The 70,996-nt window shown below is 40.5% G+C and overlaps 4 protein-coding genes across 9 annotated transcripts; 2 read left to right on the top strand and 2 right to left on the bottom strand.

The window, feature by feature from the left end:
* Positions 1 to 2,899: 2,899 nt before the first annotated feature.
* eif4ba (eukaryotic translation initiation factor 4Ba) lies at positions 2,900 to 15,733 on the bottom strand. 3 transcript variants are annotated; one of them, XM_069157867.1, is made up of 15 exons: positions 15,688 to 15,733; positions 13,674 to 13,814; positions 11,279 to 11,484; positions 10,214 to 10,330; positions 9,978 to 10,032; positions 9,682 to 9,828; positions 9,115 to 9,246; positions 8,627 to 8,806; positions 8,126 to 8,420; positions 7,269 to 7,357; positions 6,757 to 7,015; positions 6,537 to 6,574; positions 4,159 to 4,267; positions 3,617 to 3,701; positions 2,900 to 3,411 (listed from the first exon to the last, which is right to left on the bottom strand). In XM_069157867.1, the coding sequence occupies exons 1-15, from the start codon at positions 15,698 to 15,700 to the stop codon at positions 3,334 to 3,336; spliced, it is 1,944 nt and encodes a 647-aa protein (XP_069013968.1). In that variant the 5' UTR covers positions 15,701 to 15,733; the 3' UTR covers positions 2,900 to 3,333. The 3 variants fall into 3 exon arrangements, with proteins under 3 accessions (XP_069013968.1, XP_069013949.1, XP_069013959.1); XM_069157848.1 differs by lacking the exon at positions 15,688 to 15,733 and adding an exon at positions 14,446 to 14,659; XM_069157858.1 differs by lacking the exons at positions 4,159 to 4,267; positions 15,688 to 15,733 and adding an exon at positions 14,446 to 14,659.
* Positions 15,734 to 17,287: 1,554 nt separating this feature from the next.
* Positions 17,288 to 20,995, bottom strand: LOC138203176 (keratin, type I cytoskeletal 18-like). Of its 2 annotated transcripts, none has more exons than XM_069157888.1 (7): positions 20,460 to 20,995; positions 18,881 to 18,963; positions 18,603 to 18,759; positions 18,326 to 18,490; positions 18,111 to 18,236; positions 17,685 to 17,929; positions 17,288 to 17,566 (listed from the first exon to the last, which is right to left on the bottom strand). In XM_069157888.1, exons 1-6 carry the CDS (start codon positions 20,910 to 20,912, stop codon positions 17,705 to 17,707), a joined length of 1,209 nt encoding a protein of 402 aa, XP_069013989.1. In that variant the 5' UTR covers positions 20,913 to 20,995; the 3' UTR covers positions 17,288 to 17,566; positions 17,685 to 17,704. The 2 variants fall into 2 exon arrangements, with proteins under 2 accessions (XP_069013989.1, XP_069013980.1); XM_069157879.1 differs by having other exon boundaries at positions 17,709 to 17,929; positions 20,460 to 20,994.
* A 5,761-nt stretch (positions 20,996 to 26,756) lies between these two features.
* Positions 26,757 to 32,688, top strand: LOC138203187 (keratin, type II cytoskeletal 8-like). Its single transcript, XM_069157903.1, has 9 exons — positions 26,757 to 27,444; positions 29,089 to 29,297; positions 29,723 to 29,783; positions 29,933 to 30,028; positions 30,137 to 30,301; positions 30,415 to 30,540; positions 30,688 to 30,908; positions 31,043 to 31,083; positions 31,904 to 32,688. Exons 1-9 carry the CDS (start codon positions 26,992 to 26,994, stop codon positions 32,197 to 32,199), a joined length of 1,668 nt encoding a protein of 555 aa, XP_069014004.1. The 5' UTR covers positions 26,757 to 26,991; the 3' UTR covers positions 32,200 to 32,688.
* A 15,427-nt stretch (positions 32,689 to 48,115) lies between these two features.
* On the top strand, positions 48,116 to 52,219 carry LOC138203192 (keratin, type II cytoskeletal 8-like). 3 transcript variants are annotated; one of them, XM_069157916.1, is made up of 9 exons: positions 48,116 to 48,602; positions 49,761 to 49,969; positions 50,063 to 50,123; positions 50,221 to 50,316; positions 50,413 to 50,577; positions 50,686 to 50,811; positions 50,900 to 51,120; positions 51,212 to 51,270; positions 51,368 to 52,219. In XM_069157916.1, exons 1-9 carry the CDS (start codon positions 48,210 to 48,212, stop codon positions 51,490 to 51,492), a joined length of 1,455 nt encoding a protein of 484 aa, XP_069014017.1. In that variant the 5' UTR covers positions 48,116 to 48,209; the 3' UTR covers positions 51,493 to 52,219. The 3 variants fall into 3 exon arrangements, with proteins under 3 accessions (XP_069014017.1, XP_069014023.1, XP_069014032.1); XM_069157922.1 differs by having other exon boundaries at positions 51,212 to 51,267; XM_069157931.1 differs by having other exon boundaries at positions 51,212 to 51,264.
* Positions 52,220 to 70,996: the final 18,777 nt, after the last annotated feature.

Below are 70,996 nucleotides of genomic sequence, written 5' to 3' on the forward strand. Positions count from 1 at the left end.
GTGGTGTGAAAAAGTGTTTGCCCCTTCCTGATTTCTAATTTTTTTTTGCATGTTTGTCACACTTAAATGTTTCAGATCATCAAACAAATTTAAATATTAGTCAAAGATAACACAAGTAAACACAAAATGCAGTTTTTAAATGAAGGTTTTTATTATTAAGGGAGAAAAAAAAAAATCCAAACCCACATGGCCCTGTGTGAAAAAGTGTTTGCCCCCTAAACCTAATAACTGGTTGGGCCACCCTTAGCAGCAACAACTGCAATCAAGCGTTTGCGATAACTTGCAATGAGTCTTTTACAGCGCTGTGGAGGAATTTTGGCCCACTCATCTTTGCAGAGTTGTTGTAATTCAGCCACATTGGAGGGTTTTCCAGCACGAACCGCCTTTTTAAGGTCATGCCACAGCATCTCAATAGGATTCAGGTCAGGACTTTGACTGGGCCACTCCAAAGTCTTCATTTTGTTCTTCTTCAGCCATTCAGAGGTGGACTTGCTGGTGTGTTTTGGATCATTGTGCTGCTGCAGAACCCAAGTTGGCTTCAGCTTGAGGTCACGAACAGATGGCCGGACATTCTCCTTCAGGATTTTTTTGGTGGACAGTAGAATTCATAGTTCCATTTATCACAGCAAGTCTTCCAGGTCCTGAAGCAGCAAAACAGCCCCAGACCATCACACTACCACCACCATATTTTACTGTTGGTATGATGTTCTTTTTCTGAAATGCGGTGTTACTTTTACGCCAGATGTAATGGGACACACACCTTCCAAAAAGTTCAACTTTTGTCTCGTCAGTCCACAGAGTATTTTCCCAAAAGTCTTGGGGATCATCAAGATGTTTTCTGGCAAAAATGAGACGAGCCTTAATGTTCTTTTTGCTCAGCGGTGGTTTTCATCTTGGAACTCTGCCATGCAGGCCATGTTTGCCTCTTTCTTATGGTGGAGTCATGAACACTGACCTTAACTGAGGCAAGTGAGGCCTGCAGTTCTTTGGATGTTGTTGTGGGGTCCCCCTTTTGTGACCTCTCGGCTGTGCTCTTGGGGTAATTTTGGTCGGCCGGCCGGCCACTCCTGGGAAGGTTCACCACTGTTCCATGTTTTCTCCATTTGTGGATAATAGCTCTCACTGTGGTTCTCTGGAGTCCCAAAGCTTTAGAAATGTCTTTATAACCTTTTCCAGACTGATAGATATCAATTACTTTCTTTCTCATTTGTTCCTGAATTTCTTTGGATCTCGGCATGATGTCTAGCTTTTGAGAATCTTTTGGTCTACTTCACTTTGTCAGGCAGGTCCTATTTAAGTGATTTCTTGATTGAGAACAGGTGTGGCAGTAATCAGGCCTGGGTGTGGCTGGAGAAATTGAACTCAGGTGTGATAAACCACAGTTAAGTTATGTTTTAACAGGAGAGGGCAGACACTTTTTCACAATTTAAATTTGTTTGATGATCTGAAACATTTAAGTGTGACAGACATGCAAAAAAAAATTGGAAATCAGGAAGGGGCCAAACACTTTTTCACACCACTGTATACATACACATATATATATATATATATATATATATATATACATGTATATACACATATATATACACACGTAATATTGAGACTAAATAACATACTCAGAAGAAATGAGATTTATTTTTCCTGCTCTTCCTCATCTCTGAATCTCATTTTTAGCAAAACTCCTACATTGTGTGTAGTTGTTACATAATACATTAGACACTTGTAAATGTATTCGTCCATCAACACAGACAAATGCTGTCAATCAGTGTTCTGCTGCGAAGAAAAGCTTGCTTTAGAGAAGAGTAGAGAAACCCGTCTGACGTTAAAATGCATACCTTTGAGTGTGTGTGTGGGATGTAAAGCTCAGCAGGACTCGGACCAGCTGCCACCTGGAGTCCGGCTCTCAGCAGGGAGCTGAGACTGAAGAAACACTGAGGAAATCTGCTGTCTCAGACCACACCGACAGTTAGAGGAGGACAAATACTTTGTTGATGTACATCAAAAATAAAGTCTGATGATGCAACTTGCCATCCTACAAAAGGCAAACATTTCATGGTTAAATTAAAATGCCATGCTGTCACAGTAATGTGTCGGGTTTACTGAAAGACGAGCATCTTCAGTTTGGCCTGTAAGTAAAACTGTCAAAAGATAAACAGAAGATCTGCTTTAAGAGTATTTTACACACTTGAACTCGGGTTTTGTTGAACCTTTGGCCTGAAATACTAACACCTATATAAACAATGACCACATACTATGTGACTGTACATAATGACCCCAATTTATTGGAAATCAGAAGACAAGTTCACGTAATCTCACATAAAATCCTCACAACCCCACTGGAGGCAAGACTAGACTTCCTCTATGTATTTGTGTTCCTCACTTTAAGAAGAATGAATGATTTAGACAGCTGTGAAAGAGCTTGAACACAGCTGGAAACAAGAGCATTATGAGCCTATAATTGACGTGATTACTTCATCAGAAGGTGGAGCAGTGGATGGACATATGTACAGTGACAGGGGAAAATTGTAATGGCACTTGGATTCTCGGGGAGAAACATGTGGTGGCTGCTTTTCTTTCAGTCACGACATACAAATCAATCCTGCTGTCTGTATTAGAAAGTTCTTTCTCTTAATACTGTGATTCAGATCAGATCAGATCAGAACAAATTCAACAAGGATTTTGTCAAATACATGATTGGAAAATGGTTTTTAGCAGAGTCTCAACATTCAAGATTATTGGAAGACAGGATTTTCATGATTAAATTTCATCAATAAATTTGCTAAGAGATGGGCTTTATAATACCAAATTATTTTCTAACTACAAAAAGGTTCCACTCGGTAAGCTACATATTATTAGACCCCATATAACCACCCCTTTCATCCACAAATATACAAATTCATTTTTTTCCCCACTTTTTCCATTTATTTATTACAATTGATTCATGTATTCCATCACGTTTCCATGTGTCAGCTTTTTCCTCTTTTCCATTTAAAACAAGTCCAGTATGTGACTATTCCTTAGAACCTGAAAAGTCCTGCAGGTGGGGCGGGGGGAAGAAGAAGAAGAAGAAGGAGAAGAAGGAGAAGAAGGAGGAGGAGAAGGAGAAGTAGGAGGATGAGAGGGTGCGGGGAGTGGGGTGCGGGGGAGGGGGGTTTGAGAGTAAAAAGGACAGGTTTGTGGGGAAGAAAAAGGAGGGCAGGATTGAGGTCCTCCCAGGAGCCACTTCCATGTGAGGATATTTTTCATAAGCTATGTGAGATTATTTTTCATTTTTTCCTGCGTTCGTCATTTTCTCCCCTTCTTGTGCTCTCAGGCCTCATCTTGTTATTTCCTCTATTCGACGTCTTCTGCGTCGTCTCCTTGGTCTCCGTCCATTAGCAAAGCGGCGTACTTACTGGCTGAGCTGAACTTCTGAAAAAAAAAAAAGCAAAAGAAAGCTAAAGAATCAGTACAGCAGCTTTGGAAAATTCAAAAGCGGATGGGCTGTCTATCGATGGTAAAATAGAGATGTTGTTAAAAACCAACATACAGGGTGAGTCACTTTAAACTTTTTACTGAATTATAAAACTTTAGAAAAGTTTTGGCAGATTTTGAAATCACCCGGTGAAAGACTTACGGGGGTTGGGGACTCTTCGTATTTCTTTGGCTCTGGAGGTGGTCTGGAGTCTCGGTCTCGCTCTCGGTCTCTTCTGCTGTCCTTTCTACAATCAGAAAGAATAGTCAGGTTAAAATATATCGACACTGGAAAGCCAACACTCAAACATACACACAAATAGACAACACATTTAAGGACCACAAGTTCTGTTTATTTTCATCATCCGAGTTCACACTGTGCTCAGTCCTCGGTGTCAGAAGACAAACCTCACGTGAAATTCACAAATTTCAAGTCTAATTTCAGCTGGATGACGTCTTAGCTCAGACTTTGAACATTTTGTGTGCTAGATCATGGCGATTGTAACGATCTGGGGTGGAAAGGGTAAGCCATTAATGTGCACATCAAAACCCGCGGGTCCAAAGCTTCCCAGTGTCCACTACACCAGAAACAGTAAGTACAACATCAGTTGTGTAAGTGAGCAAAGGCCACTCTTTACAGATGCCCAGGACATGTCCTCCCCGTCTGATTAAGAGCTTTGCAGTTGCTAGCTTTGGATGGCTGACCTGTCGGCCTCCTTTCTTCGGTCTTTGTTGGGCCCCTCTCCTCGGCCCCGCCCAGCTCCAGGCCGTGGGGGCCCCCGGTCCCGACGCACACCTTCAGCCTTGTTCTCATCTTAAAGGAGAAGCCAGACAGTTGAGTGAAGGGAAGTTCGGTGGACTTTGTACAGTAGACTACACTCACAACACACTGCAGCACGAAAAGCCACTGGGTTGGATTCAAAGTGTGTTAGTCACTGAAGAAGGGCCAAATGAGAGGTGCACAACTGCTTCACTGCGAGCTGAGATTCTACAGCAGAACAGTTTTCTTTTGAATTTGACAGTGGCTTACTAATGCACCAAACTTTTCCAAAACAATCAGATAAAAAGGGCTCTTCCGATCCAGCACTGCAGGTCATGTAGATACACCGATCAGCCACAGCATTAAAACCATCTGGCCGATATTAGGTAGTTAAGTCCTGGAAGTTGGACTTCTTTTTCCCGCCCATCCCACAAATGTTTGATCGGAATAAGATCTGGGAAACTTGGAGGCCACTGCCATTAGGGAATACCGTTACCATGAAGTCTGTAACAATGTTTAGCTGAGTCGTAAGCGTCAAAGTTGACAGCCACATGGATGAGGACCCGAAAAGTTTCCCAGCAGAACTTTTCCTCGAACATCAAACTAACTCCGCCAGCTAGTATTTTCCCCCAGTGCATCCTGCTGACATCTCTCTCTCTCTCTCACACACACACACACACACACAGAAAACGTAATTCATCAGACTTGGCCACCTTCTGTTCTGACGTTTACATGTAGGTGCGGTTGGTGGTAAACGGGTCAGCACGGACAGTCTGAAGCTATGCAGCACCACACACAGCAAACTGCGATGTACGGTGTGTTCTGACAGCTGTAATCTATGTTTCAGCAGCTCTTCTGTAGCATTGAAGCAGACCAGCCATCACTCCCAACACGCATCAACTGGTTATCTCTTCCTCGGACCCCTTTTGGTAGGTAGGGACCACTTCACACAGGGAACACCCCACAAGACCTGCGCATTGGAGATGCACTGACCCGGTCGTCTAGACGTCACAATTTGGCCCCTTGTTAGTCACTCAGATCTTTATGCTGGCCTATTTTTTCCTGCTTCAAATGCATCAACTTCAAGAGCTGACTGTCCACTTGCTTCATAGGTGCTATTGTAACCAGATAATCAATATGATTCACTTCACCTGTCAGTGGTTTAACATTGTGACTGATCGGTATAAAGTTTTCACATTGACAGATTCCTTGAGTCCGAGTTCTCCATTTGCCAAATGTTTGTGATACAGTTAAGAAATAGAGTAAAAAGTGGAGACACCCAATTATGTAACTAAATGAGCATCCATTTAAAAAATAAATAAAAAAAAAAAAATTCACTAATATAATCTGTAAATGCAATAACACTGCACATGTATCATAATGAATGAGGTCCTCAACTATTCAACTTATGGTTTGTTTCTGCACATTTTATGGATTTTTCTGAACGATTTGAACAACCCAGATCTTTGCTCTCATGCGAACCTCATCATTCCCAGACCAATCAAGAGCTTGAAAATCACTGATTTCAGCTGTCTCGTGTGAATAGTTACAAGACGAAATCGTTCAGTGATGTTCTTGTATAGTGCAGCCACACATGACTAGAGCTATCAAAACAAGTCCACAACCAAACAAAAAAAAAAAACAAAGACACCGTGTAGACTGTGTTTTGGACTATGGTGCCCAATTTTATATGGCTGTCAGATGTTTTAAAAAATACACTTTCAGAAACAATTGACAGTTTGAGTATAGAGGATTTCCCCCCCCCAATTATTGCTGATGTTTAATATGCTCAAATTACAACGTCACCATTCAACATGCTGTTAGCATGTTAGCTACAATAGTCGTGGACAGGCATGTTAACATTCCTATGTTAGCGCTTAACACAGATAAGGAAGTACAACCGAGGCTGATTAAGTAATCAATCAATCAATTACAGCATAACAAAGGCGGATGAAAGCTGAACATCATTGGACAATGTAAAGCAGAGCCTGTTAAGAAAACAGCGACAGGATGCAGGTTAGACTGCTTTGATTAAAGGAAAACAACATGGATCTAAGAAAAGATCATGTGATATTTTTCATTTATCCACCATTTTTTGCACAGTTTCTGATGTAGATACAGATTTTCAGTTTTATTGAGATTCAAAGTCTCCATTATCACTGGAGAATGCTGTGAATGCGTGTTTTCTTTCACACTTTTATTCATTTTTGTTGAGTCCTTTTACATTTGTGTCATGTCACACAGACATGTTCAGTTTTGTTAACAGTAAGGTTTGGTTTAGGTAAAATCCCCATTATGTTTGGCACTCACTCGCTGTCCTTACCCTTTTCAGATCCTCTCTCATCAGCAGAATTTGAGGAGCTAAAGAGAGAAGCAACAGTCAGAGAAGGGTATAAAAACACGTGGACATTTTCTATAAGCCTTTAATAACCAATTCTGGGTATAAAAGTTTTGTTTATTCATTTAAAAAATGCTGTTTTTAAATGAACATCACATTTCTGAAAGGCTTCCAGACACTCCGTATATCTCTGTTGTCTTCTCACCTGAACTTGGGAGGAGCTGAATCACTTGGGGAGACCGGGGAGACTGGAGGCCGTCCATCGCCCTCGCTAGAGCCCGTGCTGACAGCACTTCTCTTGGCCCATGCGTTCTCCTTGGGAGGAGGAGCGGGCATCACCTTCAGTGGCTCTTTGGAGGAGCTGGTAGAGGGGGCCCGGGGTGAGGGCACAGGGGAAGTGTTACCTTCTCTCCCAGTGAAAACCTCATTCTCTCCAGAGCGCTCATTATCTCGACACCGTGACACTGATGGAAAAAAAAGAAAAAAAAGAAATCACAATACTTCAATGTTTTTAACATGAACACTGAAAATAAAAGTTGCTCTGCGTGCAGAAGAGGCCAGTATTTCAGTCCCCTGTGTCCCTAACTTAAAGAACACAGGTAAAAAATTTGTATGTAGAAAGATTTAAAAAAAAAAATCTGATATAAAACCGAGTGAAAAAAGAAGCTTTGGCTTTCTGGTATAAAACAACCAGATTCCTGACCATAAATTTCTTACCCCTTCCAGAAGAGCTTCCCTGCTGTGAAGACTCGCTTCCTGTGCGGGATCGCTCAGTAGGAGGTTCCTCATTGCGCCAGCTTGGATCCCTAAAAGCAAAAAATTAACAAACTCCACTCAGAACAGTGAATATTAATATAAAAACTAAAATGTGTAAACCTTATGCTAATAAAACCACTAAATATGTGCAGGTATCTTTGCAAATTACATTTTAGCAGATTTTTTTTTAATCATTCTATAGTACACACAATCCTTGTAGAAAAATAACATTAAAATGAGCCTCTCTTTCAATGTTATTGCGGAGTTACATTCTACATTATAACTTTAAACAGACGGGGGGGAAAACAGCAATAGTAACGTGCAAGTTTTAGCACCCTAGTAAAAGTAAAACTGTATTAACCAGTCACTGACAAGACCGACATCCAGAAAAGGACACTGATCCAAAGCATACCTCAGAATGACCTACTTCAAAAATTGCAAGCTGAAGGTTTCCCCACGGCTCTCGCCTTCCCCTGACTTAAACATCGTTAAGAATCTATCGGTGCATCTTCAAAATGCTACAAACATGTCAGAACTTGAAGTGAGCAGGAAGGAAGAAAAAGGAAAAATTCTTTAATTAAAATAAACTCTTAGCTGGCTTCAAGTAGCATTTGGAAACCATGGTATTGAACCAGTATTGCCTTGTAGACGCCTGAACCATTTCACATGACACAACTGGCATCAACATTTGAAAAAAGGCTCAACTTTAATGTCTTTTCTGCACGGATTGTATTCCCTTCTTTTATTTAAAAAAATCAACAAAATATGTAACATTGCATATGACCGTAAAATATAAATGTTAGAAGTCACCCCCTGACCTGTCTCTCATCTTCCTGTCGGGTCCCCGGCCTTTGTCCTCCTCCAGCTGCCTATGCAGCCTCTCTTCCTCCTTCTTCAGCCTCTCCTCTACCTCCCTCTCCTTGGCTGCTGTGTCAACTGGCTTTGCTGCACCGAAGATGGACGAGGTCCTGCTGCCGGAGCTCGGAGCAGCGGCAGGGGAAGTACCACCACCACCACCGCCACCACCGCCGCCGCCACCGCCGCCGCCGGTACCTTCCTCCTCCTTGGGTACGCTACGGGGCTTCAGGTTCAACTTGGGTCTCTGCTGAGGAGCTTCGGAGGGATCAGCACACGGAAACATTGAAAGAAAATAGTTAATATCAGAAGATAAAATTCTGATCTACATATCCCAAGAGGAGAGTAAACATGTGTCCAAAAACATTGCTAATGTAAACATGACTGTCCATATACATCATATTAACTTCATTTAAGTAAATGTAGAATTATTTCCTAACATCAATTCATAGAAAATAACTCACCTCTCTCATCACGCTTCTCATCCCGCCTATCGTACCGGTCATCACGTTCACCATAACGATCCCGGTCCCGGTCCCCATAGCGATCACTGCTACCGCGATTGTCATCATAATCACGGCGGAAGCCACTGCCAAAGGCACGACGACCTCCTCCTCCTCCTCCACCACCACGGGAGTCAAAACCTAGCAGGACAGAAGAGTTAAGAGACAAGAGAAACCTGGACACATGATGCTATAAACAGGAAATGACACCACAAGCCCAATCCAAGTTGCAGCTATGCAATCGGGTGTGTGTGTGTGTGTGTGTGTGTGTGTGTGTGTGTGTGTGTGTGTGTGTGTGTGTGTGTGTGTGTGTGGGGAGGGGGGGGGGGTGTCATGTAAACCCGAAATTTGATTAGAATGGGAATTTTATGAAAGAGATTTGGCTATTAAGATTGGGAAGCAGCCAACGTGATGTAAAACACAGGCCCTAAAGAATGACAACTGCTTACCTCCTCTATCGTAGTCTCTGCGGTCCCTATCGTCATAGCGTTCGCGGTAGCGGTCTCTTCCTCCGTCGTAACGATCATTGTCCCGCCGCGGCCCGTCTTTGTAGCGATCGGACTCGTAACGGTCCCTTGATCCTACAACAGGACAAAAGTGATGCCGTGTGACACGTCAGTCCTCTGCTAAATAACTGCTGGTCTGTCAACATTTTACAAAACAATATATATATAAATAGCACGTTAGCATGTTTTACAGCTGGAAATTGAAGCCTTCTCAACCCCAGAACCAAAAATCAATAAAATGTACATTTTGCAAAAGCAGCAAGTTTAGACACTTTAGAATAGTGAGTATACGTTAAAAATGTTTTATTCAACTCGTATTTCTGAAGGACATAAAAGATATACATTGGAACCCAGTTAAAGTGGCACTGAAAATGTTCTCCCCGAGGTTTTTACCCATAAGATCAAGCCGTTATAGAAAAGCAGCTTTTTATTCAAAGCATTTTTCAACATGTCTGGAAGACGACTTTTAGTAAGGACAATAAAGCGTCGACAAAGCTATTTCTGACTCACTCTCTCCAAAGGCATCATCTCTCTTGGGCGGTCCATCATCAGAGTCCGCACTCGGCCGAGCTCTCCAGTCACTGTCTGTCTTGTCAGGACCCATGTCTGCCATCCGTCCACCCCTGTCTCTGCCTCCCATAAGTCCACTGTCTCTTTCTGAGATGTGAAGAAGCAGAGAAGATGTTACATTTAATTATGAAACTCTTTGGATTAAACAAGGAAGACTGAATGGTAAGTAACTAGTGAGGCAGAGGAGCATTTCAAAATGTCCAGAAAAAAAAAAAGAAAAAAAAAAGGTGTCTTACCTTTATCATTAGACTGGTCTGCAATATCCACACGAATCCTTCGATTACCTAGGTTCTGTTTACATGAACAGAGGAGGAATATTAATTAATTCTCATTAAGATTTAAACTGTTTTTGCCATCTCCATCACAATAAAATAAGCTTTCACTTGATATTTTTTTATGAAATACAATTGTTACAAAATATTTCATAGACTCATGCTTTGGTTGAGTTTGATGTTGCAATTGTTCCTCTCACCTCCTCGTTGAGACTGAGGGCCCTCAGGAGGGAATCCACATCGTCAAATTCAGCATAGCCAAAGCCCTTCAGCCTCTCTGGGTTACTGGGCTCTCGAGGCAGACGCACTGCACTGATCTGAAGACAGAGCAACATATGAAAGTCAATACTCTAATTTGAGTGCAGACAACAGACAGACAGCCACGTTCAGCTAAGCGTAGCATGTAAATATAAAATTGGGAAGGAGTGCGTGGAATAGAGGAAACACCAGATGAGTGAGACTGACTCGACTTTGCCAAACATATAAACGAGAAGGATTTCTGCTCTTTATTGCGAGGTCGGGACTGTGACTGACACTGCTGCAGGTAACATTAGTCTGACAAATCATCAATGTCTGTAGAAATCTATCTTTCCCCTTTAGCTGTCTTGCATGGTTTTAACTATTCAACATAATATGGACCTTAACAGCTATGGCTGAAGAGGCCAATATTTCAATTTATGTGGTATGTGTTTAAGAAACACCAAGCATCCTTAATTGGTAGGTTAACCGTTTTTCTAAAACTTTTTAGTTCTTACAATACAGGATGGACCAGTGAGGCTTTTGGAAGCTACATTAGTAAACACACACAAAAAACAATGGAACTTTGAGTATTACTTTTGAAACCTTGCAATATCATAAACCAGCTCAGCAACATTAGGATGCTATTTAAACATCTGTCTATACAAACAAAGGGGGGATGGGGAGGGGGACAAAGCTGACCTGCGTGTCCTGTCCTTTATTACTAGACAAATTCCCTTCTGCCTCCTTTATTACTAAACAAATTCCCTCTGCCTACAGTGTGTAAACAACAGCAGTGAAAACAACAGCAGTGTAAACAACAGCAGTGAAAACAGCTGTCACTGTAGACTGAAAGACTTCAGAAATAACATCTTTATTGCATAAGTAACTTGATATTGATGAGACTCGGAGAAGCTAAACTCAAACCGCCACTTCAGTTTCACTGTTGTGTTGATTTGCAAAACAAAGAGCTGCACTAAATGTTATATCCTCTACTTTGTGTATGTGCATGTGTTTGCAACACCTACTGCCAAGCCACGGAAGAAGTCTTTGATGGAGTCCTCGGTGACATCGTAGGGCAGGTTGCCCAGGAAGGCCGTGTAAGGCGGGCTGCGGGGCAGCCTGGACCGGTCAACGTTGGGCTCGCGGGCCGAGCGGGGTGCTGTGGGCAGGATGGAGCGGTCGATGGGTGGTGCCCGGAACGAATCCTCCTCCGTGTGCCACGAAGTTGAGACTGAAGTGTAAGGAGAAGAAAAATGTTCAAACTAAATCTAAAAACAAAACTTTCCTTAAGACAACCAATTATTTTCTCTTCAATTCCTGAAGTCGTTGAATTGAGCTCTAAAAAATAATTAGTTTCCTTTAATTTAACTGTACCCCAGGAGCCACAGTGACACATCAATGCTCGCAATGATATTATCCTTTTACATATCATAAGCACTGTAAAGAACACACTAAAAACAGCTGGCCTCAACAACTGAATAAACAAACAGGTCAATGCTGTCTGTACTAAATTTTTAACGCTTGATGGTTCATACCTGGGAATGATTGTTTATTTGAAGTCCCAGTAAAACCAGACCTATTGACTGTCTAAATGGGTAAAATGTATTTTGTGATATAAAATGTCTGTAAAGTCCTTCTGTTGGTGCGCTGTCTCTTCAATGGAAAGTGAGGCAGTGAACATCAGCGGCCATCAACAGCTTTGTTGCTGTGGTTTTTGAACCGAAACTGGAGTTAGCATGCGAGAGTGCTTTTACACTTAGTACTCTGCTCCAGACTTGAGTACGTTTGAACCAAAAGTATATTATGTTTGATAAGTGTGAACCCTGTATACAGTACGCGGGCAAGGTTTGGCCTACTCAGGTCCAGATCAGGCGTACCCAGGTGTGGTACACATCAGGTGTGAAAGCAAGTTGAGCCAAAATCAGGTATTGTACCACTGATGGTGATATGACAACATTACTGAAAAAAAGTTTTCTCTGCACGGCCTCGCCCAGAAATTTGCATATAAAGACACACTCGCATTGCAGCTGAGGTTTGAAGACTGGCGAGTGTATTTCCCTTGTCTGTGCATCCAAAGCAGAAGCAGCCGTAAAGCTACCGTACTCGGCATGGTACAGATTATTCGTACCTAAATCTATGAAGACGCACACTTCGCTGCATGATTTCGCTTCAGGTGATAGAACAGGTTTGTTATTCTGTCGCAGTGATTTTTTTTTTTTTTTTTTTTTTTTTTTTTTACAAACTTTGACAAAAAACAAATTGACAACTGTTTGCCTTAACAAAATTATGGCTACAAAGATAAGGAACATAAACATTCTTCATTGTCATGTTAATTCAAAGAATATGTTATCTGATTAGTGCAAAGTAAAAGCTTTCTTTTGTTTAAATTGCCACAAAAAAGGAATTGGAGATATAAATGGCATTAACGTTAAGTGAACGATCAACGAGATGATCCTGTGGGAAGGGAATGGGGTCTGCAAAAGTGAGCTTTTTACCTCCACCTCCCTTTATGATATGCTGAATTTCGGACATCATCCACGACTGCATATAGAGGCATATAATTTTTTTTTATTAACACCCCCAATGCTCTTTCCTACCTGACACTCTCCTTCTTGCACTGTCACGGAAATCATTCTGTCTTACTGGTGCTAGCATAAGCAACATGTGCTACAGTGCTTGCACACAGTCCCTGTTTTATCCACTACTTTTTTCCATCATCTTCAAAAGGTTACACTAAACCCGTAATGCTGCCATACAGCAGACCCAAACGATGCTGGCGGATGTTTCTCTGCGTTATTAGCACTTTTTTTTCTTTCTTCTTTCTTGCACATGCCTCATCCTATTTCAAATGAACCAATGAAACAGACCGGCCCCCGAGCCGTCAGCACCGAACTGAATGGCCTGGATTTTTTTTTTACTTGGAACCTTTTTATCCCTGGCAGACACACACAATATTTTTACAGAAAAACTATTATATGGTTGGCTGACCTTTTCTTGCTTTTGTTTAATCAAAATAAAAGCCTATACCACTTTGCCCGAACACATTTATAATAATGTGTACAAATTCCCAGTGGTTCATTTTACCTTCAGTCATGTGTTAGACCACATATGGTGACAACATATATTTGTGTATATAGTCTCTGTGTGTATTTATTCTTTCATTTCTTTCTAAAATATATATATTTTTGTATCTCTTATTTTGTTTATTTCATACGTATTCGTAAATTTGTTCATACTGCGTACATGCTGCTATTACGACTAAATTTCCCTATTGTGGGAAAAATAAAATCTAATGTAACAAAACAAGTTTGACTGCATTCTTCATTGCATGTTTATTTCTCCCCCTAATCTAAAATGCAGTCTGAGCTATAGAGACATGATACCGATTTTACCATAGAGTTTTTTTTAATGTTTGCTCACCATCACCATCCAGGTCATCAGTCTCATCGGCCCAGCTTGTAGACTTGGTCGGGTAGCTGGGGGCCGGAGTGCTGCCTCCACTGTCCTCCGCCAGGAAGTCAGTCAGAGTGAGGGTCTTCCCCTTCTTATTCTTCTTCTTAGCTAAAAGGAAGAAGTTAGGACATAGTTAGCCATGGAGGGAACTTCGAGGCAATGAGCTAGTTGCCCATTTGGATGCCTGTCCTGGAAGTATTATAAGCACACACATACACTGTTGGCTTGGGGGAATAGCAGCAGATGTTGCAATAGGCCTGTAAAAATATAATAATTAGAGTCAGAAACTGCTGTGGCTTCACTGCAATTTGAAACATTACAAAACACAGGCACTTAACCAGTGGAGTGTTGCACCAGTGAAAGACGTATTTTATAAAACACCAATAAATTAAAAGGACTGAGGAGTGTGTCTCCTCCACTCATGCAGAGCTACTTCTCTGTGTAGACAAACACTATTTTTAAGGTTGAGCAGTGAGATGTTGTCCAGCCAGGCCAGATAAGGGGGCCAAAGTGTGTGCGCGATAACCAAAACACCCTTATTTTCCTATTGGAAAGCACACACACAGGGAGTGGTCTGTCCAACTGCTACTCTGCAGCAGGCCAGAAAAGACCTGCCGCCATTTGTTCAGCTCCACAAGACTGGTGAGAACTGTGACATATTGAAACCATCAGACTGCATGTTTGCTACGTGCTTTGATGAATATACCATGAAGTTTGCATTTATGAGTCATATACCCACATGCAGAATATTCCTCATGCTGTCTGTTACCACGAGCTGCCGACGGAGGGGCTTCACACCCTTCACAGAACAGGTCTGGTTTGTTTTGGTCTGAGGTAGAAAAAAAAGGGGTGCAACAAAGCAGACTCTGGCTTGTGACCTTTATTGAGAAAATCCCAGCTGTCAGGACATTCTTTACACATCGATATAAAACATACATGGAGCAGCACAATGTTTACACCTCGGTCACACAACATAAGGTTGTCATTGTTTACTATTATCAGGCCAAACTAACTGGCCTTAACTGCTTGTGCTCCTTACCAGCAGATCGCCATATACAGCCTGTGGTAGCTTCCCTCCACATTAATGTGACATTAGCAAGCTAAGAGCTGCGTAACAGCAAGTTTTGGCAGAAGGCACTCCGGCTAAAGCTATAAATGCATAACAGCTGCAAAATGTTGGGCTAACCATACAGGTTGTTGATTTGTTATCTACGCTGATCGCTTTTGTCTTTGTGCCTATGCGGGCTTAGTCAGCAAAGGACTGCTGACGGGGGAAGTATCCCTGCTTAGCTGGCTAGGTTTAGGGCCTAGTGCGCATCGCAGCGCCAGGATCCAAGTGCGCCATCGACGGAACGAGACTTAGCCGGATAGAAAAGACTGCTCAAAGTTGTGAAGCTACTAGAGAAGTGTTTGGGACGCGACCCAACCGGGCCCAGCTGCCCCGTTTTATCAAACACTGATACCGGGAAGCCACGCCGCACACGTGGGGGAGCCTCCTCGGGCAGCCCGTACTCTTCGGCCCAACCCCTCCTCCACAAATCGCGCTTGCGCCGGTAGCTGATCTGCTCTGAGCGCCACGGCGAGCCCCGCCGCGGACTGCAATGTGCCAGCTCTGCACGCAGTTAGCAACACCTCTTAACATGGTACCCGCTGCCCGGTACTTGAAATACTGTATAAACCCCAAAGCAAACACGCTAGATACAGTCGTAACAATTCGGACGGAAAAGCTAGCGTGTAATTTGTAGGTAAAATGTTAAGATTTTAGCAAGTCGTTGCTTCGTTCATTTGCCTTCCTCTTGCAGTTACGTCCTCACCGGGCCAAAACAACCGACAAATTCATTTCCACACACAAGACAACGACGCGGGTTGATAAACCGAAGAAATAGCAATCCTCAAACTTTATGTGCGACATTTAATCAAGGTAAAATCCTCTGAAATTTCCCCCCAACCGACCCAGATCTTTCACCCACATAAACCTCACCTGACGCCGCCATGTTGGAGAGCGAGTTCGTAGTAGTTCCCGGATGAAAGCGTCAGAGGTTTATTATCGGGAGCGCGCATCGCCGTTCACGGGCCTGTGTCTCCTCCCTTGTTTACTTACTGACCCACATCGACTCATTGAATGACTGAAGATTCCTCTGAGCTTTAATTTCTGTCATATGTGTCCCTGAACTCCTGTCGTTCATGTGTTTTTCCTTTGTAGAAATTATGCAATGGATAAAAAATATTTTTAAAAAAAACCTGCCCTCCTATCACATCTAGGCTATTTGTTTAAATTCTGAGTTAAACCCAGAAATGAGAGACAGAATTGTGAACTCCTAAAAATAACTTATTAAAGTAAGTTTCAGCAAAAGCACCAGCCCAAGTCCCTGAACTTTACTCCAAGAATATACATTGTTCTTAGTAAGCTTTATAGAGTCATGGAAATGGGTTTATTTTTACATGAAAACATAAAATTCAAGGCCAGAGAGCTATTAGTTGCCAATTAGGTATTTTGTTTATTCTACAACTTAATATTGTATAAGTCTATACCCAGAAAAAGGTATTTTGAGTACTGAGGCAAATTAATATGAAAATGATTTAGTGTTATCCTAACACCATGTCAGGACTCCATACGTCCTAGTTTTGTTATTCTTCTGCCTCCTAGTGGCCAAACATTGATCAATGCACCTTTAAAGGAAACCCTTTATGTTAATTTTCAGGTTTATATTTTTATTGTGTGACTCCACTTGAGTAGCTTTGTCTGATCCGCATGTTGGAGCTCAGATCCAATCCGGAGTATGAGAGTGGACAGCAACAAATGTGCAACATCGAAGATTACTGCAGGACATTGGGTACTATTTCTCTCGTGAATTCAGTCTTCTAAGCACAAGCCTTATATATATATATATATATATATATATATATATATATATATATATATATATATATAAATACCCCTCTTAAAGTTGTACATGTGGGAAGTGCATTAAACTGCAGTCTGACAGGCTTTTAGTTTGGAACATCATCGCTTGAGCGTAACCGCTTTTGGTATTATGGACAGACTGATTGATGGGCGTGTCCCTGCTGTTTATAGAGCAGATGACCAGTAAAGACTGTTGCAAACCAAATGTTCAGGGCAGTCTGAAACTAGAACTTTTTCCTCACAGGAATTACTTTTATATACTTAACTATTTGTAACTTTACCCATGTTTAATATGAACATACAACCATGCAACATTATATACAACAGGAAAGTATAACAAGTCCTCTTTAAGTGAATGTGGACAGGGATGACTTTAGCTTTAGCAGGATGCTACTTCACAGTGTGGCTTTGATTTCAACAAAACTATGAGAAACCCAGCAAAAAAACAGTAATAGTATTACTTAGCAAAATAAAGCCAACTAACCAATAAAATCATGTAATTTGCCAGCTAATTCTCAGAGGGTGTGAATTTTTCTTGTCAATAAAAATAATCTTATCATTCAGCTATCAAAGTAGTAGGCTCCTTCAGAACTTTTTTTTTTTTAAATTATTATTCAGGGTATTTCTTAAAAAACACATGCAACATCTGGAATAACAAATGCACACACTCCATGGCTGTGGGTCAACAAGTGGTTTTATTCATTTATATTTTGCTGTCAGGCAGTGGTTGCGATAAACAGCCCTGTGGTGTGGAATGCCTTCATTTAGAATTGTTTGAATCATTTATGGTTTACATGGCATGTGGTCTTGGTGCACAAAGTGGCTTTAGCTGATGGGACCAGCGTGACATGTTTTCCATAATTGATAGTAGTGGGCAGTTTTGCTTTCATTGTTGGGATGATCCTTTGTTCCAAATTAGCTTGTGGCCGCCAGCTCATCCAGTGCATCCTGGAGCCTGTAAACACAAATCAAAATATTCATGTTGAACTGTTCACTGGCAACTACCGCCTCACTTCATGAAGCAGTTATACTCGACCATGCAAACCATGATAACAAGGGATGTTCGTATTCACCTCCACCACCATCATTACTCTTACTTGAAGTCTCCACCATCCAGCAGAGTCTTGTAAGTGCTGATCTCGGCCTCCAGTTTCATCTTCATGTTGAGCAGCGCTTCGTAGTCCTGGGTCTGCTGCTGTATGTTTCCACGCAGGTTTGTCAGCTCCTCCTCCAGGCGGACGATGATGGCGTTGTACTTTTCTGTTTCAATGTTGTTACGGAGCTCTGTGTTGTGTAGTGAGTCTTCTAAAGCAGCTTTCTGATAAAGGATTTTAAGAAAAGGAATGAGAAGTTTGTAAAAAAAAAAATAAAAAAATCTAAGCAAGCAGTTCGAACTATTGAAATAAGAAAATAAACAATGAACTATAACATTGGTAGCAATGATGTGATGTTAGAATCTAATGAAAATATTTGGTCAATAAATTTTTTTCAATACTTACTAAACTCTGTTGAGATGCAAGTTCAATTTGGAGGTTCTGTATCTGTCTGGATAAGTCACTCTTCTCCATGTTGGCTCCCTGGAGAGCTTCTGTGTTCTGTGATACCTGCACCTGCACATCTGCAATCTGGCAGGGACATGGGACAAACATGTTGAATTTTTATTGGCAACAAGACAAGATGGTTCACAAGTATAGTAAAGTTTTTTTGACATTACCTGATTTTCATGCCACCGTTTGAGGTCCTCTCCATTTTTCACAGCAGCCTTCTCATAGTTGGCTCTCATTTCATCCATTATCTGGGACATGTCCTGACCTTTGGGAGCATCTACGTCCACTTGCACGCCTGACTGGGAGACTTGATTTCTCAGCTCCATCACCTCCTGTGGAGTCGTAAGAAAGAGCAAAATTACCCAAAACATTCAAGAGTTGTGACTCTATATGCTGCTTATATAGCGAAGTGAGATTCTTAATTTGGATGTACCGCAAACTCACATTTTCATGGTTCTTCTTCAGGAACAGCAGCTCCTCCTTCACAGCCTCAATCTCACTCTCGATGTTCATCCTGCTCATGTTGGTGTCGTCTATGACTTTCTTCAGCCCAGCGATGTCGGCCTCCACAGACTGGCGAATTGCCATCTCATTGTCAAACCTGTAGGAGTAAACAAGCACAAACTGTTACAGACACAATATTAATACAATACTGTGTGGCATAAAGTTACAAAATGGAACCGCTAAAGCTTCTGAAGAGTTACTAACACATAATCACATACTTTACTTTGAAGTCGTCGGCAGCAAGACGGGCGTTGTCAATCTGGAGCACAAAACGAGCGTTCTCCAAAATCTTATCAAAGATCTGCACAGAAAAAAAATATTTATTAAAAACATTATTGTTATTAGTAAACATTATTTCAACAGTATGAGTCATAAAGTTTTGAACTTTTGTTTTTAGAGACAACACAGTTGTTTACCTAGAAGCCTCTGTATTCAAAGCCCAATCTAATTTTTTTTTTGATTTTTTGATTTTGATTTTATACACTTTATTAATCCCCGAGGGGAAATTTCTTCACTACAGCAGGTTCTGGTAATGTTCTGGTCAAATGATTGTGCCTTGAAACAGTATTTTTCCCACTGAGTTAGAATGAAACATATGACTAGAATCATTATTTCCCTTCTATAACATCACAAACCCTAATTACACAATTGGACCAAAACACTGTTGCATCCATAGTAACGCTCAGTCATAAAAGAAGAACCACAAACTGAAGAACAGGAAGAGGAGATGTTCCTGTGCCAAAATCTGGTTTGTTTTAGCGTTGTTGGAGAGATGAGTTTCCTGTCTGAAAAAGTCATGCAGAGAAGTTTTTTCTTCTCTCCAATTTTCAGGCAGCTGCATGTCTCTGTCTGTCATTATCTTTGTGTACTTCACTGTATGTGTTTATGTGTGTACAGATGGGGGAATTCTTTATGTGCGAGTGTGTTTGTGAGTTTCTACTTTTTTTTTTTTTAATGTGTTCATGATTTCCTGTCACGGAGAAAAGGGGGAAATTCTTGTCCCTTTATGTGGCAAGAAAAACAAAGTGCCACCATCAATGTGTCATTATGTGACAGTGAAGAACAGGACTCTTGAGAAGAATGTGACATTTGACTCTGCCTACTGAGCTGATTGTTATACAACCACTGCACTCACACGCATCTCTGTGCGCACGCACTCTGTCCGTCTGAGATCCTTTGTGTGTGTGTGTGTGTGTGTGTGTGTGTGTGTGTGTGTGTGTGTGTGTGTGTGTGTGTGTGTGTGTGTCATTACCACACATCTGTTTCACATTGAGGCCCTCCTACACCATTGCATGCTTGTAGAATCGCCATTTAAAATCAGAACCATTTGGAAATGCTTTTGTTTGCTGGTTGTCTGAGAGTTTTTCAGTCTGTCTCTCGTGACGATACACTTGTGTTGGTGAGTCATCAGAGGAAGTTCAGGCCACTTTGTGGCACTGAAGGGTTTTATATGGGGGAGGGCTGGAGCTTAGCAACCACACCCTTCATTCTGCTGCAAGAAATCTGATAACTTACAGAGGAAATGGTGCCTGTACCTGCAGAGGCATTCAAAAATCTTAATCTTAAACTTTAGGTGAGGTAGGTCTGCATTTGAAACACACAGTGATGTGTGAGATCAAATGTACTTACTGATTCTCATACTTCAGACACAATAAAGCATATCTAAAGCATCCAAACATTCAAATCTTCTTCTTTTTTTATTGTCAATCTCATCAAGCAGTATCAAAAAAGAACTACAACTTCCCACTTTAATATATCATTTCATACTCAACTTTCAACATTCATTGTAATTCTTACCTCTTTGCGCAGGTCTTCAATGATGGGCTCATACTTGCTGTAGTCTCTCATGTCGGGCCCCCCCCTCTCCAGGGCCTCCCTGATCTGCATCTCCAGCTCACTGTTGGCCTTTTCCAGGTTCCTCACTGTTGTCAGATAATTGGCCAGGCGGTCGTTCAGGTTCTGCATGGCTCCCTTCTCGTTGCCTGGGATTCCAGCACCGGAGCCACTGCTACCTGCCATGGATGCACCACTAAAGCCTGCGCCCATGCCACCACCCATTCCACTGCTCAGTTTGAAGGCAGATGAGGAAGATGACATTGGAGCACCAGAACGCAGGGAAGATGCGGAGGCAGAGGAGATGCGGGAGCCCTGTCCGCCAGCACCACCATAAATGCTGGCAGCACGGTACTGGGGTGCAGAGCGGGTAAAGGACATCCGGGAAGAAGGTATGCTGGTAGTTCTGTAGCTCATTTTGGAGAAGTTAAGGCACGGCAGAGATTGGAGTGAAAAATGAGATGTGGAGACTCACTGCTGGCTGGCTTAGAAAGTGACGCTCGCAGTGGGAAGTGGGGAACTTATACTCCTGCTTCTCTCCCCCAATGACAGCTGGTCTCTCAGACCCTGCCCACTTCAACATCGCCCGACTCTTTGTTTCCTGCTCCCTCTCACTGCTCTCTCATATACTCTTTCACTCACATGTTCCCTTTTTTTTTTTTTTTTTGACTACGATGTATATTTTCTGTCTCCAAGGAAACGGGTGAAACATATTTTGTTTTGTAAACACTTAAAAACTTTCTTACTGAACATCAGAAATCTCATAAAACAAAGCTCACAAAAGAAGACAGCATTAATGGCCATGCTGCCCAGAAAAAAGTTTAAGCTTCAATCGAGAGAGGTAAAAAACTAGAAGTTAAAGGGTAAAATATTCTTGGCAAAATTAGTTTCACTTCGGAAGTATGCAACAAATTCTTTTGGTTTGCCCATAAAAGGCTTAATGGCTACCATTTGCTGCATAGTTTCTCAGGCTGTGGTCAGCCAGGCCCCAAAACAAACAGATTTTGCCAGCCTTTCTATCTGGACTCAACCAAACATGAGATACAACAGCTACATTTATAATGTCACTCAGATTAATAAGAAAGCCGTTAGAAGTAAGACTGAATTGTTTTACTCATAATCCAAGTGTGATCGAATTTCAGCACAGTTAGCAGGATGAACAGTATTAACAATGAAACCTGACGTGTTTAAAAGGAAAGTCAGGGACAACCGAGCTTCAAATACTGTATATTCAAAGGCTCTGCAAAGATGAGAAACATTGAAAATAAAGGTTAGCTGATACCCAGCTCAGAGTATAATCGAAAGGAAATAAAAGCTGCCCTCGTTCACCAGTCATACTATACAGGCAATTGTCTGCACAAATCAAGTCTAGAGAGGATTTTGAACTATTATCTTTGAGCTGTATCTTCAGGAAATTTCTTTGATATCTCAGAATAAAAAGGGCTCTTTTGTCACTGATACCACAGAACAAATGTAATCTAATCTTGATTATACTAATGTAATAGTCCCCAAAACATGTTTTCAACATGTAAAGAAAGATACGAGAAAGAAATGTCAATATACAGTGTAGCATGAACTTGGAGAGGGTTAAGTGTGCTCAAAGTTGTGGCCAGAGAGGATTTTCAAACTGAGCCCCCAGAGAACGAATAATAAAACCGAGTGAACCACCCACAGGGAGATATTCCAAAGACTCCACCACCCTCCTGAGCTCTTATACAACCTAGTTCTTTTCTTTTCTGATCTTACCTCACCCTCATGGTTGATCAGCTTTCACTGTCTCTCACGCATCACCACCACCTCCTCCCTGTCGTTCACTGTGAATTTTTTTACTTATTTCTTTTTGTAATTTTCAAATAAAAAGAAAAACAGCTCATACTGTAGAGAGTAGCAAAAAAAGCAAAGGAAACACCAACACAGACAGATTACAGGAACTGTAAATTTAATCGGCATGACTCCTACCCCATGACTGTCTTGTTTGGTTGAATGTGTGTTGGCAACATGTGGCTTTGACCGCAGAGACTCAAACCAGGAACTGAACAAATCATATAACATATCTGGTTGCATCTTTAGGGCACATACCGCTGGCGTTAAATTAAATGATTTTGAATCTTTGCTTTCACTATGTGTCACTATGAAGATTTTTTTCCACAGATGTTTCTTTCCATAAACAGTCATTTGGATCTGAATTTGTGGCCTCTCCCCAGAGATACGAAAAAAAGAAGAGGAAAACTGGACAAGCTGGAGTCTGTGAGTCAGAGCAACACACAGTAGGAATCTGGAAACTACTACAGGAGTTTATGTGCTTCACAAATCTTGGACCATTGTCAGATGATTACCGTTCTCAGCCTGGTGTGGCCCTCGGTGGAGTTCACTTCCCTCCCTCTTTCTTTTTGCTTTCAGTGCAGGTCGAGTGCTCTCACACACTTATATACTAAGTCAGACAAATGCATTTGCATACATGCATATATATTATACTTACTTTGTGCCCTCTGACAGATGCATGAAGGAATGCTAACATGCATGTGAGTGTGATGCACTCTTACTCACTCACTTCCTTCCTTTCATTCTCACTTCCTCTTTATCCCTCCCTAGCTGACTCACCCACAATGCTCAATGGCACCAAAGGCAGAGGCAATTTATTTATCATTTAGGCAATGTGGATGTATTATATAGTTTTCCAGCCAGGACCATTAACAGAATGTGAGGGTCACACATCAGAGGTTAGTGAAATGTGTTGACTGAGAGACATTTTCTCTGTGTGATGTCATGTCCATTTCTAGCACAAAGACATTTCACAGGAAGACATAAAAGAAGCTGGAGCTAGTTGTTAGAAATGATACTCTGGACAGTCACCAATTCACCCATTTCCTACTAGTTTCATTTAATGAAGTAAAACTGTTTAACAGCAGCTTTAACAAAGATTCCAACACTGGTCTTTATTAAAAATCTTCAGTTTCATCAATGCAGCCACTCCCACTGTCCTAATGTAGACTTTGCCGGTCGTACGCCATCATATGACTGCCTAACCTGTTCTGTGAAACTAATTTGTTATGTGCTGTGGACCAACTTTCACACATTTTTATGTGAGACTGCACTGGATAACCTCATAGTGGCAGTAGAGGAAAAGTCAGAGTATGATCGATTTTAATCCTCTGGGCACCATGGATTAGCAAAGCTCTACCAGAGTATTGCTCACAGATTCAGTTTTCTTTATGTGATCATAGTCTGAAAATGCGACTCACATTTACGTTAGCTCAACCACTCTAAAGGGAGGACCGATCAGCCACCACTGTTCGTGGGAAAGTACGATGATGTTAAAATCGAGTGCTGTTAAAAAATTATTTTCAGCAGTGATAGTCTTTGTGCATACCCATTTGTTAAAGCTGGTCCAATCGTTTCAAAACTACCTCAAAGTCTACTCCCAGAAGGATGCAGCGACTGTGAAGGATTACCTATGGAGCATACCCAGACCAGAACCAGACCAGACCCATATATTCACACAGTGAATGTGGATCTGGTAACACCAGGCTAACCATGAAGATTTCTGCTAAATGTTGTTGCAATTCATCGTATAGTTGTTGAGCTATTTTAGTCCGGTACAAAGCGATACATGGACTGACCAACACTGTCATCTCTGGAGCCAATTCCCTAAAAAAAAAATTCAACACTGCATGTCACCACATCATGTGGTGTTTCCTCCTGTGCAGTTTGCTTTGTTGAATTCACCTCTATGATCCGGCCACTAGGGGACAGTAGTCTCAAAGCAAGCAAACCTGCTGCAGCGAGAGAGGAGCTCTTCATGCTTGGCATTGTTACAGAGAGTTTATGTACATTGAGTTTACTTAACTCGATGCTCCATGCCTCATTGTAGGTTTCATTCATGTCTGTTGTGGAGGTTCTTTGTTTGAACAGGCATCAAAGGGTGAAGCAGGATGTGACTTTTATAGCAGATACTTCAGATAGCTTTGAAGGCTTGGCAGGGCCCTCCTGAACACAACAAAGTCCAAATTCCAGACCAAAGATGAAACCAACATTATCATGCCTTAAAATATTTTTATTTTTATTTTTACGCAGAAAAGAGTTCATGGCATTTCAAAATTTCTGTTTCTATTTTAATTTCTTTTGTTATTTTTATTTTAATAATGAAATGATAATGTTTTGTATTGTCATTGTAATGTATTGTATTGTCAGGTCATTCATGTGAAATGTATACTCAAGTTATTCAGTCTACTTTAAATTATTGTGCATGCATATGTGTGTCATGCATTCCGCCCTGTGCTCACCCAACATCCCAGCGAGTCTGTCAGTGGTTGTGAAATAGGTTTGGTTCTTATCTTTGCTAATTGTCTTCTCATATACCCCACCTGCTCATCTTCTCACCACCCCTCCACTCTGACTTGTAGCATGTACGTGTCTCTCTCAGCACATTCCTCTTCCGATGTGTCATCTAGCAGCTTCACACAAACCAAAACATCATGGGCCTCTTCGGGGACTTAAGGTCGGGGAGGGTTAGCTTCTTAAATTACCATCTTACTTTCCTCACACAGAAAGAATGAGGAATTATCTGGATACATAAGAAAAGAAACTTCAATCATGTTTAAGCCACCAAACAATAAATGCAGCTCTGTTCACCAGCTGGTGTTTATCAGAAAGACTGAGTTACTGCAACAGCAAAAACTAGTTGATTTGTACATATATGGTTGCCTCCAAGTTCGGCACAAGAGCTCCATTGTGAAGAATCACGTCACTGTTTGAGACTAGCCAAAGAGAACATGCATTTTTTGATTGGTCCAAAGCCTGAAAGTCTCTTTCAGGTTGTTGTACTTTCTACAATATGTGCCCCCGTCTTGTCTGCCAGTGTTTAGTTTGCACATAGCAGTGCACAATGGGATTGGACTCTTTTCATGAGCTGGCAAATTGGTGAAGTATTTTTATTCATTAACACATAAAACCTGGGAAAACAAAAGAACAGAGGTGCAGTGAAAATGTTGGTTCCAGGAGCAAAAAAAAAAAAAAAAGAGGGGGTTGGGGGGGTTGTGTAGGTTAAATTAGGCAACAGTGACTGAAATGCTCAGAAAAGATCATGGGTCATAATTCTGCCAAGTGATAAATGAATCAGGATTTCCACAGTGAGAGATAGTGGATGAGTACCATGTTTTAAATAAGACAAAATGATGAGGCCTATCTATCTATCTATCTATCTATCTATCTATCTATCTATCTATCTATCTATCTATCTATCTATCTATCTATCTATCTATCTATCTATCTATCTATCTATCTATCTATCTATCTATCTATCTATCTATCTATCTATCTATCTATCTATCTATCTATCTATCTAATCTATCTATCTGATGTGATGAACTCTGTTTAAGTGTAAGGTGGGGTTTGGAGTAAAAGAAAAAGACAAACTATGTTTGCTCTTCACTTGACTGATATGGAAGGGATGCTTATCAATAATCATTGTGGGTCTGTGTGTGTGTGTGTGTGTGTGTGTGTGTGTGTGTGTGTGTGTGTGTGTGTGTGTGTGTGTGTGTGTGTGTGTGTGTGTGTGTGTGTATGTACGTGTGCATATTATGGTTTGGTCTGTCGATCATAGCTGATAATAGAAACATCCAGCCCACTGCACCGCTGCTTATTTTAAATCCAGATTTTTCCTTTTAAAATATGCATGAAGGAAAAATCAACCGCACTTCTTGGCTTTGTGTGTAATGTTTGTCAAAAAACACATAACGGTAGTGGTACTTCAGTGGGTAAATCTGCTACTCCCATAGTCATGAGACTGACAGTCACTGCCCACCAACAAGTAAAAGACATCACACTGGCCAACCACAATTTACTTTGCAATATATCACTTCTATGAGAACAGTTGTAAAGGAGAAGAGAAGGTCATAAAATGATATGCTTGTTCATTATAACCGAGGTTTGACTTTATAATCTGGTGCTGTGTGCGTGTGTGAATGTTTATGTGTATAGAAAATGCATCAGGAATATAGGTAGGTAGGTAGGTAGGTAGGTATTTACTTTATTAATCCCCGAGGGGAAATTTTTAGACCCGGTGTGAATCATGCATTTGAAGTACATTATAATTTTAGAGGTGGAAAATAGGCACTAAGAGTTATGAAAAATGCCATATCACGAATGTCTAAAAGTGGACAAAATCCTGACTTTTCCAGTGTTCCTGCAGTAGATTTATAGGTGCTGCCACACTAGTTGTTATGTAATTCTTGTGTTCCTAAAGTGCTGTAAATGGGTAACATGATGCAATTTTCTTCCCTGACATTCCCTCATCTCTCCCCCTGTTGCTCTCTCCCCCTCCTCATCCCTCACTCCCCTACTGAGGCCACCAGCCAATCGCACCTCAGCAGGGTTCCTCCCCTGCCCGGATAAATAGCAATGAGGACCAGGGAGGGTCCATCTGCCTGACTCTCCTTTCCTCAGCAGAGTCTCTCCTCTCACACCACCTCAGTGCTACAGATTCCCATCAGTGACCATGTCTGTCAGAGCCATGAAGACCACCACCTACTCCAATGTGTCGTCCTCCAGGGGCCCAAGCCAGGGCTTCAGCAGCCGCTCCTTCTCAGGCTACGGGGGCCGTAGTGTGGGGGCCGGCAGGCAGAGCTACGCTGCCCGCAGCTCCTATGGAGGAGTGGGCAGCAGTGGTGCTGCTGTGGGAGCTGGGGGGTTCAAGGTGGTGGGTGGGTTTGTTGCTGGAGGAGCTGGACAAAGAGGAGGTGGAGTGGAGTATGGCTATGGCGGCTTTGGTGGAGGCCTTGGAGGTGGCATGGCCCATGAAATGTTGGCCCCCATCACAGCGGTGACCGTCAACAAAAGCCTGCTGGCACCCTTGAACCTGGAGATTGACCCCACCATCCAAGTCATTCGCACCCAGGAGAAGGAGCAGATCAAAACCCTGAACAACCGCTTTGCCTCCTTCATCGACAAGGTCAGTCCGCTTATATTTAATCAGAGACATTAAAGACAAATTTAACTGTTCCAGCAGGAAGTTTTGTATTTAAAGTTTATGCTGCCACATAAAAATGGTAAAAAATAGTAATAATCAACAATCCAAACATGTCTAACTTGGGTTTCATTTGTCTTGACAACTGAGGGGATGACACTAGAAAAATAACAGGGACTGCAGAGAAAATAAGTGTACTGCATGAAAAACAAGTGAAAATAAAAGATCTCTCAGATGAACCCTGAAACAACAATGTGTAGATGACACAGAGATACTGCCCGTTTTGCGTAATGCCATATGAGCAAATGTTTTCCCTCTGAGGTGAGATTGAGGAGCTCAGATAGGAGGATCAACCTGGATACAGAGGGCACACAGAACTGGGATGAAGAGCAGAGCAATTTAGCTGGAAGGGGTGCAGCTGTATGAGCAATATCCTTAAAAATGATGAAAGTAAACAAAGTTGCAGGCGTCCTCTTGCATTCTTGCAAAGAATACTTTTCTGCAAAGTATTTTTTACTCATTCATTTTCAAAGTATAATTACAGCCTGCACAAAAAAAAAAGAAGAGTGGGAGCAGTCGAGGAAAAGGGTGCATGAGACAAGCTGGACTGAGTGGAGTGGAAAAAAAAAAATCTTCCAAAGATGGCCAGTAATCCGAACAATGCTTATTTTATGAGGCTGTATAATGGTCAAGAAAGCCATTTGCCTGACAGTATAGTATAAATCAATGTTACAAATATCATTGTGGGATCAGTCAACAAACAGAGGCTTGCACTGAGACTGATCTGATTCTTCAGTTATCTGTCACTGTAACTCATAAATGGGTCCTCTTGTTGAAGGAGGCACCCAGGAGTAATGCAGGATAGAAGTTAACCGGTAAATCAATCACACTGAGACTAATTCCTCACATTGTAAAACAAAGCTCACTCCTCTACATACCATCGAGATACGGAGCACACACACACCCACACCAACGCACACACACGCGCGCACACGCGCACACACACACACACACACACACACACACACACACACACACACACACACACACACACACACACACACACACACACACACACAGAGAACTACATGTGTCTCATCATGTTTGCTGAGTGGTAGCAGGACCCCACCCAGGGTCAGGACGCTGAATAGAAAAGTTGCAAAGGGGCAAACTGTGTCACAGCTGGGAAACAGTGCCACGTTGTGTCGAAGTGCAGAACTATGGATTGAAGTTGCAAGAGGAGTAATTGATGTGACATTTAGAGGTCACAGGAGGTGGGAGAGGTTCAATTAGTCATTTTTCTTTCAGTTGATGTTCATGTTGTTTGCCGTTCATGCTTTTTTAGTCACTCCCACCCACTTTTTAGATGCATTACTTCTCCATCTACCACATGTCTCAATGACCATCCTTTCCATGCACTGCTGTTTAGTATTTTGTGTACAATGGGAAGAAAATAATTTGGATATTTCAGAAATATCACCTGTTTAATTTTTATCCATTTATCCATCCATCAAGTTTGAACCTCAGCTATCACTATTAATCCATTCATTTCTACATGAAGCAAAGGTACAGCACCGTTCACTTCCCTCTTTCTTTCACTGATCCTTCCTACCACTTTTTGGTCTCCAGGTACGCTTCCTAGAACAGCAAAACAAAATGCTCGAGACCAAGTGGAAACTTCTGCAGGAACAGACGACGTCCTGCTCCAACATCGATGCCATGTTCGAAGCCTACATTGCCAACCTGCGTAAGCAGCTGGACAACTTGGGGCATGAAAAAGTCAAACTGGAATCTGAGCTGAATCACATGACGGGCCTGGTTGAGGACTTCAAAACCAAGTGAGTCGAGAATTTTAACTTAAAGCTCCAAAGTACCTGGGAGAGGTTCCGTAAACCCACAAAACTTTACTTTAACTTCTAGTTGGAACCCAAAGTTTATAAAACATAATAATTTACATAAGATAATGCTCATCTGAACTATGTAGTGCTACAGCAACAATAAAAACAATCTCACCTTGGGTTTGAATATCTGACTCGCTGTAAGCACCTCATACATTCAGGGAGGAGTTGGAAAAAAAGCATCAAAGCATTTTTCCATGCTGAAGATGTATTTGACTGCATGTCTTATGTGATGACATACACACTTTATAACTTCCCATACTGTAACCTCTTAATCTGCTTGTGTTATATTCAAAGGCAGAGATTGATTTCAAAAGGTTAATTTAAATAGCACAATGAAAACTTTGTTTTGTCTATTTTCCCAGGTATGAGGATGAGATCAATAAGCGCAATGAGTGTGAGAACAACTTTGTCCTCATAAAGAAGGTCGGTGCAGAATTTCTGGCACATGCTTGATCTTGAAAAAAGATTTAACCTTGATGCTCAATGAGCTCATACAATAGCCTGTTTTTACTTTAGAGTCGGGGCCTATATTCAACAATGAATGTTCTCAATGTTATCTTTTTTCAATGAAGGACACAGACGCAGCCTACATGATCAAAGTGGAGCTCGAGGTCAAGCTGGATGGGCTGTCTGATGAGATCGAGTTCCTGAGGCAGATCTATGACGCTGTAATGACTTTGCTTTACTTTTCAGTTTCACACTAGTGAATACTGTTGAATGTCACCAAAGTTATGTTTCTTCTTGACCATTTTTCCTCTACTTGTATTCATGTGTAGGAACTCAATGAGCTGCAGAGCCAGATCAAAGACATATCTGTTGTGGTAGAGATGGACAACAGCCGTAATCTTGATATGGATGCTATTGTTGCTGAAGTACGTGCCCAGTATGAAGACATCGCCAACAAGAGCAGAGCAGAGGCTGAGTCATGGTACCAGACCAAGGTGGGACCCCGCTTTGTGTTATTTGAAATTAAAGCTGATATTCATTACACCATCATCTTACCTGGGCCATCACGTTCTGAAGTATCAGTATGACTTGTGTCGGTCTGTATCAGTATGCAGAGATGCAGCAGTCCGCAGGAAGATACGGTGACGACCTGAAGTCAAGCAAGGCCGAGATCGCTGACATGAACCGCAGGATAATGAGGCTCCAGTCTGAAATTGACATGGTGAAAGCACAGGTGAGGATGAAATATTTTACTGTGAAGGGATTTTGTTGATTTGATAGATTACATAGCTTCTTTATTGCTTAACATTCTCCAGTATTTCTGGAGACTGGCCTTGTTTTTGTACTGCATCTCATCCTGCTTGTCTTCCTCCACTCTTAGCGAAACAACTTGGAAACTCAGATCGCAGAGGCCGAGGAGCGGGGCGAACTGGCAGTGAAGGATGCCAAACTGCGCATCAGAGAGCTGGAGGAAGCCCTGCAGAGAGCCAAGCAGGATATGGCGCTGCAGGTCCGCCAGTACCAGGAACTGATGAATGTGAAGCTAGGCCTGGACATCGAGATCGCTACATACAGGAAACTGCTGGAAGGAGAGGAGGACAGGTAAACTGTTACTGTGAGAGCAGTTGTGCACCCTCCTGTGGCAGAAAGGATAACAGCATTCTACACAGTAATACCATTTTTATATATCACATGCTATTTTAATTTTTCTTGACTTCTTCTGTTTCTATCTACAGGTTAGCAACTGGAATCAAGACCAATGTGTCTAAGCAGACATGTAAGTTCATGTTCTTCCTCCACGCAAGTGTTTAATTGTTGATTTTTGACATAATCACATAAAACGGTATTTTATATTCTAAAAGAATTTAGTCATGATGATTTCTCTATCAGCTTCTTGCTCACCCAGACACACACAGTTAAAGAAAAGTGCAGTTTATATCACTGTTATGATGGATTGTTTAAAATCAAAACCCTGCACTTCAAAAGAAAACATTCATTTCACTTGACATTTTTAAGTTGGAACAACTTTACAAAATTAAGTAAATACAATTAGGTTTTTAAGTTGTTACAAGGTCAACTTAATACTTTTGTTATATTTACTTAGCATCCTCAAGGCAATTGGATTTGATTTTTTAAAGTAAGATCAACTTTTCAGATATTAAAGTGTGGTTTTAAGATTGGTGACACGATACACAACCCTCCATACAATAAGTTGAAATACTTCAAAATAGAAATTACAAAAAACTCCTAATCAACGAGAGCAAAAAGATCTCATTTCAGCACAGTCGGCCAAATGTAAATTCACACATGGAGTGTGAAGACAGATACTGTTGCCTGCTCAATATCTCTTGTGTCATTTACATCAGGTTATATACTTTCATTACATCACACTTTCTGTAATATTCTCACTGGTCAGACCCTTCGTTGAAATTGTTAATGTGACGGACACAACCTTTGCATCAGAGGACAGGCCCATGACCCCAGTGAGTGACCTGGACAAGAGATTTGGGTTCTTGTCATTCAGAAAAATCTCACTTTCATTAATAAAGTGGGAATCTGTATATGCCCATGCTAATATTTAGCTTCTTCTTCTGTAGCTTTGAACTACAGTGCCTACGGCCTAGAGAGTTCCCGCACTCCGTCCTACGTCAGCTGCTCCTTTGATGGAGTCAAAGCTAGCAGTGGTGCCGCCTATGCCGTCGAGGGAGCAGCAGTGAAGAGCAGCACCACAGTCACCAATACCGAAACTGTGGTGATCAAGACCGACAAGAAGAAGGAGAAGGTGGAGGAGGAAGAAAAGGAGCCGCAGATTGCAGCTGAGCCGGAGGAGCCAGCTGCTGAGGAGAAGAAGGAGCAGGAGCAGGTGGAAGCTGAAGCTGTCGCTGAAGAGTGATGTTTTTATCCTGTTTGACCAGATTCATGATTTTGATCTTGCACACCCTTTATTATCCAGTTCTTTAATGTTCACCGATTAAACTGTGAGGTGTAAACACAACTGTCCATCAGATATCTTTAATAGAGTGGTGCTAATGGTTGGGAGTTTATGTTTAGGTGTCTGAAAACTTTTGTTTTGCACCTTACTTATTTAGCCAGCAGGGGGAACTGTTACATGCGCCTTCTCTTCTTTTACCCAACACAAAGCACTGCTGTCACGTTGGCCTAAAATTCACAATGTAATTAATACCTTTTGAAAGAGATAAACTATCACCACAATTAACTCACTATGTTAAATCTGCTGTACTCAAACAGAGAAGCACAATGAAAAAACGTGATGAAAGTCACTGAAGTCTTCACGACTTCGACTGAGAAAACCCTTTTTGGTGTGCCACTGTTGACAACACCAGAGTCCTGTTTGAGCAACAATAAACTTCCCTCGAACAGAAACTTACATGGTGTTCTGTTGTATTTTCATGTGAGACGTTGCCATTGTAAATTCACCTTTTAATAAAAATGTTTTAAAGCTAACGGGAACATTTACACCGTACCTTTAGAAGAATATATTAAACAATTAGGGGAACAGTGAAACATGTACAAGTTCTACTTTCAACAGAGTTCAACAACAAACTCTGAAATGGCAGAGATGATAATCCTTCCATTTCAAATAAGGTTGATTTATACAGGACCAAATGACAACATTCTTCTTCTTAGGACACAATACTACAGACAGCAACCCAACAACCTCCAACAGAATAAGACTCAGAGGTGGGAGCCAATCTGCCTCGACCGGTTGGGATGAGGGGAGATCGTTGAGAAAAAAAGCACAGCACCCAATCTCTGGAACATAACAGGTCCCAGCCTGCCTCACTCCAGGAGTTGCATGCAGGAGTTTATCTTTGTCAAAATCAACTGAAGGTCATGCATTCCTAAAAAATGTCAGCAAATGTCATATCACACCTTAAATAGTATGTATTTAAAGTTCACACAAAGCATGCACAAAACAAACTAATCCAATTTACAATCTAACCCCCAAAACATTTTGTATCGAGGAATCCAGCACAACTCATGTACAACGTAAAACCTGAGAATCTATGAGTATAATAAAGTAACATGGGATTTATCAAAGCAATAGGACATTTTTCTATTGTTACTTAAGAGCCCTTTTGAGCAGATGGAGCAACAGGTTTGAACATGAGTTGTGGGTGGGGGTGCCGCGCCCAAGGCCATTTACGCTGAAGACAGAAAACTACACAAATGCTACAATCCCACCGTTCATCACTCTTACTGCTCTCGTATGCTGGGACAGACCGGAGCATGTTCAAGTTTGAAAGCTTCTTTCGACAAAAATGCAATGATAAAGAGCACATACAGTCTATACACCACTGGAGGTGGTAACAGCTGGCTTGAAATAGAAACAATAAACTCAGCCTTATCATTACACTTATCAGTGTAATATTAAAACAGAAAGTGTGCCTATACTAAAAGCTGTCTGAGTTTACTCAGACTGACTCTGTTTTCACTTTAGAATTTAGTAAATGTATTTGCATCAGATTTTACTTTGCTAAATACACTACATCAGTTTAAAAAAGACTAAACACGTTCTCACGCAATTACAACAACAGTTGGGCATTTTGGAAAACACATTTATTTGTTTTCTGGTAGACAGATAGATAAGAAGAGTGAAACCACTCATATCCTTCTGTAAAATATTCAACTAAAAACAGAAGACAGTTAAAGGTCAATTTATGGTTTCAGTGTCTGTGTGTCCTGAGAGCAGATGTACACATAATTCCATTCATACTAAAATTTCAGGGTATACTTGGATCTGCTATGTAGGGTTTGTGGGTGGGTTTGTTACCTTCCCATTTAAGGCACAGCAGGGAGTCACAGTTCAGGATTTCTGGAGAATTTCCCCATTGTGTTTGAATGCCACTGATGGAAACATGTTCAAATCAAAGCATACCCAAAGTCTGACAGCGACTACAAATGGACCCACTCCATTGTTCCTCTTATAGCTGCATGTGATGCACATTATGGCTGCACAACAGGTGACGTGGGGGCCTACGGTTGTGAAAGTAATGGTGGCATATTAAATGAGAGGGATTTCACCAGGGGATACTTGGATGCACACATGGATGCAAAGAGCATAAATTGGTTTTAACTTAATTTCATACTAAACAAAGACTTTAAACAAAAGGGAGCGGGCTCTGTCCAAATATAACAAAATCCAACTAACACTTCCTCCAAACTCAGTTATTAACTGATGTTATTTGTTCTAATAACTTGTTATTTGATTTTGTTTTAAGTATAAAACTGAAGACTGTGGTTTTGATGTTCAAATCTAATTCATTAAAGCAAAGCACTTTTTTGGGGGGGGGGTCTTATCTTGAGTGACTGAAGCTTGAACCTATGGGAGATGAAATGACTGTTTGCACTCCACAGGAATCTGCTCTTTCTGGTTCATAGAGATCCTCAGATGCTCAAACCTACAGCTTGCTGCTGCAGCAGCTGGTAGTTTTGCTGATTACAGTAAATACAACCCAGCTGCAGAATTAAAATATTCACTGAAATATTGCACCATTCATTCACAACCAGTTGTGTGAGTTCCCCCTTGGAGGCGTATAGTACATATGAGTATTTTGTAATTGTTAGACTGAACCAGGACCCTGCGGCCTCCTGCTACTGCTGAGAAGAACTGATGTTGCAGGCCACTGTGATTGACCTTGATGTAATGCTTGCTGGTGCACCCTTTCCAGATCTGTGAATAAACCCTGTCAGAGCAGCAAGTACAGAACAGAAAAGGTCCTAACAAAAAAGGCTGTAACAAAATACAACACGTTTTTTTCAGCTATGTAAGTGTGAGGTATGGGGTGAGGCTATAGTGACAAAACTAAAAGGAGCCCAGTGAAAGAAACTTGACAGCATCACCATGATTGATTGATTGCCCAGTTTTAACAGTGAGTCTTGTAGACACAGTTACCAGTTTTACCTTAATGTTACGTAATCTACCGTATACAATATGCCTGTGTCTTCTGCTGCATGCTAGAACTCCCTGCAGAGTCAACACGTTCACACCTGAATGAAAAAACAAAGTGAAGGCCAGTCCCTCTGTTTCATTCAACTCCCTGCAGCTAAATGTTGTTACACTGCACTTAATTGATTGCCTTAAAACTGCATCCTAATAGTAATGGAGGTCTTTATGCAATATATTTGTTTTGGTATAATTGTTGTGACAGTACTTTTGAATTTTAATGCAACATGTCAGGCTTGCATTGCACCTTATGATGCGTTTGTATTAGGGGACACAGCCAAAAGCATGCAAACACAAAGAGAAAACAGGTGCATATACGGAGCACCTGGTAGCAATGAGTCAGTCCATGCGCTCATCGAAGAACAAACCTTTGTCTTATTAGACTTATCCAAATGTCTGACACACACTTTGGCATCAGTTTCAGGTGGTTTAAATGTAATCTGCCTATTGTGCACAATAATGATTTGACAAATCGGAAATTTATCCTTCAGTGGTGATTGATCGATTCGATCAAACGGCAGCAGAGACACAGTCTGACTGGTTTCATGTCTGCAGGGTTTCATGATTGAACCTGTCAGATTTAATTGTCCCAGTGCACAGAAACTTCCCCGGTGGTAACACAGATAATCATTACATCAATTAGTCTAACCCAGAATCTGTCTGTGCAAGATAGATGTAAAAGTGCCAGACTGCCAAGTCTAAAAATAAAACCAAAAAAACAAAAAAAAACAACAACCTGTTACTTAGCTTGAGTAACAGGTCTAAATTCTTTTGGGGCGGAGGATGCTGACAGATGGAGGTTCCGAATCAGTAAAAAGAAAGGGTACTTCATTTTCTGGATGCCTGGTAGAGGTGTGCCTCTTTTGTTTGAACTGAAGCATGCATCAACAACAGCTACTGCTGTCTAAAGAAGTCAGACTCTCTTTAGGTTATGCTGCAGGGCAGTTGCAGTATATCTAAAATATAATAACAAAAAAAAAGTTAATGCTTTTCTATGTTGTCCAGTTAAACCAGAGAAATAACCCATTGCTTTGCTTAGATCAAATCAAATTCATGGTCAACACAGCCAAAACAGAAAAAGGACTTTTACATATCTAATTTTATAGAATAGGGAAAAAAAGACAAAATTTTGCAATATTTGTATAAATTTACAGATTTTACATTATGTTTCACAGATTTACAATTTAGATGACAATTTTACAAATGTGTTGCATTAAGTTGCAATGCAAAAATGTAGCTTCTGCGTTTGGGCCAAATGCAGCTGCCTGGATTTTGGTTGAATAACTTTAGAATGGTTAATTGATTCTCAGCATTTACATACACACTGGCAAAATATAAATATTTGAATACACATCAGATAAACCCCACTGACTTACAATAATCTCTGCAACAAATTGAAAGTAGAAATATAACCTTTCTCATTGTACCAACATAAAGTAAAACGTTCTTGGCCATTTATTAGAATTAATTGCAGAACTTTTGTATTGGTCTACACAGGTGCACTTAATTGCCAGTCAATTACAACCTCTAAATTTAACAGGTTGCACATTATTGTAATAAGAAAATAATGGAGGAATCATGACTCCCCAACATTAATCAGGCCGTAACAGTTGCACAATGGTAAGCAAAAATGCTTTTAAAAAACTGAAGGTCTAAATGTCAAAATGCAAATTATGCTATTCACACCTTCCCTGTGCCACCCCAAGTAACCATTCCAAGCATTTTGTGTTTGGTTTCTGACCTGTCACAGATGTTAGCTGGTTTATCAATGCTGACACTGATTGACAAGTTGTTAAACTCTGCAGAGCTAAGATAATGCTTGACTCTGGGGAAAAGCTGGACCAATCATTCAGCTGTACTTTGTATCTAAGTTATGATCTGCCAGAACGAAGCTGCCTTGCCTGAAAGTAACATCTTAAGCACTGGGCGTGTAGCTCTAAATGGGAGATAATCTTTCGAGAGTCAAACTTTTACTCCACAGATGGTAACAGCACAGCTTCATAACTCAATTCAATCCACCCTAATAATTAATCATACAAGTAAAAGTCAAATGTTCTGCACCTATTTGCATATAGATCATATTTTGATAGTTGTATTTTGCTTCAAATTTTCTTGGTCTATACTTTATCTTTTAAACTTGGTAGTCAGGAATTTTTGTATGCAGTATGATGTGTGCCCACATTAAATACTGTATCTTGCAGTTCAATTTGACGTCAACAGAAAATACTCATTAAAGATAAAAATGACAAAAGAAGACATTCATAAGCTGTCAATGTGAGACACAGCTCAGTCGTCTTCACAGGGTACTCACGGTCACTGATATTTACCCACATATCATGTGTGCAGATCTTCTCAGGGTTCGTTGCTGTTTGTGTTCTGGCTGCAGATCGCTCAGATACCAGAGGTGGGGTGCTGTCCTGAAACTCAATCACTGATGTCCAGCTCTGATAGAGATGCTCGCGCCTGTTCACAAATAATGTCACTGTTTATTTGTTTTCCATGTCTAACTTTCATTGTAAAGAATGCACAGTTGTGTCAAACTAAATTATTCAGTGTGTCCCAGGCCTGATGAAGTAGGAACTGTTGAATGCAGTATGCATACAATTGGGGCACAATACTCCATCATTAAAATGCACCTTGAACTTTGACCTCCTTGGTCATGTCCATCACGCGACATTTGAAGTAAATAAAAAAGAATGTGATTTGGAACAAGTACATTACACTTGTTTTTAAGGTCTCTTCTTCTTTCCTTTGTCGTTTTGCAAATTGCAACCAGGCAGAGCATCACCACCACCAGTTCTCCCTGCAGCTCAGTTGATGTGATGTGTCTTCCACTGCACCGGGGATTGCGGGTCAGAAAGGCCTCCATATTGCAAAATATGACTGGATGCAAAAGGCCCTCATGGTATTTTTTGGCATACTGCATAGTATGGTAGTATATTAGAACACAGAGCATGATTATTTATCCAAAAATGTCCTGTGTGGAATGAATTACCATCCAAGAGGAGGCTTGTGGGCTCATTTGTAGCTTAACTCACTAATTCACAGATATCAAATTCATATATAATTAAAAAATTAAAATAGTCAGTGTTGATATCAAACATCATTAGAGTTTGTTCTTTATTTGGAGAGAAGCTTTACGTTAGGTTTTAGATGAAGTTTAACATACAACCTTTTAAAAAAAGAGCTTTAAAATATTTTTTCTACCCATCGATATCCTCTAATTCTTTTATTCCAACCTCACTGTGTTATTTTGTTGCACCAGTTCTTTTTAACTATATTCCAGCATGTTTTGTATGATTTTCTTAACATAATGTGAATCATGGCCATGAGTCTAACAATATGGTGACTTGAGTTCTGCAGAAAACGTCCTGCATCCTGTAGGCAGAGTTTGCTTTAAGTTAATAATTTCCTACTATCAAAAGTGGCGTTCTGTAGGTGTGAGGCTGAAAGGGTGCGGTGGTTTGATGACACGTTTGCACTTTTCTTTTACCTGTTCAGACACGCAGGTATGCATGTATGTGCCAAGCAGTCTGCTTTTAAATGCTGCAATTTTCTATTGTTTTTTTCACCTCCTTTTTTACTGGGAAATTTGCAGCAGATGCAAGCCAAATTTGTATTGCTTCTGCCCACATACTTTCACATTTTCACTACGCACACACTCACACACACTCCACCACAAACCACAAGAAGGGACTCATGGTGGTGGATAGTATGACGAGCCAGTAGTTACCAGGCACTGCAGCAACAATAACAAAAGATGGCTAAACATCAGTCAGAATGAATTGTGGGAAAATAATGTAGTCTGTTTGATACCAGGAAACACATTCATTAATTACTTTTTATTTTTACTCCTGTTAAAAGAATATTCAGATCCTGCTTCAAGTGAGAAAACCCCAAAATAATACTCGGTGGACATTCAGACTTCACTCTATGACACACTTACAAATACATGCCAGTGTGATTCCAACTTAATCAGCTATAAATCTACATGTCATGGTTATAACTCTCTGAAATCTTATGAATGGGAAACCCGGTTGCAACATTAAACAGGTTTCACTCCCTGGTGGAGCCTTTATGAACCATTGATTGTGATGACCGAGCAGCGACTGCATAGCCACACCCTTCACGACTCTAGTCTGTCAGCTTCAGTGTATAAATTCAGCTAATGTCTCTTGAGAGCAGTGATTGTGATTGATAAGTAGGCAGTGCATGCCTTCTACACTGTGCTGTACTGAGTCACTGTGAGTGATAATGCTGAACTGCTGACTGATTGGGTGGGTGGTGTACCAGGAATGAGCAGAGACACACCTGCTTAGACAAGTTGTGTGACTGCCCAGCACTACAGCCCATGTAGCGACCAGTGTGAGACGTTAAATATGCATGTTATATAATAGCTTAGGTGGAATTTAACAGGACTAACAATAATCAACATATAAAAGGAATATTACGTTTAGAGAGACTCTTATGGCCCCGGTTTAAAAAGCCTCAGGGACAATTGTGTATTTGGACTTAGCCTAAAGTGAGACAATGAAATATGATCCAGCAAGTTCAGTTCAGTATTGACAGACAGGACTTTACAACTCTACTATCATGGCTTCAAAAATCTAAAAGTAGACAGCAGAAATACAACACAATATAAAATAAGATAATATAATATACAAAGTACAAAGTAATGCAATGTGAGCTTATGATTGGCCATAACATCCCGTTTGATGTTGTGACAAAGGCTGAGCCTGAACATTTTTGCTCAACAAAGATATTTTCCCCAAACCCTCTGCAACCGCCACTGTGTAGCTGGACTGGTGCCACTCCAATAAATGAGGGTGATGCTTGTTTTAAATGCTCAGTCTGAACGTGACCTAAGCCATGTCAGCAGGTATGGAATGTAGTTACACCACAGACTGTATATAAAAGTGGATGTAGTTTCCAGTTCTGAAAAGTGAAGCTAATGTGGAAGTGCCTTGACATGCAACACCACTGACAGCCACTAGGGGTTGGTTTCAAAAAGGCTCCAGCTCCATAGAGTCCAATTCAACTTCTCTCATGAAATACGGTGTCAATTATTTTTTCCAAAAGTCATAATGATGTTTTTCTCTAAAGTCACTCATTCTTAATAGCATGCTGGCAGTAGATCTTAAAACAATCCCATCATTATATCAGATTAGCCTAAAAAAGGGGTGTGTTTGGGGTTGTGTCTGTTTGATTGACAGGCCTGAGGGGGAGTGAGGTTTCCGCTACAGGTTCCCAATCAACAATTTTGTAATATTTGTTTAACTTCTTAGCATGCTAACATTTGTTAATTAGCTTTGAACACAAAGTGGACTGATGCCTTTAGATTTGCAGGTATTTGATCACAAAACAAAGTAATTGGCAAAGAAGCACTTTATGAAAAGACAGGATCACCAAAGTCAGTAGAATTCAGTTAGATTTATCTCTGGATCTCACACACACACACATACATATTTGTTCATCCTTTGTCACCACAGACGAAATTGGTGATGATCAGTGTGGCACAATTGTTTAGAAAAATAACAAAACCAGGAGAACAATGTTCGACACAAACACCGTATGTGACATCATGCAGAAGCAGGTGTTTTCAAGTGCCCACTCACACAAGCAAATGAGTCGGTTGCTAGGTTTTTTTTTTTGAGCTAGACAACTTTCATGATCTCCCTTGTCTGAAAAAGAGTGAGTCATCGAGTTGGACTGCAGTTCAGTCCATGCTTGTGTTCCCATGCATAACAACCACAGTGGGGCAGCGTGTGTGTGTGTGTGTGTGTGTGTGTGTGTGTGTGTGTGTGTGTGTGTGTGTGTGTGTGTTTGTTACCTCATTGGGACTTTTTCCTGTACAAACACCAACCTGTCAGGACCTGATGGTGACCAGCGCTCCATCTTAACGAGGAAAAATGACATTTCTGAACTCCTGGTTTAGGGTTAGTGATGAGGTGTGAATTGGGGTTAAAATAAGGTTAGGATTACACTGTCCACAGTCAATGGAAGATGATGCAAAGTCCTCACAAGGATAGCTGCGCAAACTTGCTTCTGTGAGTGCGTGGGCTGTTATCAATATGTTAAAGTCCAGAACTGTTAAGTTAAATCTCCTCGGATGTGTGGATGTGTTTGTAAGCGTGTTAGCATGCCAACAAACCTTTAACCACCATGCTGTAAATTAATAAATAGTAGTAAGTCTGCAATGCAGCTGAGCTTGTTCGTCTCTGAGAGTTTCATTAGAAACTCATTGTTGTGTTTACTAACTTTTACACGTTCATTGCAGGTTAACCACATTCTCTTCTCTTGGCCTCCACAAAATGTTTCCATACATGGCTTGGGGTTGCTGTGTTGTGAGGGCGTGTACCTTCTGCAGGTGGTGAAATTTGTGAGGCCCAGATTAAAATCCAGTGTGACATATCTCCCTCATGATGAACACATCCACAGTTTTGTGAAGAAGCCAAAACAAGCAGGAAGGGGTGTGTCTATATATCCAAAGGTTTTAGATCTTCTCTTTTGTTTTCATAATTACTTTTATGGTCAGTGCATTGTTTGATTATGTTCATCTCGATCTGATTGAACTTTACACCCTCTGACTTTTCTTAACTTTGCTCTAATAAAGCTGAACACAGTCACCTTCTGTGATGTTACCGTGGAAATACAAATAAAAATTATAGAGCACTTAATACATGTATGTAATTCTATGCCCCGGAAAAGGGTATGATGAACATGCACTGGACTGTAATACTGAACAAAGAGGTTGGAGAAACATGAAGAAACATGAAGAAATTTGATCCTCTTTCAAATCAAAGTCTTTCTTTCACTGCTGAGTTAAAGTAACTAGGCAAGTGTGTATGAGAGACATGCATCATTAAAAAGAAATTACAGCAATAAAACACATACTGTATGTCAGAAACGAACCACTGCACATTCATGCAGTAAAAAGTTCTCATCACAAATGCCAGTTTAACCATCACTCTGTGGTCAATTCTGCACATTCCATTAATAATCAAATGTTTATGTTCTTATTAATAAAAAGAAAGATGCTGATTATCTATAACTATGAAAACAATATATTTATATCTATATACTTCTCGTACTTGCTATTCAATCCAGGCTGTAAGTATTTGGGCAGTTCTAAAAAAAAATGTCTTCTAAATTAATGAAAAGGATATTAATTTTAGCAGTTTTACTTCAATGTTGAAATAACTCTGCACCACTTTTACACATAGGACTCTGCAGGGCTGCTTGGGATGTTGTGTGGTGTTTCCATGTTAGTTCATGCAAAGGATAAATCTTCCATGGTGGTGTTCTCTCAGCCCCTAAAAGGATTTTCAACAAAATATTAAATATAGTGCCTTTACTTGACGTCACGTGCATCTTTCCAGTTACTTTTGTACCCCTAAACTTTAGGCAATATGTGTTAAAGGGCGATATCTCCCACAGTTTTCCTTCTATAATGATGTAAACCTGCTCAAATTAAAGTTTGGTGTTGCTTGCTCATGTTTGTGCACCCAAAGGTTCAAGAGCTACCTGCCTACATGCACAATAAGCTGCTATAGAGCCTTGTGTAAAGGCCGGTAGTTGAAAAATAATTTAATGAAAAAACACAATAGCATTAAATGCATAATTAAAATTTAATTTGTTGATGAAGGCCATAGTTTTCTGTCAATAAATAAAGCGCAACATCAGAATTTTACTATTATTATTTTACTGTTATTGGCCAAAACGTTTAAGTTTGAACTGTTTTCATTTATAAGTGAGAGTCTCGGACTGAACATGTTTGTGAAGACTTATGACTCACCACCTGCTTTTTTTGACAAGACTGTGCTCCACCCAAAGACGATGCACATCAGATAAGAGGATGACTGATCAACAGCAACGGACAGATAAGCTGCTTGTGGTTGGAAGATATCGGAACTTTGGGTATTACTAGTATCAGTGACCTTTTTTTGAATTAGTAATAAGAAACAGCTGGGTAATGATCTCTGGTAACTCCTGTGTCAGCAACCTGCTGCATTAACAACTAAACAGGATTCTTCATGTTAACCAAACAGTTGAATTTAAGCAAACAAGAAATAAAAGTAAATTACCCCCGGACATCTCAGGCTGGAGCTGTTCGACAGGTTTTTGCATTCAGAGGCGAAGCCGTGAAATCAGCAATGGAAAAATTCAGCTGGCGACACTTAACAGGGAGGAGGCCTTGTTTTAACATACATTTTCTTCAGTGGCCTTTGGGTGTGAGGATACTGACAACCATAAATAAACACGTTCTTTCTTCACTTAATTTACATTCTTGCTTGCAAACACCAGGGAGGAACATCGGTCTCACTTTTCAAGAAAAATGCTTGAGGAACACATAAAATGAACAGCTTTAAATATCGATTAATTCTGGTGCCGATACAAAATCCAACATTTACATTGTGTTTCCCAAAAAACAAACCTCCTGCTCAAATTGCAGTTAGAGCAGTTTCATTTTCTGCAGTTTGAAAATGACTGAGCAGACTCTGCAGGTCCAGCATCCTGTAATCAACTGGGGTTTTTTTGCATGATGTGCAGTCAATAGAGGTGGATGGCAACTGTTACAACGTGTACTGTGAGGCAGTGTGGAAGGATGCCAGAAGAGCTATACGGTGAAAGATTTGTGGGCATGTGTGTGTGTTTATTAATGCTGCTATATGTTGACACACAAGAAAACACTCTAGCAACACTAAACTAAAAGCGTATCAGTTAAAGTGCTTCATGACGTGACCTGACTTGACTTTTAAAACAAACTCCTCAAGCCTGACCTGAATTCCTCAGGCTGCTTTTGTATTGTAACACTACGAAGAATGTATTCACTGACATATGACAATCAGTAAGTCATAAAATACACACGACAGACATGCACTGAAGATATTTATGCTCCACGCATAGACTAAACATGGTTTTCATTCACACTGCAAATTCCCTGCCTTTCTGTATTAATGAATCGTTTTTTATAATTTAAGTTTCCTGCTCATTGAAATATTCAGTATAAAGAAGGATAGCCTGCCACACCTCAGATGATGGAGAGGGCCCACACCCAGTTTACACATACTGCTGCAGTACAAAAGGAAAGTCTACAAAGTAGGTTCCACTAAGTGACTTAGTTTTGTTTAATCTCCGATATAAAATTAGATCACTTCTAAAATGCTTTCTGTTCCGGTGAATCAAACGTTCAAACATGACTTGCATTCTGACGCTGCATCAAGCTGTCGGGTTTGTAGCTTTCATGACAGCATTCACATTAAAAAATAACTACCGACACCGTGTCCCGATTTGATTTGTGACTTCACAGAGAAGGTCTATGTGAGACAGGTATGAGGAAGCCAATCAGAGTGGGTGGAGAGGCGGTGTGAGAGCAAACACGGGGGAATGTCAGAGGCATAGGCGGAGGTGCTCACACTTTCATTTACTCTCCTTTTAAAAGTACTCTCTAAGTTTGTCTTGTGAAATGTTGTAATTTAGGGCTCGAACATGTAATTGTCCACTTAAACTTAACGATTGCTGGTGAACTGGATGAATTATTGGCCTACTAAAAATATAAGTAGGTTATAAATTGCAGTTTTCTTCATTCTATAATCACATGTTCAGGTTTTTGATTGACTTTCTGTGATTTGATTCTCTGAAATATTGCTTTTTTTTTGCTTGGGTGTTTTGTAAATGCTTACGAACAACTGTTTTTGTGCATGTGTCACAGCAAGTAAAATCATGACGACGCAAATGCTTTTTCCTGCAGTGGGTGTTGTTGTTTTCTTTACCTGCTGTACAATTGCTTTAGGACAATTCACATTACCATAAAAAAATACATTAACAATTGGATGCGGCATTGTTACAGACTGCATGGACTAATTAGCTTAACCCCGTCCCACCCGTACTGACACACATTGGCACATTTTTAATTCTTGCTCAGGATTTATAAACCTTCGCAAAGACAGGCACATCTCCATCTTACGTAGAAACCTTGACTTGTGGTGTGAGGTTTCACATGCTGAGTTGCTACAGATTACCAGGACTTTACCAGGACTTGACCAGGCTTGAGTTCCGAAATTATGACAGCCATGGCCGCTGACATTTCCAACAAGCACAGACGAAGCTCGTAACGATTGTAATCTGTGTCCATCTTTTCGTCTGGTTAAATCAGCAACAACAACTTGCCGCTCCACTGAAACCTCACTGCTCTTAATCCATGTTCATCGAACCTCTCAACAATACAACTGTTTAAACCAGGTGGCAGAGCCTCTCCCTTCTTTCCCATCACTACTGTGTGCACTGATTTATGAGCATTGTGTAGCACTCAAAATATGGCTTATCTTCAGAAAAAGCTGTGAGCTTCAGATATCTGCATGTGCGTCCAGTAGTTGAGATAAAAGGTCATACAATTCAGAGTTTTGAACTGGCTGCAGTGCGTCATAAATTTTGAACATAAATTTTCTCCAAATAGCTGCTGGACAGCAGTGATTTGAGCTTTAGAGTAAAGTTCCACACCATGGTAGAAATTAAAGGCATGTGCATGTGAAAAGTTGGGGAAGAATGAAAAAGAATGCCGGGCCTCACTGAGAAAGGTACAGACGGCTGAAACAAGTGTGTGTGTGTGATTGGACTAAGTGGGTGTGGTGAAATGTATCAAACCACTGAAGCTGTAATGCACATTATTATTTTACGTGCAAGACTATTTTCACCAGCTCAAGGACAAAAAATACTTTAATTCTGAAGCATAGAATTGAGTGAGGCAACTTTCTGGCATCATTATCGACTTTTTTCTTTTTTTTGGCTCTCTGTTGGAACAAGATTTCAATGAGCTAACTACTTAAGGCATTTGGATTGCTGCCTCTAATAATACTTTATTCTTGTACTTTAGTTATTTGTCTGTATTAATCCATGCTCGGCTTCATTATGTTGACTGTTGATGCAAAAGGCTTAAAATGTCTGGTTTAGTCATTTCAATGTGAGACAATGCAGAAGTTACAGATATAAATGTGTAAAGTTTAATGCATATTTAACTGCTAGCACAATCTGATGAATGTCTGAAAATCAAGAGTAAAAACAGTTTTCTATTTACTTTTATGTGTAATGATCATGCATCACTTCTTAAATGGTTGAAGTGAGTGTACGTTTTTGTTGAGTTAATAGTTTCCTTTCCAGTTTTTGTTGTGATCTACGTGTCTGACTGTCATTAGCGTGAGGAAACTGCACTGGCTTTTTTTTGTGGTATCTTATTTAGAATGTTTTTTGTCTTGGACTAATAGGGTGCTGTTCTGTTTTGGTCTGAATCAATATTTCTTCAGCTGATCCAGTGGGTTGATCAGTGACTAAGCAATATATTGGTCCTGGCTTGGAGCCACACCACATGCATGGACCCAGCTGAATGTTTAGAGATATGCAGATGGTAACATGATTATGGGTGACTGTATAGTGAGGGAAATGTAGGCCTTGAGTCACAATGAACTCATCCTGCTAGAAAAATACAGATTCTGTAGAGAAGAGACAAAAGATGTTACTGTCTTAAGAGAAATAACAGCATTGGTCAAATCTTAACGTGAGATGATGTCACTGCTTCCTGAGTAATGACCTCGGCAGCAACAACTGACAGCAACTGAAAATTGCTTAATTCAAAGTCATTACATCCACTCAAAACATTTACCAGAACATGTAAAGTTGTAGTTATAAAAACATATCCATGTACTTAAATGAGAACCAGTGTTGTTGATGTTTTTATTTTTTTATTTTGCTTCCTTTCAAAAAATAAGATTTTCTTTTTTCTTCATTTAAAACAACCTCTTCAGTACCAAAGCAAGGTGTGATGAGACATCAAACTACGGCAGCAAAACTCATAAAGCAGAAGTCAGGGTAGATGAATGGGCTGATTGTTTGTTTCTGACAACCATGAAAACTTCAGGAGAGACTAACATGCTGGGAGTATATTGACTGGTGCATATTAATAGCAGATTTGTTTGGCAAAGTTTCTGATACTTCTTTGATGCATCCTTGCCTATTAGTGTATTGTATTAAAAGTAGAACCAGAGTCTGAATAAGCTGCAGGAAAAGCTAGCAGTGTGTGCGAGGTTACTGCTGATATAGTGCTTTGAGAGGATTATTACAGTCAGACATGTGAAACTGATCACATTACAGCTGAAAACATTTAAATGTTCATTAAAACACATTTCCTCTATTGCGACTTCTGTAATTATATTTGAGTTAACAGTGTTTAATGTGAATGCATCATTTCAATGTTACTTTTGGTCTCTGAGATAAAATGTAAAATTTCCTTATCAGACTCTGATAAGGAATCGTATTAGATGTAAGTGCAGATTAAACAAAGATAATAGATGTACTTGTTTATCGTGCGGTTTATTCTCTACAACTTGTCTTTTAGAGGCATGTTGATTTGGAGCAGGAATTGATTTGTGCATCTTAAGAACAGAAGCCACATTTTGTGTTGGTAATGTGGAAGGTTATGTATTTGCTCTTTTTATTGTCATTGTAATTTCATCGTTTTGCCTCTACGAAAGTGTGAAATTGTGTAAAATTAAGCTCACTTTAAGAGGCTTTTCCCCCCATACGGAATCATATTTTCACTCCACGTCTTTACTTCTCTCTCCCTTTCCCCTGAGCCTGCTCTGTTGCAGGGTGTGTCGCGGCTTATCTCCTGACAATCCCTCCCTACCTGTTTTACAGGACCGGCCACTCCTGTCATTCAGAGCCGGAGGGGTGTAGGTCGAGGTAGAGGGGAGGCTGGACGGCAAAAGTGAGAGGACAGGTTGAAAGTGTCTGATGAAGATCCTCCCCCTGGCCCAGCACAGCCATAAAAGCAGGCTGCAGTCTGCTGTCAGACACTCAGAGGGACTTGGCTCTCCTTTTAAAGCCCGCTCATCTTCAGCTCTTTTCGGCTCCAACAGCTGACAACCTTTACCACTGCAAACATGAGGAAGTCATACTCAATCTCCGGCTCTACGAGCAACATGAGGAAGTCCTTTGCCACACCAGTCTCCTACTCCACAAGAAGAACCACCAGCTATGGTGTTGGTAGTGGTTTTGGTGGTATGTCTGCAGGGTCTATGAGCGGTGGTTTTGGTGGTATGTCTGCAGGGTCTTTGAGCGGTGGTTATAGCATGTCTGGAGGATCTGGTTATGGCATCAGTGCCAGCCAAGCAGGGATGAATTACGGCGCACCACCAATCACAGCTGTCCAAGTCAACCAGAGCCTGCTGGCCCCTCTGAACCTGGAGATCGACCCCTCCATCCAGGCTGTCCGCACCCAGGAGAAGGAGCAGATCAAGACCCTCAACAACCGCTTCGCCTCCTTCATTGACAAGGTTGGTTCCTTTGAGCTCGCTGCAACAAGTTTTTATATTTAACTATAATAGTAAAAAAATGACTAGATATCTAGCGCAGTAACAGCACCCTGCTTTAGATGTTTCAAAAAACTGCTAAGCACTGCTCAAGAGACCCCAACATGTTCTTTTTAGTGGAATAGCTGGCAAGGCAAGCGAGTTGTGAATCTGATCTCTGTGGTGTATTCGGCAATGATTTACAGCCTTTGGAATTAGGAGAGCTTATAAAAATCTATAGTCAGTCGATGACTGTGACAGACTTGATCTTCAACTGGTGAATCTACCTTAAATAACAGGTGGCTTATAGCAACGTCTGAACCTGTGGGGGCCTATCTGCCCATTATCTAAACATGGGTGGCGATTATATTGCAGTGACTCACCCATTCCTCACTTGGTAGACTGGTAGGGATCTAGCTGCACTATGCCCACAGAGTTCAAAGTCTGTCATTTGCACATTGCACCTATCACCTGGTTGTTAATGGCAACGTGAATGCTAAGTACAGAAATTGGATTTCACTTGTTCTTTTACACTACTATCGCTCAGCCTACATTGATGAAAGCTGTTGGGTGATTTGCTATGTAGACTAAAACTCTCTAAGTACTACAAGTTGGCACCAAGACACACAAAACAAAGCCTTCATCTCATGATACCACACTCCTTTGTCTTCTGCAGTTTATCTGCCACACCTAGTTTTTTTTTTTTTTTTTTTTTTTTTTACGGCTGGAGAGACTGAGTAGCTTTTATAGCTCAACAAAGATTGCAGAATGAGTCATCACCACATAAGAGAAACAATAGGTGAAATTACTGAAGACCACACACACGTTTGTGAAACATCTGGACCGGACTTCTGTATTATTTGAAAAAAAGACAAATGCAAGATGTGTAATTAAAAGGTTCAAAAGTATTAAAGCTGCTTGAACAATATTTAGCCCAAGAAATGCCTTCATTAGTAACAATGGTTGTGACTAGGGTGTGGCATTTTAGATAGACGTGTAGCTATATATTCAGTCATGCAGCTAAGGTGAGACATCTTGATACCGGAAATGACACACCCTTCAAATTTGCACTGATCCTTCATTAAAATAAGAATTTTCATAAATTAGTGATTAACAATTTTCCTTGGTTTTGTGTCTCGACAGGTCCGTTTCCTGGAGCAGCAGAACAAGATGCTGGAGACCAAATGGAGCCTCCTGCAGGATCAGACCACCACCCGCTCCAACATCGACAGCATGTTCGAGGCCTACATCTCCAACCTGCGCAGACAGCTTGACGGGCTGGGCAACGAGAAGGTCAAGCTGGAGGGAGAGCTGAAGAACATGCAGGGCCTGGTTGAGGACTTCAAGATGAAGTCAGTGTTTACATGACACAGTCATTAATTATGATATATTGAGAGCAGAACAAAGTGGAGCTGTGCTTAACGTACTGCCTTATGTTCCGACAGGTACGAGGATGAAATCAACAAACGTGCAGGTGCTGAGAACGAGTTTGTGCTCCTGAAGAAGGTGAGAAAATATAAAAATGGCCCTTTTATTTGATTTATTCTGATGATTTATGTAGTAAGTTATAACACTTCTTGTTTGTACGTGATTTTGTTTGCAGGATGTTGATGCTGCCTACATGAACAAGGTGGAGCTGGAGGCCAAGGTTGACGCTCTTCAGGATGAGATCAACTTCCTCAGGGCCGTCTATGATGCTGTACGTATAATTTCTAATGTCAAACTTCTTTCATAATACAACAACAACCATCTAAGGTAAATCTGACATTGTAATAATCTACTATTGATTCTGCAGGAACTGCGTGAGCTGCAGGGCCAGATCAAGGACACCTCTGTCATTGTTGAAATGGACAACAGTCGTAACCTCGACATGGACTCCATTGTGGCTGAAGTGCGTGCTCAGTACGAGGACATTGCCAGCCGCAGCAAGGCCGAAGCAGAGACCTGGTACAAACAGAAGGTGAGTCAGAAGCTGAGGTTTATCCCCTCATGTTTTTATATACACTAGCAACATCTTTCCCAACCATCTGGATTACGTTCTTAATACGCATTGTGTTTTGCGTCACAGTACGAGGAGATGCAGTCCTCTGCCGGACAGTATGGTGAGGATCTGCGCTCAACCAAGGCTGAGATCGCCGACCTGAACCGCATGATTGCCCGTCTGCAGAATGAGATCGAGTCCGTCAAGGGACAGGTATATTTCAATAACTTCTCACAGATGGCCCCTCATTGTTCGAGAAGATGTGCGATCTTTAAATAATTTGTGACATAATCTTCCACAGCGGGCCAACCTGGAGTCACAGATCGCTGAGGCTGAGGAGCGCGGTGAGATGGCCGTGAAGGATGCCAGACTCCGCATCAGGGACCTGGAGGACGCTCTGCAGAGAGCCAAGCAAGACATGGCCCGCCAGGTGCGCGAATACCAGGAGCTCATGAACGTCAAGCTGGCCCTGGACATCGAGATTGCCACCTACAGGAAACTGTTGGAAGGAGAGGAGAGCAGGTGGGCTGGACTTGATGATTTACACTTTCATGGCTGCAGAATTAGCTTCACCTCTGAATGAGGCACTAACTCTCCATTATTCCACCACCAGACTGGCAAGTGGAGGCGCCAGTGCAACCATACATGTTCAGCAGAGCTCTGGAGGTGGTAGTAAGTTTTTGATTCGATACATCGTATTCACACATGGTACACAACACAGAGAGGACAGAAATGTATAATAACACTTCCTGACTGTTCTCTGTTCCAGCACTGTCCAGCTCCTCCGGTAGATATGACTACGGTGGCAGCAGCATGTCTGCCGGTTATGGCGGTATGGGTGGAGCCATCACCAAGTCCTCTGTCACAACAACCAGCTCCAATAGGTTCTATTGAAGTCTTTTAAAAAGGAGAGCCGTCCCTCTTTTCCCTTCAGAAACTCAAAAAACTAAATAAATAAATTTAGTCTGAATCTGTACCCTTTCATGGTGCTATGCAATACTGTTCAACAAGAGAGCTGAATATCCCCAAAAAAACAGTGATTCTTGAAACTGGACACTTTTCACTCTGTAAAATGGGAGTTTCTGAAGGTATGCCTAGCCTTTAAACACACACAGGCCAGGTCAGCTAGCAAAGCAAAATCTCTTCTCTTTCTGCACTGACATATGTAATAAATAAGAAAAAAAAGGAAAAGAAAGGTTTAGCTGGAGAGTTAAAACTAAGCAAGAAAGCATTTGAGCATCTGTACTATCTTGTCAACTCAAACATTTTGCACTGTAGTCTGTTTTCAGTTGATGTCTCAAAGTCTACATTTGATTGCTGTTAAAACAAAGAGGAGCAAGTCACTGACTGAATCTGATCGCTGGATAACTACAAGATTTAGAAATTTGTGTGACTTTATATGTTTACAGTTAAACATTGAACTGATTAGTTACTGGTTTGCTCTTTTATTTGTTTTTGTGTTTTTTACTGTCCAATGTGTCCCTGCTTAGTTTTGCCTCCCCTTGACTTTAAAGCTAAAAGTATGTGGAGACCAGATTTATTTTGCAAAAGCCTTCTTAGCAAAATATTGCAGCAAATTACACAAAATAAATCTGAATAAACTGGATCTGAGAATGAAAAATGATGGCCTCTGACTCATTGTTGTTGTGGTGAATAAAAGAAAAAAGGAAAACGTCTGACAACTTCAAGCTTTGTTTTTTTTTTTACTGTAACAGAAAGATTAAATTTCCTTGCTGGGATATCACACGGGGGCAGTGCTGTGCTACTTTTACAGCTTGGTTTTACTGTATGAGGACTCCTCAGTTCGATTTCTAGTGAGCATCAAAGCCATGATTCATCACAAGTGTGTTGCATCCCCACTCAGAGAGATCAAACACAAACATTCTGGGAAAAAGCACAAAAAACGCTATTATTACAATGAACTTTGTTCAAGCAGTTCAAATATCAGGGAAGAGAGGACATTTTGATCACTCCTGTGAGCATGTGAAAATTTATTATGAGCTTTATTGCTTTACGTTCTCATCTACTGTTGTGCCCTTTGTCATGTGGCCTTACGTTCTTCACTACATTTACACCTCCTTTAAACTCCTCCGACATTCATCACCCTACACCATGAGCTCCACTGAAGTTTCCTTACCTGGCAGCAAAGCATGCCATGTAGAGATGGAGAAGGAAGATTTTGTTATATTACAACTGCTTGTGTGGATAGTAAAATTAGACGGTAAACTTGGGGAATTCTTCTGAAGAGAACACCTAGTGGTCAGTGGAGGTATGACTGGATATGTTATCACATGACACACACACACACACACACACACACACACACACACACACACACACACACACACACACACACACACACACAGAAAGTAGGATTGTTTGACTAAAATGCCAGAGATTGTATCTGCGTTCCAGTATCCATACTGCCATACTATTTAGTATGCCAAAAAAATATGTTGTATGTCCCAATACTTTGTATGTTAGACGTAGGATGCCAAAAGCACTGGGATGTCCAACTACATCCGGTCGTATTTTGCAGTATGCAGCCCAGCATGCTACTCGCTCTGTTCTGACCCACAATCCTTTGCGCAGCTGAGCCGCCGAGACAGTTGATGGCGCAAATGCTCCGCCGCAAAAAGAAGATGGAGAAGAAGAAGAAGAAGAAGAAGAAGAAGAAGAAGAAGAAGAAGAAGAAGAAGAAAAAAAAGGCATTAAAAGGAAGCCTACTCATTCCAAATTGCATCCTTTTTCTTTTTACTACAAGTGTCACGCTACAGATCAAAGTTCAAGATGCATATTTATGATGAAGTAGTATGTCCCAATTGTTTGCATACTACATGCAACAATAGATACATTTTAAGGATAGCTGTAGTCCGTACTAAAAGTAAAAACAAATAGTGTGCGATTCGGACCGCATGGTGTAAATCCTATTCACACAGCTTCTTGCTTCACATCCAGAGCCAATTAATGTGCATGTGTACGTTACTTTTACTGAGCACCCAAGATAAAGAGATGGAAAAAACACAGAGCCTGGACACATAATAAGGACACATAATTTAACGTTCACAGTCTAGAATAAACCTTGTATTGACATACCAAAATGTGTTGCACAATAAGTACTTGCAGGATTTTGTGCTTTGACCTCTATTCTTTCAAAGCTTAATTTGTAAAAAAAAACAACAATGCTGATTTAATGTAACTGTGCTATTTTCTGCACACATAATGGTTTATTTTGAAGTATGCACTGTCAGATTAATAGAAAAAAACTGGTGTTCATCTTCACCTGTGACTCTCGGTGCTGGCAGTGATCGTGCATTTAATTGTTGACTTTGGTGCCAAAGGAATTAAAGTTACGTGGGTTCATAATAACGATGCCAGACGTATGCCAAATGCTGAAAGCTGGAGGCATTCATGATGCCATCAAACCGGTTGCATCACTACGACAGCAATTATAGGTGATGCGTCTTTTCGCCCCGAGGAAGACAGACGGAGATCAGTCTTCCTGTGCGTTCATCCTGCAGACGAGCCAGCAGTCTGGGCTCAAACTCATACCTATCACATGAATCAGATACCTGTTTGTTCAATCATCCTCTGAGACACAAAGTTTCCTGTTGAGCAGCACAATGTCAGTCTGCACAATTAAGACAGCCTTAATTAATAGATTAATAAACATTTATCTACAACTGACTGTATCTATAATGTTGAGCATGACAGAATGAGGGGCACAAAGAAAGGAAAAGTACTGGTCATTACATTCCCTGGAGAGATAGTCTATGAGCCATTTGTTTGTCCCTGAATGGGAACACGAGTCCTATTGTTCTACATTTAACGATATCTCTGTCAGCCGCAGCACACCGGTAGTTTTCCTCCTCTGTTGGCTGCAACCTTACAGGAGTGTACAAACTAGGGAGATAGACAGGCACAGTAAAGCCTGAGGTCGCTTTAATAAACTGGATTCTCCTGTTTCTTTCTGCTCTTCATGAAGTCAAACACAGATGATCAAGAATTTGAAGGATGTTCTCAAACAAAAGACAGAAGACAAAGAGAAGGAGGACAGGCTACAACAGCAGTCGGTTGTCTATTTGCACATTTGCCACAACCCAGTGTGAAATCTGAAAATCATCTGCGGCCAACACAAACCTTTACACACAACTCTGATCAACTCACAAGACTGAATTAAATAACTTTTCTTATATAGTTTTCATTTCATTAACAGAAAAATTGTATGTTGGGGACACAGCAAATGCAGTGTATATTAATAATCCATCCACCTTCAAGTAACTCTTTGTAAAGCAACAAATTTATGAAATTGAGAGCAACTAGTGAACTGTTTTGTCTGTATGCCTCTTTGAGACAAGATAATATGCTTTTACATACAATTTCACAAGATCCAATGCAAGATCAACATGAAGAAAAAACAGGCAGAAATATAATTTGAACATTTTAATATAAGAAGTCATATTTCCACATTTTTAAACTTATTTTGTAACACTAGCGTTGATGAGCAGCTAAAAAAAAATCTGGTATCGTTTCCACTGCTGCTTCTGTATACATCATACAGACAACATCACTGATAATGAAAGGGCAAAAAAACAGAAGCAAAATAGGCCATGCATTATACAACTGAGCTTGTTTTTTTAAACTTTTAACGAACACAAAAAAACACAACAGCAGGAGCTAGAACTTGATATCATGTTGGTGATTTTCACGTTAAAAATTAACACTATCCAATTTAACTACTTGTTAGAATTCCATCTGCCCTTTTTTTTGTTGTGTTTAACTTAATTTCATACTCAGAGAATATATACTGTTATAAATCTGATTTTTAGACAACACACCTGTGAGCATGTGATCCAAGTCATAGTGGAGCAAAGTTCATCAGGAGGCTGATCGTTCAATAGAGAATGACCTTTGTTTTTTTTGCCCTTACTGCTGCGTGAAGAAGCGCATTAATGAGCTATTGATTGGGCTGGGGGTTGAAGAATGAGTGATTGAAAAGATTGACCTTACCCTCAACCTGAGCCCAGCAGCACCATCAATAAACATTACACTTTCCACAAACCCCAACACCTCAACCAATACTGGTGAATATCAGCAGACACAGTTGGAAACCCTGATGAGTGAGTACGGGTCAAATCACTTCATGTCGCTGTCAGGTGGTAATGGGGCACTGTGGATGTGTGTGTGTTTGTTCTTTTCTCTCTCCGCAGGTGTTTTCCCTGTGACGAGCTGGCCCCGCCCACTTTAGCCAATGTATGGGAGGTAGAGAAAGATGAGCTCTCTCCTAGAGCAAGCAGCCCTTTGACTTGTGCTTTTATGTGTGTTTTTTTTATTCTCTTGAGGATGTAGGCCTAAAGGTCCACTTTTGGGGGTTTTATTCATTAGTTTAGCAGGAAGCACTGGTTCGTATGGATGATTGAGTGGCTAACCTGACCTCTACACATAATTTGGTTGTTTATCGCTGGTCTCCACACTCCAATCATATTTATTAAGTTTTACTTTCTTCGTACTGGTCCTTCTCGTTTGGTGTCCTCTTTACATGTTGTTGGTCAAAAGGTTGTACCAAATGTTTGGTTGTGACCATTACAGGTGTGTATTACTCTGTTTACACAGTCACATTATTGGGACACCCTTTCTTTTGGGGACAAAAAGAAAATCCACATCATGTAAATCATTGCAGTTTTGTATGAAGACTTGGTTTAATGTTCAGACTGTTTATAGGTCACAACTTTGTACTTTTTGCATATAAATAAAAAAATATTGGTTTGCTTTTATTGCTTTCTACAGGTCAGTTTATTTACCTCTACTACCATTACCTCATGATTAGAAATCTCCTGAGATTAAAATGTTTCCTGTAATATTCTCCTGAAGCAAATAAAATACATCTGGATTAATCAAATAAAGCAAAATAATTTCACAAAAGGAACAGGCTGCTGTAATTTCAAATATGCAAATTGAATAAAGCTCTAACCGAACAAAAGCCATTTTAACAAAGATGTAGTTTCAAAGGAAATTGCTTTTTGGGACTGCATTTAAAAAAATGTGAGACCTCAGGTAGGTTCTTCCATTGTCCATTGGTACAACAAAATGAAGAACGTGTGTAATGTCACAGTATATTAACCCACATCGTCGGCAGCTGAGAGATGGGCTGTTCTGTGTTAGCGCTGCGGCACTGTGCCCTCCGGCTGATGTGTTGCAGCTCTTGTCCAGTGTTCAGACTCTCTAGCTCTTAAATACGAGTAGATTTATAATAGTGTCAGCTGTGCTCTTGCAGCTTTGGCCTGAGGAAAAAGACACTTTTAAGAGATTGTTTTTTTTTTTTAAGTAGATGTTCTTTCTGCTACCTCCAATTTCAATGCAATTCAGTTTTGACATTTGCATTTCAAATAATCAAAAGTGCAGTATTAACAGATGTTTTAGTAGCTCTTTATTGTAGACATCTTAAACTGTGACTTATTCTCCCTCCTCACCCTTTCAGCTCTTTTTTGTTGCATGCAAAGGGATACTTCCTCTTTCTATTATTGCCACTCACCACAGAGCATGCATTAAAGCATCTCCCTGAGTCTTTGCTTATGTGTGCCACTGCAATATTTCTCTTCTCCACCGGCGCTGCCTCTGTCCTTTGTGACAAGGCGGCGTGTTTGAGTGATCCTGCCGTGAGGTGGGACAGACTGATGTGTGGAGACAGATTGCCCGTACCAGGGCGCCTACACCAATCTATCCAGCCGCTGGGAAATGATGGATGCCTGGGCTAATTTTAAACTCTATGAACTAAATTTATGTTGGCAAAGCCGGTGATAGGTAACTGGGGCACTGCTAGAGGGGCTAGATAAGACCTGCACTCACCTGTCTCTTTGTATGCCTTTGGTGCCCTTTCAACTGCCACACATATAATTTTATTTAATAATGATGAGTTTTAGCGATTATTCAAACTGAAGAGTTGCTCGGGACAGGTGCTTGTGACACAGTAGGTGGTTTTACACATGTCACTGAGGTTGGCCAGATGTCACGTCCAGCACACAGGGATGAGCTACAGACATATTTAAGGTTGGCAAAAAACCAACCCAAACCCAGCAGATGTCTGGTCATACAGTAAGTGCAATAGTGACAGCCAACATTGCAATGTTAGACTGCAAGGTCATACAACCTTTTTTCTTTCTTTTTCTTTTTTTTAATTAGGCCAGTTTAAGAGAAGCTTAGCACATACACTGCATCTGTTAAGCCTGACGTTAGTAGCTCTGACCGGCTGTTTGTAGGAGTTGGGGAAGTCTAACTTGTTATTCGTAATAGCCCTATGCTTGCAAAATAAAGTCTAAACAGGAGCAGTCAGAAAGAAGGTAACAATCCCAGTGCATTCTGGTATTTGTGCCTTTAGGAAAAGATCATCTTTCCAGAGCTGACAAAGCTCTTAAATTCTGATTAACAGAAGTTTTTGCACTGCAGTGTGCCTCCTTCCAGGTTTGAGCATGTTAGCAGTTACACAGCAGCTGGTTTGTACTTACCCAGTGTGATTCTTCATTGTCTGTCAACTTTAAGGTAAAGATCAGAAGCATCTTTTGGGCAAACAGGGCAAATCTAATGACATTCATATTGGATTAACGTGGCCTCAACTGTTTAAAGAAACTGATGCATGGATGCTCTGGTCACAACAAACTCCTCCTCTGAATATGTACCGTTCAACTAGACTTTCTCTGTTAAAACAATACTCAACACTACAAATACAAAAGAAAATAATGTAGGTCTCCAAACTTAGATTTAGGTACAGGGCCACGGGACTCTTCAGCAGCACCTTACACCTTACAACTCTGCACTCTAGCAGTCCTCTGTGATCAATGATCTGCTCCCAAGACAAACTCATTTATGTGGATTGCACACAAACAGAGATGCTTGGGGGAAAAAACAGCCTCCATACTGATATCATGTAGTGGACATCAGTCTAATGCATTTTATAGTGTGGACACTGTATTTGACTACAGATTGATCCTTATCTTTTTACCAGTAGTAACATGTACCTCAACAGCTGAATAAAAAAAAAATTCTGATGTCAAATAAATAACTTTAATAACCATTTAATAATCATTATCTCAGCATTCACCATCATGAGTCCTGACCATTAGGTGTTACAGCCACAGTAAAACACTTTAGATCATCAGAGCAACACCAACAAGCTTTTATTGATGTAACAAACTGATAACTATGTAAATACATTATTCACCTACTGTATGTCAAATTATGTTTCGTGAACATGAACATATTAGTGCATTTTAAATCATGACTCTATAGCAGCAGATTGTTCTCTTTCCTTAAGAAAGTGATAAAGTTTGACCTTTAAATTGTACGTATTGTTATCACAACTGGCTCCAACTTCCATCAAGGTTCCGAGTTTGTGTACCAAAAAAGTTTTAAATTCAGTATTGATAAGATGGGCCATGGAGCCCTTTGGAAAGTGGCTATATGGACTCATTATCAGACAAATCAATGGCCGTGCTGGTGTTGATTGGTGTCTTTGACTTTGTAATCTGTTGCATAAAAATCTCCATCAAGACCGAGAGCGATAGTGGTAACAAACTGTGCACAAGACTACAAGTTTGGGAAAAGTAACAGTGAAGGAAATTCTACATTGTTAGCTTCCAAAAAGAAAACCTCTTATCTACTATATAGCAACAATAAGATTTTATACAACAATTTTTAAATCTGTGAAAAGGCCACAAACACACTAATTCTCATTTCCATATTAATTCAGCTAAAAAAAATTATGTCAGACACTTTCTGCAGTTGTATTGTCTCGATTGTTTTCTTTATGTGGCCCACAGGTCTGTCTGTAAACATCTGTCTAGACCTAAATTCAAATAATGAATTCTCCTTCTGGGTACACTGAACTAAGAACCAGACTGAACAACAAAATAGGATAAGCTCAGTGTGCTTGCAGGATGAACTGCAAGAAACCATTTCACAAGCGAGCCCCAGGTGAGTCCAGTCTGTCGCGGTGATGGAGGATTTTTCCTGGCGTGTGCGGATAAAAAACATCCCAGTGTTCATTAAGGCATCCCGGTGATCGCGCTCTGTCTAGTTCTTCCCTGTGTCTGATCATCGCAGCACAACCTCCCTGCTCGCCCACCCGCCAACAGCAAACGGGCTGTTTAAGGGAGACAAATGAGAACTGACCTTATCAGGTAATAGATATCCCATAGTGGAAGTTGGGTAATTGTTCTTGGTTTTCATTTTCTTCTCTCTTGTACTGAGCATTTTTTATGGCAGCAGAAGAGAAAAACTTCACTGGACTTCACTGCATACACACCTTCACCACTGACTCACCACTGAGAGGACATTTCTACTAATCTTGTGTTTCATGTGAGAAAGATTTGTCTCCAATAGATTGTATGTGTAACAGGATTAAAGAGGCCTGGGGAAATTTCTTCTGTAGAAATGGCATGTTTTTTTTTTACGAGCGGTGTGTTAAAAAAGTTGAAAGGATGTTTCTAGCCTCAAAAATACAACCATATAAACAAATAAATTATAAAGTATGTTTACAGAACATCTTAAATAAAACAAGTACTATTTATAATTTTCTCCCACACTGGAACAAACAATTGCTATAGCTGTGTAGCAGGGTGTGTGCTACCGGGGTTTCTCCTGTACACAGATGGCTCGCTGAGTCACACTGTTTGGGTATAAATGCTTTTTATTCACCCCTGACCCCACACCAATGTCTCTGTGCCAACACTCTCCTGCCCTGCCTCCGAGCGGCCGTCCCGTCTCTGGCTTCTCCTCCTTCTCTCCAGGTCCTGCTCACTTATCGAGGAGAGACAAATCATCCTGATTTAGTTCAGCTGGGACCCTTATCCTTCTCCCGGCCCGTTCCCTGAGCCACTCCCCCCACTCTCTACCCCCTGCAGCTGAGCTAACCACACCCCGCCACCACAAGCTGCAACAAGATAAAATCTCTCACCAGTTTCCCACCACACAATGCATATCTGCTAGTTGTAACTCTCACCAGCTTGAATATGCGCCAAGTTAAAATTCTGACACTGTATATGGAATGCTATCAACCTATGATGAATCAAATTTGACAAACCATACATTGTATACAACAGGGGTCTTTAAGCAACTATTCGTGTGGCTGTAACATTTATTCACACAGCTGAGCTCCACCAAACTAGCTAAATAAGCTTACTTTATGTGAATAATAGCCAAATTGATACTCAACCAGTTTAGGATGCAAACGCCATAACAACAATAGCTCCTGACTTTGTCAAATTATTAAAAAAAAAAAAATCATTGTTTCTTACATTTACACTTTCATTTAGTGTTAGAAAAATTACTCAGAGGCTGTATTCAAAATCAAACATATCGGACATTTATTCTTGCAAGAAGGAGCAAATACATGTACACTCAAAGAAGGATGTCCAGCATTGCTCGAAGTCTCTCCTCTGTAGTTCAGCTTACATACAGTGTGACAAACAGTTGACAGTCACCCCCACTTCCTCTGTATATCTGATTTTGTAGATAGTACTGAGTGAGGTCGTAGGTCACAAAATAAAGGTACAGAGACGTTGTAACTGAGACTATAGAACCATGTTGTGCAACAGATAAATGAGTACATCTTGTCTGAGACAATAGGAGCATGTTGTGCAACAGATAGACCAACATTTGACAAGTATGATGAGTTCATTATTTTTCCATCATTTAGTCAAAGAAGCTCTCAGAGGAAAAAAGGTTGGAGACCCCCTGATTTGCACTCTCTTGTGTGGAAAAGCTAATTTTATAGCTGAGGACAAATCCAACAAAAGAAAACAAAAGAACCAGATCACAGTGTGTGGTGTTAGCATCCCGTTCTACTCCGTCATCTTACTTCCTTCTTCAGAACAGGTAAACACTGCACTAACACCCAAAGGGCACCTTGCACACTTTTCAGTTACAGCAGCAGTTTAGCCAAACAGCAGCATGCGATGCCCTGGAAATGAGAACGCTGTTGGTGCTAGTGAGGTTATGCAAGACTAATGGGATGTCAGACTCTATCAGATCTGCCCGGCTTGTGACCCGGGGTCAAAGCGAAAAGCTTTACAGAAAACACTGTCACTGTGCTTTCACAGCAGCTTTTAAGATTTACTTCCCTGCTGTCTATAAAGAACATGCTGGTTTTAACAATCTAAATTGAAAACTGCTGGAGGAGAAAATGATAGTGTGTCACAGGCAGGGAGGTGCCAGCGGTGGAAGGGACCGTAAAGAGGCAGTGACAGGCCGATGCGTTGGCACCCATCAGGGAGAGATGATTACCTTGGTCAGGATAAAGTTTAAGAGGGAAGGGCAGCAGAAATACACGGCGTGTAACTTGAGTATTCATGCTGATGCACTTTTTTAAAAAGTATAGGGACAGTTTCAAAGAGTAAAAGTCCAGCAATTTTAACAACAATATCCCTGTGATACTCTCAATGGGGGTATAACAATGGTATGGAGAGCTTTGAGCCTGAAGCAGACACAGTGGACAGGTTAAAAGGTAATTTTTTATTTTTTTTGGCCTAACTTTTATTAGGCATGAACAAAGTCACCACAAAGGAGGAACATCATCTAAAGGGTGAAAAAAATGTACTTGTAAGTAGATATGTGTATACGCTGAGGCCACATTACAAGGACAGTCAGGTGATCTACAGTCAGGGAAGTCTCCAAGGACACCTAGTGGACAGGTGTGGTGCAACAAAGGCTGGAGATAAAGTCTCTACATGCAGCATGTACCACATTTACTATAATAAAAACACGGCCAATTAAACTCCATACACAGCACAAGTTGTTTCTACAAAGACTTTATTGATATTTTGTGTTTTAAAACTTGACCTATTAAAGTCTTTATGCAAGGCCAAGAGAGTAATATTTAAACAAGTCGTACAAAGCCACAGATGGAGCAGCAAAAAAAAAAGCAGGTAAAATGCCTCAAGTGATTTCACAAGAAAAAACATCAGATGGAGCTAAAGACCAAAATTGAAAAAAATCTTAGAAAGAGTAACTTTACTAGACCACTGTCAGCTGCTACTCATGAATGTTTAATGTGATTTCCTGCTGGATTCATGAGCCTGCAGCAGGTTATGCCTTTATATTATCTGCATATATTAAATGTATATTATACTTTAAATTCATAATCCAACCAAATTTCAGTTAAATGTTTTAGACAGCAGGGTATGTTTTTAAGTTGAGCCAACTTTAGATGATTTATGTTAAAGTCTAATCTTCTGTCTGCATATGAATGTCTTGTTTAGCTTTAGCTTTCACATTCAAACACAGTATGATTCAAATTATGGGGAATTGTCAAACAAAAGATTACTTGCCAATTCTCAAATGCCTTCACTCAGAAATAAGAACCAAGTGAACACATTTATTGAAATAAAAATGATTTTCCTCCTATCCTTTAGAGTGACGTGCCTTACTTATCATGGCTGCAGAGATGCAGCGTCCATCAGTGGGCTTTAACTGCTTTGTAAACACCGATAATGTAGTGTATTGTTCAAACAATAAGGGGCATAATTCACGCTAAAGTATTTCTGTGAAACCGGCCCTTCCTCTGTAACAAGCCCACTGCACAAGCAGTCCCAAAAACTCTCATTAAAAGCTCTCTGCTAGATACTCATTTAGCAACTCATTTAAGCATAAATATTATAGTTTCTCTGTCAACTCGCTGATCCTCTTCACAATCGGATCAGAGCCACCGAGCTGCCGTGCACCACTGTGTCCAGGAGGACTGAGTGCTGCTTTGTGATCAGCTACAAATATAGAAAATACATTTGTTCTCCTCCAACCACAGAACATCAGTCATACAGACAGTCCCGGTCCACCAGGAGTTCAGCAGCCTCTGGCCAACTTTCACGGAGATCTACCCACTTGTTCTGTGTATGCGTGTGTGTGCGTGTGTGTGCGTGTGTGTGCGTGTGCGTGCGTGTGCGTGCGTGTGCGTGCGTGTGCGTGTGTGTGTGTGCGTGTGTGTGTGTGTGTGTGTGTGTGTGTGCGTGTGTGTTTGTGTGGCGATGTTGTCTTATCTTCACAGAGAACCCAACCTATAACAGGGAAATATACCTGATTTAATAGCACAAGAAAGAACAGAAAAGGGAACATGCTCTCCTGTTGACTCCAGCATGCAGTAGAACTGAGGCACAACTACCATTTCCCCTATGAGTACTGACCAGGATTGCCCAATCAATCTGAACTATACCACAGTGACTTGTGATGAAAATAAGTAAAGCTCCATTTATCTTGGTTATCAGCCAAGAAGAATGTACTAAAATAAAAGTGGGAGAAAGAAGGAGTGTCACAGTGTGATACCAAAGTTTGGGGCTGGAAAAGGAACTCTTGAATAGTTTTAACTAATCGAGTGTGGAGGAGATTTCCTCACAAACGATGTCTTCAGGATCCATGTTGGTAACAAGTGTTGTCATCATCTGTAGCACAGGTGAAACAATAGCAGCAGCACGAGACGTAAACACGTGTGCAGTTTGGCAATGTCCTACAGAGCGTAGACCTCATTTTGAATTAATTTACCAACATATGGGCTGAAACTCTGCACCCACTACATGTACATTTACAAAAAAAGACACCTTGACGCCTCATTCTGTCCTCCAGAGTGGCTGAGCAAACATTAATTTAAACAGGGTTTCCCGACTATAATGACAGCAAATAAAACTGAACACCTGGCTGCATTTCTCCTGCATCAACAAGCGAACACTGATTATTAAAACGTTTGACACTATAGGAACATTTTTGGTAATACTGTACAGCTGTAGGTGCCTTCACAGCTTGGCACCATAAGTCACAATCCAGTCCATTGTGCGCTTGAGTACCTTCCAAGTCAGTATAAACCAAAATGTGATTATTACTTATGATCTGATATTCCTATAAAGATCAAAACCAACAGAAGTTGTCTTCCTAAAGTGTTTTGTGTGAAGTATTTATGCTATAGCTCTCCACTGTTGCTGAAAATGTATTAAATTACATAAAAGAACCATATCATTGCTTCTGGTGACATATTCTTTCATTACAATGATCACAGACGAATGAAGCTTATCTCCTGACAATGACCATGTGACACCTTCTACACTGAACTAACAGTATGGCTATATATATATATATATATATATATATATATATATATATATATATATATATATATATATATATACGTATGCTACTTATTATTAAGACACATGTACTATTTGCTTTGGTGCCCTTAATCATTTTGATTATTAAAAAAAGTCCCACCATGCACATCCCTATGCACACACATTTACCAGTTACTTTACCTTGCTGACATGTATTGAAAAATTATTTGATCCGCCTTGTCAGCAGACCAATTCCCTCATCTCCCTCTGTCCACAGTCTATCTTCCCACTGATTGATGAAGGACACGTCTTTTTCATGGGTCAATTCATTTTAATTGGTCCTCATGTCAATATTACAGGTGAGCAGAGACGCATCTGACAGGTTGGAGGAATCCTAATTGAACTCTACACGCACTCAGGTCAAACACAAGGAATGTAAAACAGGAGAGATGAAACATAGTCAATGACAAATATTGATATTACTCTTAAAGTGGTGGCGATATTAAAGTTTGTATCTGCCTAAGGTGGTTTGCACTCTATTTTAGGGCAAAACCCCAGTGAAGGTGAGGCTTTTTTTTTTTTAAATCACAGATGTCTAACCTAATTACCCATTAAGAAGTCAGGGCAAAGGTAATTTGGCCCTGACTGATTTAGATTGATGCTGCTCTGCCGGCACACCAGCTGCACGAGGCGGACGACTGCGTTACTGGTTCCACCTCCTGCCACTCTGCATCTTAGTGACGGCTCCCTCAACATTCAACAAATGGCACCGTCTCCTCGCTGAGGCTTATTAACCAGGGCACCACAGAGCACCCAAAGAATACGATATGTTTTAATAATAATAAAACCTTTAAAACCTTTAAAAAATAACCTTTTAACTGGAAAAACTCATCATTTTAATTGCTAGAGGACGGCTGTCCTTGCTGACAGACCAGGTCTGGAATACAGATGTGATGCCATGCTTCACACCATCATTAGCTCACTGCTGCGATTCTGAAGCTCTCTATATAAGCCACGGTTGTATCTATAATTAGATTTAATGAAAAAGAAGTTCAAATAAGTCACTATTACAAGTCTAAAAATAGTCATGACAACAGCTGTGGCCGAAGGCATTATGTTTTTGGGTTGTCCGTTTGTACGTCCGTACATCTCATGCCCGTAAACATGATGTCTCATATGCCTGAAGGAATGTCTTCCAATTTGGCATAAATGTTCACTTGGACTCAAGAATGAACTGCTATGATTTTGTGGTGGTCAAAGGTCACAGTGACCTCACAAATCACGTTTGTGGCCATAAGCAAATAATTTATTTTCACTAATTATAAAACAATTAAAAAAAAAAAAAAATCACAGATGTATGTCTAAATGGATGAAATGAAGACACTGGTGACACTTTATATCCTAAAAGTCAAAGGTCACGGACATCAAAATGTTCTGTACAAACGCTTGTCTGGCTATTATTCAACACCATAACTCAGGAGCAGAAGGGCAGATTATTTCACACTTAAATTGGTGACACTCTCCACCTTGAATTAGTAGCTTTTTTGCAGCAAACTGCAATTTATCTGCTGTCACTCAGCTCTAATGGCCAAACATGTGAACACAAACAAGTCTTCACTACACGTTATATTTTTCTGGACAGATTAATGTAAACTGCAACCTGACTGGTCTGTAGACACACAACAGCATGGCAGTAATTCTACTTTGATTTAAAGGAATAATTTGACATTTTGAGAAATATAAGTATTTCCTTCCTTGCTGAGAGTGAGATAAGAAAGTTGTTATCACTTTCATTACTGTGCATTGACTGTGAAGCTAGAGCAAGGAGGCAGTTAGCTTATAGGTTGGCGTTTCAAATTTTTAGCATTTTTACTAATTTATAAATTAAACAAATGATCCTGTTTATTGCTTTTAAAGAAAAGAAACCAAATCTGACTTCAGGATTGCACTGCAGACGTCTGCCTCGATGTGTTGCTGTCCACTTTGGTGTGATTGTTATGCACCACCACACTAAGGTAACAGTTACAGTGCCTGAAGGCAGATTTGAATTCTTGTTAAATCAACATAAATTAAATCTGTAATCTCTCTCAGATCAGCCTCTCCAGGGAAAGTTATTCAGTGTGTAATTTTCTTTCCCCTATTCTTTGACACATGAAAGATTGCTGATTTAAATTCCTCCTGACTGTACAATCCCAAACCCCAGGATCCCTTCTTCCACTTATAATGGCCATGTCTCAAGGCAGCTCAGCCTCCATTAGTGACACTGATTAACCTCGCAGTGTCTGGCTGTTCGCTTGATGGAGCCGGACAGGCAATGGATCTGAAACCTGGCAAGGTGAGGAGAGAGGTATCCTGAGTGGACTTGTTAAAATGTATGAGTTTTTATCACATCTGATTGAGGCGACTTCATTTGCTGGTTAAAATGGAGATGCACAAGAATGCAGCTGAATGAGATCTGGTATTGGATTTTCACTGAGGAGTTGCCTGGGCTGCCAATTAGATGTAATTTAAACGGTGCACCTCTAATTTGTTCGCTCCTCAGTTGGAAGCAGGCACAAGTTCATCTGAGAACACAAAGTAGATACTTTGTGCTGTGGGGAAAGAGAAGCAGTTGAATTGATGGTTCACAGTACCAACGTATTAATGCTATACTATACATCCAAATGTATGTTATACCAGAGTGTCAACACTTTCATGCACTAAAAGAAGAGCGATGAATACGATGTTCTTTTGTGTTACGTTCTAAATAAAGTCGACTCTCCTCCTTGAGTCTAATCAGAACAAAGGATGCAATGGAAACAACTGGCCTGCTGTGGAACATGTTATTTGTTTGTGTAATCCTCGCAAAAATTGAAGTGTAATAAATGCATTGAGGGGTGACATCACCCATTGGTTTGCTTTGGAGCTGGTTTAAAGGCTGGACTTGCATCTTATTGTCGGCACCATCTTTTTTTGTTTGCAGTCAGGAGCTTTCACACACTCTGCTACCATGAATACAAATACTAGCTTACTGGAAACATTAACCAGCCCACACAGGAGCTATTGTTTGCTAATTAAGCCACATTGCCCTGACATGGCATGTATCATAATCAAGACAAACAATAAACTCACTAAAATGTTGCATCACAGCATCCTGTGAGAGTTTTGTTTAACTACAAATACAAAAAAAATTGTTTCTGGAGAAAACTCTGTTAATTTAAAAGAGCATTCCTTAAAAAAAATGTCAGAGGCGGGAAGACTGACCTGTCATTTTAAGGTGTCAATCAACAGAGCAATAATTTCCACCATGACCAGCAGCACACTTATTAGGCAGCCTGAATTAAAAGGAAAAATATTGCCTTATCACAGAGAGAATTTGAAATTTTTTGGAGCCCTGGGTACGTTGAAACCATCTAATGGTGACATCACTGATGTTGCATGTAGCAAGCTTGGTGCTACCGGGGTCTCTCCTGGACACAGATGACACACTCAGCCGTACGTTCAGGTGTAAAATCTTTTATTTGCCCAGCCCATACACCATGCACTCGTGTAACCACTTCCTCTCCTGGTCCTCCTTCTCCCTGCTCCCTTTATAGGGGAGAGCTCATTAGTCCACATCCAGCTCAGCTGTGCTCATCAGTCCGTATTCGGCTCAGCTGTGCTCATTACACCTGCCCGGCACTGTTCCCTGAACCACTCCTCCCACTCTCTACCCCCTGCAGCTGAGCTAACCACACCCCGCCACCACATTGCACTTTAACGTACTTAGAGGGATGAAGGAATTGGAATAGTTCTGTATGTAAGGCTGCAGAGTTTGTAGGCACTTCGTGGCCACTACGTAATGATTTATCAATGGCAAATATCTCACACATGCAATATTGGATCAGGTATTAAGAGCTTGCAGTAGAGTGTTTATGATATCTCTGCTTTGTATGAAATGCCATTACTTACGGATAAAAAAAAAAAAAAAGAAACTGAATAGAATGACTGGACCTAATTTGCTGCTACTACTTCACATTTTGTTTGGACAGGAAATGAGATGGATATGAGAGAAGGATTACACAAAAACTGCCCCTCTTTCTGTTAGTTACTCCCAGAAGTGTAGATTTGCAGCTTCCTGAATCATGACATTTCAGAGAAAAAATGGATCAGTGAAGGGTATTAGGCTGAATTCAAAACAACATATCAGCAGGTAGAAGGTAGCAGCAGTGCCAGCTTTTATAGATGGATCACAAGTTTTGAATATCTAGATTAATACTATATTGGGATTTTACTATATGTTGAAAAGGTTCAGATAACAGTGACAAACAGAAACATGGACGTGGACAAGCAAGGAAAAGAGAGTGACCTTGGCTATAAAGATTTCAGAAGGGGGAGGGATCATTGATAAAATACTTGAGGTCGCTCATCATTCAGTCCAACAGTGTTGTTAAATCTGCAAGAAGTTACACATGCAAGTGTCACAAGTGACTGAATGATTGAAATGATATTTTCAGTGCTGTATTTTGTTATTAAGAGTAATACTCATCCATTCAGTATGCTAGAATTATGAATAAAATATAAGACTTTGTCAGTGTTTTTGCATCACACACTGTTTGAGAAGAACATTTTCCTTCGGCAACTTGTAAACTGTTTTCTCAACTTCAAAAGATTATTCCTCCTTCTTTCCCTCATCGTGTCTTCCTTTCAAGGTTAGGTGCACCAGAAATGTTGCACAACTCACGGCGAGCCGGCAGCTCTGACTCACAAACATTAGACATGCTTGATAAAACGGAAAGTGATGCGTCTGTTTGACAGCACTTGTTTTCCACACCTTCAAATGAGAAAGAGCCCTGACAACATCTTGGCAAGTAAAAAAAAAAAAAAAAGACAAGGCAGGTAGCGGTCCCAGACTGCTGCTAATTGATTGTATAGTTGTTATAACTGGAAATTTTACTTTTGGGCAACATGGCAGACTTTTTGAAGGAAAGAAGTGGTTGAGCAAACAACAACAACAATACATTCATAATGTTACTGTACTGTACTGTTACTTTTTCCAAGAGGACATGCAGTGGACTCACACCTGCATGCACACTAATATGAAACTATGTTTTACTCGTCCAAAACTAATCAATATGCAGGTTTAAACAAAAAAAATTATTAGTTTGTGTTAAATCAGTTATTTGTGGTTTATTATTGTTCTTAAGAACACTACACTCAAATGAAAGGAAAGGTTTCCATGCCGTGTTTATCATACATATAGCCTAATTCATATGATACCAAGATTATTCTATTTATTTCTCTTTAACCCAGTTCACACATATTTGCTCTGTAGCTTTCAGACAGAATGTATCTAATTTATAAATCGTTCATAATGACGACAACAATAATGAAATCTTTGTATGTCTTGAAAACCTTTTTAAAGGTACGATGCGCTAATTTCACATTCAAGCTATCTATTATTTAAAAGGAATCACACAAGTTAAGTTCATTTGGGTTAGGTTTAATGGATTAAGCTCTCTCTTGCTGTATTTTTTTGAGACGCACTAACAGGAATTACATGCTGGGGAATCGAGAGGTAGAATGTGGAAGCGCCCCTTAATGGCCCGGAGAGCTGGCCTGACTTCTTTTATCTGAAATGAGCAGATCGGAGGACTGCTAATGGATGGCAGACTGTGTGCAAGACATTTTCTTCTCTACTGGGTGTATGCTGGGCAACATGTGTTGTGAATGTGCACTTGCATGTAAACAAGAGCATGTCTGCTTTTTATGTTTAAGTGCTCTGCATAAATATTTCAAGACTGAGCGATACAAATATTCAGAGCGAATATGTGAAGAGCATTTCAGTGGGCTGGAACAGTGAGGATATAATAAGAGTGACCTTTTTACATAAATTGAGAATAATCAACCTGCTTTTGACAACAAATCATCACACTTATCACTTGTGCTGATTACATCTGCCACACAATGTTCTGTATTCATATTTCTCTTCATTGCCTTTAATTGCACACAGATTTTCCACTATTATTTCAATGGTCTATGTTCAGGTGATTGTCATGACTCTCTATAAACAGCAGTAATCATTGCGTTAAACGCTGCAGCAAAAAACAAAAATGAAGTATGAATTATCAAGAGAAAAAATAAAATCCAGCTGATGCTAATCACAATGTAGCTAGCAGTGCTAGATAACTGGAAGTCAAAGGAACTACTGAAGGAAATGTTTTGAGGACATTTAATAGACAAAGTAATGGTGCTTTTAATGAAAATGTATTGTTTTCTCTCTCGACTCAGTGTTGCTGTGACTGAATTGTAAGATGACGGAGAGTTTAGTCCCTGGAGGGCGTCGTAATTTCCAGTTG

Source organism: Embiotoca jacksoni, unplaced genomic scaffold (assembly GCF_022577435.1).
Source record: "Embiotoca jacksoni isolate LCO1_2020_lvr unplaced genomic scaffold, fEmbJac1.0.p SCAF_1, whole genome shotgun sequence".
Classification (NCBI taxonomy): domain Eukaryota; kingdom Metazoa; phylum Chordata; class Actinopteri; family Embiotocidae; genus Embiotoca; species Embiotoca jacksoni.

What these genes read in the sequence shown, in the direction of transcription:
- eif4ba (XM_069157848.1), bottom strand. Translation starts at nt 14,644, where the DNA reads ATGTATGTTTTATATCGATGTGTAAAGAATGTCCTGACAGCTGGGATT. An exon ending in GACAGGAAGATGAGAGACAG is followed by an intron (nt 7,358 to 8,125) that starts GTCAGGGGGTGA and finishes TTTTGCTTTTAG; the next exon opens with GGATCCAAGCTGGCGCAATG. An exon ending in CGAAGAAAGGAGGCCGACAG is followed by an intron (nt 3,702 to 4,158) that starts GTCAGCCATCCA and finishes TTCTGATTGTAG; the next exon opens with AAAGGACAGCAGAAGAGACC.
- LOC138203192 (XM_069157916.1), top strand. Translation starts at nt 48,210, where the DNA reads ATGAGGAAGTCATACTCAATCTCCGGCTCTACGAGCAACATGAGGAAG. An exon ending in GTTGAGGACTTCAAGATGAA is followed by an intron (nt 49,970 to 50,062) that starts GTCAGTGTTTAC and finishes ATGTTCCGACAG; the next exon opens with GTACGAGGATGAAATCAACA. An exon ending in AGACCTGGTACAAACAGAAG is followed by an intron (nt 50,578 to 50,685) that starts GTGAGTCAGAAG and finishes TTTGCGTCACAG; the next exon opens with TACGAGGAGATGCAGTCCTC.
- LOC138203176 (XM_069157879.1), bottom strand. Translation starts at nt 20,912, where the DNA reads ATGAGCTACAGAACTACCAGCATACCTTCTTCCCGGATGTCCTTTACC. An exon ending in AACGGTGGCATGAAAATCAG is followed by an intron (nt 18,237 to 18,325) that starts GTAATGTCAAAA and finishes TGTCCCTGCCAG; the next exon opens with ATTGCAGATGTGCAGGTGCA. An exon ending in CTGGATGGTGGAGACTTCAA is followed by an intron (nt 17,567 to 17,708) that starts GTAAGAGTAATG and finishes TTGTGTTTACAG; the next exon opens with GCTCCAGGATGCACTGGATG.
- LOC138203187 (XM_069157903.1), top strand. Translation starts at nt 26,992, where the DNA reads ATGTCTGTCAGAGCCATGAAGACCACCACCTACTCCAATGTGTCGTCC. An exon ending in CTGGAAGGAGAGGAGGACAG is followed by an intron (nt 30,909 to 31,042) that starts GTAAACTGTTAC and finishes TTCTATCTACAG; the next exon opens with GTTAGCAACTGGAATCAAGA. An exon ending in CAATGTGTCTAAGCAGACAT is followed by an intron (nt 31,084 to 31,903) that starts GTAAGTTCATGT and finishes CTTCTTCTGTAG; the next exon opens with CTTTGAACTACAGTGCCTAC.